The 72,089-nt window shown below is 38.7% G+C and overlaps 1 protein-coding gene across 1 annotated transcript; it reads left to right on the top strand.

The window, feature by feature from the left end:
• The first annotated feature begins 18,021 nt into the window (after positions 1 to 18,021).
• Positions 18,022 to 42,968, top strand: LOC128860065 (uncharacterized). Its single transcript, XM_054097304.1, has 3 exons — positions 18,022 to 18,362; positions 27,631 to 27,886; positions 42,124 to 42,968. The coding sequence occupies exons 1-3, from the start codon at positions 18,216 to 18,218 to the stop codon at positions 42,423 to 42,425; spliced, it is 705 nt and encodes a 234-aa protein (XP_053953279.1). The 5' UTR covers positions 18,022 to 18,215; the 3' UTR covers positions 42,426 to 42,968.
• The last annotated feature ends 29,121 nt before the right edge of the window (positions 42,969 to 72,089 follow it).

Below are 72,089 nucleotides of genomic sequence, written 5' to 3' on the forward strand. Positions count from 1 at the left end.
TAAAGTGATAAATAGCGCCATCTGTGTGTCACCTTTAAAACTAATTCAACCTCCAATAATAAAATAATTTGCACTAAGAAGACCGAGAAAAGACCAAAAACAAATTTCAAAGTCACTGAACTGTCTCAAAAAGATAGACTGTATTGCCAAATACATATAATTATTTTATAACAAAGGCCCTACTGTTATCCAAAATCGAGTTTGGACTTTGTATTTACGGACATTGTGCTAAGGAAAACATCAATTATTAAATGTTCCTTACAATGCGGCAGCTAGAAGGAGTATCCGCGCATTTCCAACATCACCAACAAAAGCAATAATGCTCCTACCCAAACTTTTTCACTGTAGAAGTAAAATATTACTCTTGTATCTTACTATATTATTACTCTAGTTTAGGATATCATAAGCCGAAGGCCATGGCAGCCAGGGCTTATTTCGTAAGTGGAATAATTATTACTAACTGTAACTCTTTTAAATAAATAAATAAAATAAAAATTTTTAAGTATTCTAGCAACTCTTTCCATAACAATTTGCGAAAATGAAAGAAAAAGTGCATGAGAATGGAAAACAATTTGAATATAAAATTGCAGCATCATGCTATTAAAACGTTTCATGTCACTAGAATGAATGGTGCAGCACATCTTTATATCTACAGACACTTGAACTTGCGCGATGGAGAGAATTTCTAGAAGTATTTGTAGAAAAGAAGAACGAGAGAAAGCAATTTTTTTTCATGCTATTTTTTCCGTTATGATTTGGATTTAAATTTCTTTCATAAAATATGTGATTTTATTTCACTTTTTATTAATATTTCTTAGAGTTGTCTTATATAGGGTGGGCCATGTAAAATTTGCTTTTTGAATCGGCTATAAAAAAATAGTCCAACGGGCTTAAATCACAGCTCCGAGGCGGCCAATTGATATCGGAATTCAAAAACGGTAGCCAAAAATTCGAGTGTAACTTTGGCAGTGTGACAAGTTGCACCGTCCTGTTGAAACCAAATGTCGTCCCTGTCATCTTCTTCCATTTTTGGAAACATTTCGGTGAGCATGACACGGTAACGCTCGCCATTTACTGTAAATGGCCAGTAATGGCCCGATGATGCCGCCAGGCCAAAAACCGCACCAAACAGCGACTCGTTGTGGATGCATTTGCTTCCGATAATTTTGCTTATTGACGTAGCCACCGAAAAAGACTCACCACTTTGGAAATAGGTTTTCAATATTTCTCAATTTCGTTCAAGCATATAGTGTGCCATTTCGTAAATGTCAAACCTTTAAGTAAACTATGAACACATTTGACATGTCATTTGTGTTACCATTCTCAAAAAAATAGGTGGTTCAAAAAGCTAACGCTATATGGCCCACCCTGTACAAAGAGTCCCCCCGGAAAGAATTCTGGTTGCCAGCTTTTCCTTATAACATAACGAGTGTTTTTTTCAGGTGAATGACAACTATCGATGTCGTTAACTATGTTTTGACAGCTGAGAATGGCAAACTGTGTTGACATTTCTGCTCAGCGAGGTTTGGTTCGTTTAACGCTAGAACAACGCTGCCAAAATGTCGAAATTTACATAAAAAAAAAAATAAATAAATAAATCTGTTCCCAAAGCTCATAGAGCGAAGTGTTAAAGAAGTCGCCGAAATGTCGATTCGTCATCGTTTTTATATTGTTGGCTTTTGTCCTTCGACTAAATGGAAATTTTTATATAAGAATCTTGGCTCAGGCGCCTGTAAAATACAGCTAGAGCAAGAATTGATACCAAATGACCATCGTTTGCGTCGCATTTTTGCTGATTAAGATTTATTATTCCGATTTATGGGAAAATATACTTAAAAATTGGACTGATCCTATGGGACATGCAACTCGTAGGCACGGCGGAAATATGCCGGGTCTCATATTCAGAAAATAAATACAATGAAATTATCTACCAGATTGTAATAAAAAATATATTCCAAAAGTATTTCTGTTTCGTATTATCATTTTAAGTTCTAAAGTTCTTAAAAAATCGCCCGATATATTTAGGATGATCTTTCCGCTAACTACGTACAAGAGGCAGACCGAAATCGAGCGTCTGCTGTTATTACAACACTCATTATCTAATATTATAGGACTATGAATAAGTTCGTGCGGTTTTTTTCGAAATTTGAAACTTTATTGACGTAAAATGGTTACAAATTTAATATTCAAAATATTGTCCATCGCTTACTACTACTTTTTCCCATCTTTCTGGCAATTCACGGATTCCCTTTGTGAAAAATTCGGTCGGTTTTGCCGCAATCCACGAATCGATCCATTTTTTGACTTCATCGTAATTACGGAAGTGCTGGTCAGCCAGGCCATGTTGCATCGATCGGAAGAGATAGTAATCGGATGGCGCAAGGTCTGGACTATACGGCGGGTGGGGTAGGACATCCCATTTGAGCGTTTCTAAGTATGTTTTGACCACTTGTGCAACATGTGGCCGAGCATTGTCATGTTGCAAAATAACTTTGTCGTGTCTATCGGCGTATTGCGGCCGTTTTTCTCGCAGTGCTCGGCTCAAACGCATCAATTGTCGTCGGTAGACATCCCCCGTAATCGTTTCATTCGGTTTCAGTAGCTCATAATACACAACACCCAGCTGGTCCCACCAGATACACAGCATAACCTTCAGGCCATGAATATTCTGCGCCGACGTCGATGTTGAAGCATGGCCAGGGTATCCATACGTTGCCCGACGTTTTGGATTGTCGTAATGGACCCACTTTTCATCGCCAGTCACAATTCGATGCAAAAAACCCTTTCTTTTGTGCCGTTGAAGCAGTTGTTCGCATGCCATAAAACGGCGTTCAACGTCTCTTGGCCTCAATTCATACGGCACCCAATGGCCTACCTTTCGGATCATTCCCATGGCTTTTAAACGTTTGGAAATGGTTGATTGATCAACTCCCAAAGTTTTTGCAACCTCTTCTTGCGTTTGAGCCGGATCTTGATCGAGCAATTCCTCCAATTCGGTATCCATGAACTTTGGCGGCGCACCCTCGCGTTCTTCGTCTTCCAAGCCAAAATCACCACTTTTAAAGCGTGCAAACCACTTCTGGCACGTTCGCTCAGATAGAGCATGCTCACCATAAACTTCCACCAAGATACGATGACTTTCGGCTGCTTTTTTCTTCATATTAAAATAATGAAGAAGAATTCCCCGCAAAAACACATTATTTGGCACGAAATTCGACATTTTCAAGTGTGGTAAAAATATTGTTGTTTACGCTTCAAATAAAAAACTTATACTGACGTTTGTGCCTTACGACAGTAGCTCTCCAATGAATGTTTGGAAATGTGGATCGATGGAATAATAATCAAGTTACGGCATCTGTTGTAAAACCGCACGAACTTATAAATAGACCTATTAGTTTGAGGAAAAATTAATCCATATTTGTTTAATTTTTTATTTAACACAAATGGCTTAAAATTATTTTGTAGTCTATATTTAGCTCCTGGGTGATGCTATAACTTTTGTTTTTTTTTTTTTGTCGGGACAACTAGCAAGTGCAGCACTCAGACATTAATTGAGTCCATTGTACTACACTTGGATTCCCTTTTAATTTTCTTTAAATCTACCCGATGTCCGAAGAAATCTGAGTAGATCTTGTGGTGCCAAGGAGCCAAGATGGTCGCTTCTTGACACATCAGTGCCAAAGACCTCAAACCTGATTCGGGCGAAGGCGGGGCAGACACACAGGAAGTGGTCCGCCGCCTCATCCTCCTCTTCACAAGCTGGGCAGAGTACACTGTCTGAGATGCCCAACCTTTCCATGTGCTTTGCCCACAGAAAGTGGCCCGTCATCAGTCCAACCAGCGGTCTGCACTCCCCTCTGCTTAATGACAGAAGGGTTTGCGACAGTCGATCGGACATGACAGGTAACATCAGTTTTGTCCATCTGCAGCCTCTCTCAGCCTGCCAAGCTCGCTTGTGGGTAGTAGTTACCCATTTGCTAACCGTGGCCGTGATGGCCGCAGAGGGGAGTGGCAAAGCGGGCTCTGGGCCAAAGAAGTTGGCTTTAGAGCCCATCTTAGCTAAGGAGTCAGAGGTCTCGTTACCCGCGATACCCACGTGTCCCGGGACCCATGTTAGCATCAGGCTATTATGTCTGCCGACATAGTTCAGCCTGGATTTACAGGACTTCACTACCCCTGATGTGGTTTGAGGGCTATCTAAGGCCATAAGCGCTGCTTGGCTGTCGCTGCAGACACATATAGATCTGCCTCTCCATCGTTTTTCCACAACAAAGTTCATCGCTTCTTGAACTGCATACACCTCCGCTTGAAACACAGATGCATGCATTCCAAGAGCAAAGTGCAGTTTTGTCCCGCTGGATTCCACGTAGACCCCAGAGCCGGAGCCATGCTCGGTCCTGGAGCCATCCGTAAAAATGCGAAAACAGTGTTTGCCGGGCTCATTTTCTGAATCTCCCCACAACTGAGCCTCTGGTAGCACTACACTGTATCTCTTTTCAAGTACGACTCTTGATGGCATTGAGTCAAGGGGCATGGAGAGAATGGTTGGATCGATGTCCATGCCTTCTCTGTGTTCCAATGCCGGACAAGGGCCGTACCAGTTCCCACTGTGTTTCAGTCTGCAGATGGCCTTCAGGGCCTCTCCTCGGATGAAAGCATCAAGTGGTGGTAAACCAATCAGAGCATCTAGTGCCGGGCCTGAAGTAGTCGGAAAAGCTCCGGTGCAACAGATGGCCACAGTGCGCTGTAGTCTCGATAAGGTCCTCCTGACTCCCACTAGGGATAGTCTACTCATCCAGACCACTGATGCATAGATGATAATGGGTCTTGTCATAGCCGTGTAGATCCATAGGACCTTGCTAGGAGAGACCCCACGTTTTCCCAAAGACACCTTTGCACTGCCAGAAAGCTGTCAGCGCTTTGGATGCCTTTGTCTCAACGTGTGATTTCCATAGGAGCTTACTATCGAGGATTACTCCTAGATATTTAATTTCCTTGGATAGCTGGATTGTGACTCCTTTTAGCCTTGGCAGAACGAGTCCGTCAAGCTTCCTCCTTCTGGTAAAGAGGACAATACCAGTTTTGGCGGGATTTGCCGACAGCCCGTTCGCACAGCACCAAGTGTCAATCCAATCCAGAGTTTTCTGCACTTTCCTGCAGATGTTCATAAGCGAAGAGCCTGTTACCAAACAAGCAACATCGTCCGCATATGCTTGTGCGTAGACTCCCGAATCGTTTAAGGTGGTGAGTAGAGGATCGATTGCCATGCACCAGAGTAATGGAGACAGCACACCGCCTTGGGGGCAGCCGCTGCTAACCCCAGATGACACCTGCAGATCTTCCTCTGCTCGCACCGAAACGATTCTTTGGGCCAGCATCGAACGAATCCAATTTACTAGCACCCGGTCTACGCCGTGCCTACTAGCAGAGTTACACATACTATCAAAAGTGGCATTATCAAACGCCCCCTCTATGTCTAAAAAGATACCCATAGCGTAGTCCCTCCTGTCGATGGCCAGCTCTACCCTAGCAACAAGGTTTTGCAGTGCCGACTCGTAGGATTTTCCACTCTGATAGGCATGCTGAAATAGAGACAGAGGGTGAGCCTTCAGCGACTTCTGACGTATGCGCAGTTCCACCAGTCGTTCGAGACTTTTCAGCATGAAAGAGGTCATGCTGATTGGTCTAAAGCTTTTGGGGCTGGTGTAGTCGTCTTTTCCAACCTTTGGGATGAAAGCGACCCTCACCATTCTCCAAGAGCGTGGTATGTAAGCCAGTGCCAGGCATGCCGAGAAGATTTTCTTCAGGGCTGCTGTCACGAACTCTGCACCCTCCTTCAGCATGGCAGGAAATATGCCATCTGGTCCGGGCGACTTGTAGTCGCCAAAAGATTTGATGGCAAATGGAATGGCGGCCTCATTCACCACAGATCTGGCAACGAACCAGTCTTTCCGAGAAGGTGTAGCAGCTCTGACAACTGCCTCTATCAATAAGGGCTGTTGCCGGCTGATGCTTATCTGATTATCAGGAAAGTGAGACTCCATCAGCAAGCTGAGTGTCTCACTTTTCCGCTCCGTGAAGGAGCCATCAAATTTCCTAAGTGACCCCAGCTTTGCCGTTGGGTCCCTTTTCAGGATCCTAACCAATTTCGCCGTGTCACTCAGAGATTCAATACCGCTGCAGAATTCCCATAATGAGGCTTTTTTCGATTCCCGAATAAGCCTCTTGTAGTTCTTCTGAACATCACGGTATCGCTCCCAGTCCTCTGCAAGGTTAGTCTTGAGGGCCCGTTTTAGAAGTTTTCTCGACTCACGCCTCAACATCTGGAGCTCTCGGTTCCACCACGGAACGGGAGTCCGGCTCGGGAGAGGTCGAATTGGACAGGCTGACTCAAAACAGTCGGTTAGGGCAGCGTTGAGTTTCTCAACAGCCGCCTCAATGGCCTGTTCTTTTCGAAGTCTTGGTGGCGTAACGTCAAGGTCCCGCAACGCCTCCCTAAACTTCTGCCAGTCTGTTTTTCTTGGGTTTCTAGAGGGCAATGGCATTTGTGCCTCCTCGCCACACTGAAACTCAATGTACCTGTGGTCCGAGCACGAATCTTCGGCAAGGACTCTCCAGTTCTTGATTGACCACCCAAGTTTTGAGTTTGATAGGGTTAGATCAATCACCTCCTGTCTTCTAGCCGTTACAAACGTTGGCTGTGAGCCCTTGTTTTGTATGTCTAGGCAGGAGGACGCGATAAATTCGAATAGTCGAGAGCCCCGTCCATTGCACTTGCTGCTGCCCCAGATTGTATGCTGGGCATTAGCATCGCAACATAGGATGAGGCCCAGACTGCGCCGCTCACAGAACCTCACGAGACTAGTGGCCTTCCCGGGTGGTGGCCCTTCCAGAGCATCGTAAGGAAAGTAAGCAGATGCAATCACAAACTTCGACCATCCGCGTCTACCTCTATAACACACTTCAGCCGCTACCAGGTCTTGGCAACAGAATTGCTCAAGACCCGTCACAGTGAGATGGGATGATACTATAAGACCGGTCCTAGGTCTGCTAGAACTCCTGTCATATATTAACGTGGCCCCTTTCAGCGCACTTAAGCCACAGAGACGGCCCCTAAAGACCCAGGGCTCTTGCACTGCTGTTATGTGGGGTAATGTGTGCAGCTGGGAAAGCCTTCTACTTAGTAGTGCAGTAACGGCTTTGGAATGCTGCAACTTAATTTGCGTCACCGTCACGGGACGATAGCTACAGGAATCGTCCGAGTCACTCATTTGGGAAAGACATGGAAGCTGGCCGTCCCAAAGAAGAGACTCAGACGGTTCCCGTACGTGAGCCCATGACATCAACACTGGCCTCGTCCACTCGCACCACAAGAGTAGCCCCTTCCTTCCCGTCCCGGTTTTTACTCTTGGTGTACGAGACGACTCGCCAAAGCCTCGTGTTGATGCCCGGATTCTGGGCACGTAGGCAGGATAGGACATCCGCCGTAGACAGGTCTGGATCCGGAATCCAGCAGATGGCCTTCCTGAGGGGTACACTCTCCTCGCTGTAGACTGCGAAGCGAGTGGTCCCCATGGGGGGCACGTTATTGACCACGGTCCTGATCCACTCGAAGTTGACCAGAGACGCGCACGTCACCTTTATGGTGCCGTCCTTTGTCTCATAGTCCTTCGCGTTGGCTTCCGGACCGGAGGCAATAACCCGACGCATCAGTTGGCTTTTGCAGTATTTGATTTCTGCATCCGTCAGCTGATGGTCAGGCCCCAGTTTTCCTATCACAGCCACAGATCGTGGGCCAGCAGCCTTCTCGCTATAGGATGGCTTGGCCACACCCTTGGATGTGCTTGGGCGAAGGTCCAGCTCCCGATCCTCCACTGACGAAGATTTCGCCGGGCAGACAGCTGTGCTGGACATTTTGTCGAGGCGCCGATAGAGACGTGGCTCAGCAGAACTTTTTCCCGCCACATTGGCTGGCGCCAAGACCGCGCTCGTACCTTGGGGGGTCGTGGCTCGGCCATTGGCGGCAACCGCAGGGCAGGGAGGTGTGCTGCTTTCAGCCACCGTCTTTCTCCGCTTACCTCGAGAGCGAGACAACTTGGGAGTGCCTGTGCCCACCGTAGATTCGGTAGCTTCCGTGGGTGTCACTTCCGCTGACCGAGGTCGTTTGGAAGACACAGACGCAGAAGGGCCGGCAGAGCCACATGAGGATTTCTCCCGCATGAGCCTTGCCCGCCGCTTTCTTCTCTTCCTCCTTGCCGCGCTCTTCGATTTCCATGCTTCTTTGGGAGGTCGTGCAGCCACCGAAGAGACCTCACAACTCAGGCCCTCAGAAGCAGGGAAACGTTTTTCAGACTTTGAAGGAGAGGAGATTGCGATAGCAACCCCCGTCTCCTCCAGGATGCGCTCTCGCTCGTAGAGCTGAGAGACTTGGGTAATGGTTGGGGCCTCCAGAATCCATGCCCCTGCCGCCGAAGCGGGTGGATTGCCACTTGTGTGGATTCCACCTGGAGTAATAGAACCATTGTTTTCCATTACCTTTTGGCTTTTTTCGGGACTCCTCCCTAGCCAGTTTGGTTCGCGGATGGCACCCTGATTCTATGCCAACTTTGAGTCATCACACGAGTGTTGAACCCACCCCATCAGGGAAGGCCACTCTTGTGATGCCAGGGCTCCCTATCCACCACCTGGGACGCGCCCGATGGGAGATCAGGCAACTCCACATGCTATAACTACTAACATGCCGTTTAAGTTCGATTATTTTTGTGATTTTTTCGACGTTTTCGACCTTACCGACATTTTGCTTAAAATCAAAAATGCCTGGACAGAATCGTCGAAACCAAAATTGCACGTAGCTGTTACAATAGCGGCACCATAAGCACTATTCACAATATCAACGGGCTGGTTGCATTTTCGCCTTATCGAAGAAAAACTGTAAAATATACCGAAATTTCTCTTGGTTAACACCCTGTAACTCCCAACTGAATGGTCCAAGCAAAAAACTTTAAACGAATTCTTTTAGTGTGAAATGTGACCTTGTCAGCGAGCATAAACTTTAAATTGTTTGATCACTACTTTTTGAGATATCGATCACTACAGCCATGTACCGAGAAAATAAGGGATTTCTTTTTTCCCAGACTATTCTTAAGGTATTATTTTTAATTATGAATTATTAGTACTTTATTATTATTTAAAGAGAAAACTATTTTGCGCTGCGTATAGCAGAGTTAATATGTTGACTATATTAAAACAGAGTTCGAATCATTAAATCCCAGTTTTAACTTCTTTATAACTACGGGCCATAGTGTGTCGCATATAAGTAATAAATAGTAAATTATTTACCAAATACTCAAAACAACTCTGCTTTACCGCCGCTTACCTTTCGCTAGGATACAACATTTTCAATGTAAAGGTGTACATTCTGTCAAAAAAGTACCGGGCATTGTTCAATAAAACACAAAACATTTGTTTAATCATCGCCTTCACAATAGGCTCCATTCAAAGCAATACGCCAATGCCAAATGCCAACGATTAGTTCATCATCAAAGCACCTTTCAAATGCGTTTGAAGAGATCTTCTTCAGCTCCTTCAGCGAATTCTCCTTAATGGCCTCTATCGACTCAAAGCGGTGTCCGCGGAGTGGCAATTTAAGTTTTGGGAAAAGGAGAAAGTCACAGGGCACTTAATCCGGTGGGAGTTCGATGATATTTGTAAAGTGTTTGATCAAAAAAGAGTTCTCAATATGAGCCTTGTGAGACGGTGCAAGATCCATAAGTTTTCTTTCCACAAATTGTGCCGTTTCCCACGCATATTCTCACTCAAACGTCGCATAACTTCCAAATAATATTCTTTACTTACCGTAAAACTATTTGGAATGAATTCCGAATGCACAACACCAGGATAATCAAAGAAAACGAGTAGCATGACTTTCACTTTTGACTGACTTTGACGTGGTTTTTTGTGTTTCGGCTCATGCGGATAGCGCCATTCAGCCGCCTGTTGACTGATTTGCATGTCAAACTCATATACCCACGTCGCATCATCTGTTATGATGCGCTGGATAAACGTTGGGTCCGAATTCACTTGCTCAAGCATGTCTTCAGCCGCCTTTTTCCGATTAATTCTTTGAAAGAAATTCAACTCCCTTGGAACGAGTCGAGCAGCCATGCGTTTCATGCCCAATTGATGGTGTAAAATGTTGCGAATTGATTCGTGAGGCACGCTAAGGTCCCGAGCTACCTCCCTCAAACTTGAATGATGGTTTTGCAGTACCATTTCCTTGACTTTGTGGACGTTTTCATCCGTTGACGACGTTGATGGACGACCAGATCGGGGCAAATCTCGGCCCTCTGGAAAAAACTTATACCACTCGTAGACCTGTGTTTTTTGATAAAGCACACTCGCTATAGGCTTTATGCAATATTTTCAACGTTTCGGCCAACGAAATCCCTTTCAAAATAAAAAATCTAAGACAAATTCTTGGTTTGATATTTTTATCCATAACGAAAATCGTAGAGCACATCTGCGGTTGACTGATATAATTAAATGCCAAAAACAAGCTAATTGACAGATCACGCTCAAACTCAGCGACACTATAGAGTACAGTTGTACCAATATTCCAGTAAAAAAAAAATTACGCATACTTGTATATGTCACGCGCGCTTTTTGAATGAACAATTTGCGTTATTTTTTTGACGGAATGTATACCAACTTTAATTAGGCCGGAACTTAGGCTGCTTTATTCCCTATTAATATTATGCAATCAAACGGCATAACAAAAAGAATAACAACACTTTCCATTTCTGCAAAGTCTTCTTCTACGCACCACTGAACTTTATCTAACGTTCCATTAATGCAAGGCTTACAAAACGAATTGATTTTCACTTTTTAATAACTTAATAACGAAGTGTATGTAGTTATGGTTAAATGCAGACGCATGCTTACACATACCAACTGTAGCTAATTTGTTGTTGCCATGCCAACAATAAGCCACATTGAAATGCAAATATTGACATTAGAAACGCTTAAATTGCAGAGCAACAGCAATTATGTGTACTCGAAGATGAAACTCGAGAGCCGATAAAAGCTACTGAATGAAGCTGCAATTATGTAAACACATACTTAAGTATGGATGCATATGTGTGCGTGTGCATGTGTGCGCCATTCATAATGTACGCAAATTTGCATATGAGCAAATATCAAATCGTCAAGTAGACACTTTCTTCTAACAACAAAGTTACAGTCTGACAACAAAAGTTGCCTGAAACATGAAATGCATTATGTATGTGTGTATGTGTGTATGTGCGTATGTACATATGTATGCGGCGTAATTGTTGCTAATGTCAACAATTTTATTGCTTCCAGTAAAAGTGTTGGCATGAAAGCAAACTAAGCCAAGTAGCAAATAAAAATTGACGCATAGCAATGTTGACAACATTAACAAATCGAAATGTTAGACGCGCCGCCACATAACGCACAACGGACATTCCAGGCATTCGGATGAGATCGCATGGACTTGGCAGCAGTTGCGCTCAGTAGCACCGTTACCATTACAAGAGTGCAAAAAACGAAGTGAAACTTTTGCTTGTCTTTAGTAGTTCAATTCAAACGCGATAATTTTCTACTTTACTCTAATTTTATTGCTACACACGCCTTCAGACAATTATGTATTCGAATTGTACACACACACACATACATACATGTGTACATATTTACCTTAGACTGAATAACAAGAATACAGTGCAATCTCTGTAAACTGAATAGCGAGAACTTGAAGCTATACCGAAATAGAATTATTTGAAAAGTATGGCTACAAGGTTACCATTGTCTAATGGCAAATATCGAATACAAAGACTAGCAACATACCTATAAAAGTTTCTCTACGAGAGCATGCTGATGACGGTGAGTTTGAATTTGTGTCTGCAGCAGAGAGACGGATTTGATACTGTGTGTACATACTGTCAAATCTAATACTATAGAGACCGACGACATTTGTCTTAAATTTCTTAAAATTATTCTACCATTTGTAATACCATCACTTATGCACATAATTAAGTTTTCAATCACCTCATCTACATTACCATATCTCTGGAAGGTAGCAAATATCATACCTGTGCCAAAAACAAAATGCTCTACCGCTCCTCAGCACTTCAAGCCAAGAAGCATTTTACCTGCCCCATCGAAAGTACAGGGTTGCCAATATTCGACGAACCCATCTGGCAACCCTGTATCTTTTGACAGAGACCAAGTCCAAGCAGATTTTTACAATGGAACAGTGCACGCAAGCGCTCCCAAAATGTTGAAATTTACATTCAGCAAAAGAAGTCAATTGTGAAAACTCAACGTGCGTATACAAAATTAAATAATGTGAAAAGTGCGCCTTCTAAGAACACCATTAAACGTTCGTACGAAAGGTTTTCGACTGGTGGTGCTCTTTCTAATCCAAAGAGGCCAAATCAAAACCGACCAAGGCATCGCCAAGGACATCCCAAAATCGCCGTTCTCAGCAGTTGGGCATTGCTCGGACAACTTTTTCAACGAATTATCCGCATTGATTTGAATTTATTCTCGTATAAGATTCAATTTACGCAAAGATTGTTGCCTGCGGACAAGCCTCGTCGATTGGAATGGGCCGAAAGAGTCATCGAAATCCGTCGGGTCCGTCGAATATGGGCAACCCTGTATTTGAAACATTTTTGGCACGACAAATTACCTGCTACTTGGACAAGAATAATCTGCTGAGTAACTTCCAGTCGAGTTTCAGAAGTCTGCATAGTTGCTCCACAGCTATGCTTAACATGTTTGAAGATGTTCGCCCTGCTTATGATAAAAACTACCTAACACTGCTAGTACTACTCGATTTTTCAAAGACTTTTGCTACTATTGATTCCAACATTTTGCTGAAAAAGTTGTGTTATCACAATAAGTTTGGAGAATTTTCTCTGCAACTAATAAAAAGTCACCTTTCGAATCGGCTACAACAATTTAACTGAGGTGATAATGGTGGCCAAAATTCGTCGATTCATCTCTATGCTGATGACACTCAGATCTACCTATCAAGGCCAATAGGTCTTATTGAAGATTTAAAAGCAAGGCTTAATGAAGACCTCAGTCGTATTTCTAACTGGTCCAAATTTAACAGCGTGAAATTAAATGAGTCAAAGATGACATAGTATCTAACCTGGGTTTCATGTAAACTTTGTTGTAAACAAGGTATATAATATTCTGCATAAATTAATATACCCACAAAAACCATTGCACCTGTATAAAAACGTTAAACAATGCCAGTACACCCGGACATTGAATCATATTGTTCCGACTTATACTTACTTGGAATCAAAGCGCGAGTTCTTTGTTAGTGCCACAAAACTATGGAATTCTATACCAACTACAATAAAACTTATAAAACGAGAAAGGTGTTTTAAAACTTCAGTTACTAACTACTTCTAACCTTTAATCCCCCTTCCCTTCTCGCGTTCCCACCATCTATCTCTTTTTCTCATTTATTATACTAAGTTTTAGTCTATAAGTTTATGAGTGAAAATAGTTTAAATTTTATCGTAAGTAGCATTTTTATGCATACCATACAGAATCATAGGAAGATGCACTACCACAAAACCTTGTCTTACTATGTACAAAACAAAACAAATAAATTGAAATTTTTTCAATTTTCACCTTTCACTTAACCTTTCTGGAGTGGCTTAAGTCATATTTGACGGACAGACGCTGCGTAATAAAAATCGATGGGGTTTTCCCGAACCACTTTATTGTTACGTTAGGTGTCCCCGAAGGGAACATCTTAGGACCACTTTTTATGTATTTTGATTTCCAAATTTTCGCATCTGTTCAATACTCAGTGGATGCTCAGAAGCTTTAATTCGACTTGAACAATTCCATCGTTGGTGCTTGAGGCTGTCTTCGAATATTGCATACGTCCAGCATCGCGAAAAATGCGCTAAAAGAAAAACGGTTTTGAGAAGGGATAACAATAGAAATAAATAAAATAACAATAATAAATATCCTTAACCTCCAAGATCAACGTGTACTCCAAGATTCTAAATCCAACTTCCAAATATTGCTGAAATTGACATTCCTAGCAGTATCTTCAATAAATTGAAAAGCCTTTGGCGAGATTTGAAGGTTTTTACGAAATATTCTTTTATAATAAAATACTCCAAATAAGCAAATATTGAAAACATTATAAACGATTCAAAACAAAGCTGTACGATTCTCAGTTACACTCACCGCATGTCTGCATTTGTTCCTACTAATGGAAATACTGAGATAAGGTCTTAAGTCGCTTTCGAACAATAATTGTTGAAAAACTTTTACTGAGAAAAACTTTTTCATTACAGAAATTCATATTTTTGTGGAGGTTGATCGCCATTATTCAATGGGCAAATGGACGAAATTCAAACCACTAACTGGTATACTATACAAAAGTCACGTCGTTCAATTTATAAAGGTTGTACTTTATTTTGTGTAATGACAGCATCTGCATGTAGCCAGTTAGCGGCTACCGATGCCATTCAATTAAAAATTTAGTAGCCATCAATTATAGCAAACTTTACATTTGCTAATATACGCAACTGCACATTTCCATTGGCCACGATCTGTGGTCAGCCACAGCAGTTAGAAAGCATTGCGCATGCGCAGCCCGCCACACAAGGCACACGTGCTTTTCGATGACCCCACGCCAAGCAGAGTTAAAACTGCGCATGCTACAAAGTATGCTCACTTCTGGCGATTTGCCTACCCTCGGCTGCTGTCTTTGCAATGGAACACAACGCACAGACATACTTACTTGTATATTTGATTGCAAATATGTGGGTATATGTGTGAGTGCGAGGGGTTATTTGCTTATATTGGCATTTCGCAAGGAGCGGGAAAATCGAAAAGTGTATTCTCTCCACTCTCATTTGTTTACTCTTAAAGAGTACTCTGATAATTTTGCGGTCGTTTCTCTCATGTATGCAAACGAGTTTCATTACAGTGGCACACAATGAAGTACTCAGTATTCGGTTACAGTTATATTTACTCATATCACTGCATCCAATTCTTTCATTGGCATAAGGATGGCAGTGGCAGCGCGCTCGAGCAAATAATGTTAATGGCTACTTAACATTATGTCCTTAGGTGGGTTAACCTTACCATTCAGCGAGTTGAAATAGTTCATGAATGCCTTCTCAAGCTCATGACTACAAATACATACATCCTATAACAAAAGGGGCTATAGGCTATTATTTCAAGGTGTATTCATACGTTCATTCATTCGGTAATGATTGATATCTGATTGATATGAAGAATTGATATGAAGAACTGAGCGGAGACATATTTTGAATACTTTACTGTATCTTCTAAGTAACTTTAAACAATGGAACGCAATCAGTGCAATTATTATTGCACCAATACAGACTGCAGTCTGGCCACAGGCTGATGCTTTGTCTTCAAAAACAGCGTTTATGGTACGAGATATTGATTCTGTGGTCAGAAGCGAAGACATTCGAGTTCAAAAATCCCGCTTTCGGGATAAGCAATTTTTATAACATTAAAAAATCCTAGACACACAATAAACCAGCTATATAGGTATTTTCCAAAGAAGGGTTCTACGAAGCGTAACAGATCAGAAAAGGATTTTGATGTCTCCAGCAAATGCAATGAAATAATGCAGTAGTACAACTCGGCTGATAAATTAAGAGGCGGTCGTTTTCCCGATTTTATTATTTTTTTTTTTGGTAGAAAAAAAAGTAAAAATATATTTGAAATGAAAAAGAAAATGTATGTACGTAAAAATATCGCACAATGTTTGGTTCGTATGGATATTTATAGAACGTCATTGAACTCGAGTTTCCCCCGGCGTGAAAGAAACAAAAAACTTTAATGAAGTTTAATTGTTTCTTCTTCTTCTTCTTGATTGGCGCAATATCCGCTTACGCCAGTTGGGCACACTAAGTGAAGCCAAGTCCTTCTCCACGTGATTTTGCCAACGCAGAGGAGGTCTTCCTCTTCCTCTGCCACCACCAGCTGGTACGAATACCGGCATCGAATACTTTCAGAGCCGGAACGTTTGTATTCATTCGGAGGATATGACTCAATCAACGAAGCCGCTTTATCTTTATTCGTTGCGCTTTGTCTATTTCGCCGTAAAGCTCATACAGGTAATCGTTCCATCCCCTGCGATACTCACCGTTACTAACATGCAAAGGTCTAAAAATCATCCGCAGAATCTTTCTGTCAAACACTTCAAGGGACGGCTCATCGGATATTGCCATTGTCCAAGCTTCTGCGCCATACGATAGGACGGGCAAGATGAGATCCTTGTAGGTATTTTTATAATTGGTCCTTTTACAATTTAAGGCAGGACTTCATTTTTGTTTTTCTCCTTAATTGGCGCGATAGTCGCTTACGCAATTTCGGCCGAGTATAACAAAGCGCCCCAGCCGTTTCTTTCTCGTGCTAACCGGAGGCAGTTGGAAACACCAATTTAATTTATTATTTATTAATTTATTTAATTAAAAAAAAAATAAATCTTAGAATCACAATATTACCAATCCAGCCAAGTATATCCATTTTGTGCCATATTTTATGCAAACTATCCACGAGATGGCGGCCGCAGTAGCCGAATAGATTGGTGTGTGACTACCATTCGGAGTGCGTAGGTGCGAATCTACGTGCATGAAACACCAAAATGAAGAAAAAGTCGTGTCTAATAGCGGCCGCCACTCGGCAGGCAATGCAAACATCCGAGTGTATTTCTGTCACAAAAAAACCCCTCATAAAAAATATCTGCCGTTCGGGGTCGGCCTAAACCTCTAGTTCTCGCCATTTGTGGAACAATATCTAGAGCCACACCACAAATAGGAGGAGGAGCTCAGTTCAACACCTAACAGAAATGTACGCACCAATTATTTATGTATTTATTCATGAGTTAGTTATTTTTTAAGTGAAAAAATTGAACTATTCTATTAAGAGTAGCTTCCTCAAACCCAAAAACTGTCAGTAAAGCCCATACAGCTAACTGCACTGTTGACACCAACACTCGTGAATGCTCTACAACTGTACTTAGCTCTCAAATAAGAGTATTTACTAACTTAAGAGTAGTTGCTGCCTTATTAATTTCAACAAACTAACAACTCCGAGCAAAGTGTGACAAGTGACTTGCAAATATCTACGCAAAACCTTGTTTTAGTTGACAATAACTCACTTAGCATGCGACAACCACACATACGCAGAGAGCTCCCCCTCCCATAAGCATTCGTGTGAGTAAATTGAGTGTACGTAAACACGAGTTGCGAGGTATTACAATGTCATTGCCAGTAGCAGCTACAGTTAAAGAGGCATTAAGTTGATTCAATAGCAGCGGCAACAAAAACAACCACAACAACAAAAGCAACAGAAAAAACGCATAACACATTTTACTGTTATTGCAGAAGAGGCCACTCCATATGCCGCAGCTGATTTGTATTCTTAGCGCGATTTTTGCTTTACCAATGCAAAATGTGACTGTGTTATGTATAGAGAAGTTGGCGGCGGAGTGGTCGTAGTTGGTCGGCGGCGCTATTGGTCTACTTATACATAAGCGTTTGTTTACATCTACACACACATACACACATTTACCCATCTACACCAGAAGATCACGGTAAAACGCCACATTGGAGCTATTCAGCCGCAACGTGTACGCTATTTTTCAATAAACTACTTTACCAACAACAACAATAACAGCAACAAAGAATGGCTTTCTCACCGCGATTACGTTTATATCGCTTCAATTGCATGCAATTCAATTTGACTTACAGGCACAAGTAGTTATGAGCACAAAAAGTACATACGCGCGCGCGCGCATGTGTTTGTATGTCATGTCACATGTACAACAACAACAAGGCGAAATACGCATATATGTACATACACGTATGTGTGTTTGTGTACACCGCTGCGCATTCGCTGTCGCATGTGCTTGTGCCGTGGTTGTACGCCGGGAATAAAACTCGATCCACAAACGCCTCCTAGTCGCAGTTTACCGGTTGCCTTCTGACCGATCAATTGATCGCATAGACAAGAAAAAAGTTAAAAAAGCTCAACGAAATTCAATTCAGTCTGAGTATTTAGCCAGGATAAACAGCAGGATTAACACATCGAGTGACAACAACTGGAGGTGGACAGAGGTGTTGTGTAGTGCATATTTAGAAGAAGAAAAACTAGAAAGAAAAAAAATTGTGAAAATGTTCAAGTTCGTGTGTTTATTTGCCTTGGTGGCAACCAGCGCTGCCGCCAGCGCCAATCAAGTCTCCGAGACAGATAGCCTACTGACCAGCGCCCTGAAAATGGTCAAGGAGTGTGGTGATCGATCGATGATTTTGTGTATGAAGGTAAGGAAGGAGGTGGAAGAAGAAGAATACTAAAAAAGAAAATAGAGCACGCAAAGTGACTTATATAAAAGAACTTACTTGCGCCACCTGAAACATGAATATATGGAACATTATTTCATATGCGAGCGAAATCAAGCATAAGTTGACTAAATGGCAGTTATTTGAAAAGACGTTAAAACGAAAGTTGTGATAAGGCAGTCATTGTTTTGAAATATAAAAGAAAATAAAAAATAGATATAAAAAAATAGTATGACACTTAAAATGCTTAAGCATCAAATGATGAACATTTACGTGTGCGAATCGGAATATTTACTTAGTTTGTCGACAACACAAATCAGTGAATACTTTTTTTTTAATAATGTTTTCCGTTTCACATTCACTCGAGCAGTAAAAATTGCAATCAGTTCAGATATCCAATTAATTAAGTCATTATCACATGCAGCGTTTCTCGCCATTAGTGCTTTTATACTACTCAGCTGGTGGTCTTCAATCTTGAAATTCTTCACACGCAAACTATTTGCATTGCATAGCTCCTCTTATACAGTGGAAAGTGCAACAGCTGAAAAAATTTCTATAGCTGATAAAATATGCTACAGAGACGCCTAGAGTTTAACTATATGTACACCCAGCTCAACGAAGTTACATTACGATCAGAACAGGAGCTTTCATAGCAACACTCCATCTAAACACCGCCTTGCTTTGAACTGAATAAGCTCTGGATATCTTTGTGGAAAAAAGTCACACTGTGGCTCTCCCAAAATAGACTACCAAATATTGTATTTGAAATGCGTTTTTTGACCATTTAAGTTAACTGCCTTCTTGCTTTAACTTCAACTTCAATAAGCTGCTGCCCAGAAAATATCAACCGACTTTCTAATAGAGATTTCAGTCACATTTAGTCATGAAAAGTAAGGCTATTTATTATGCATCCGTTAATGTTTCAGTTACATGTATTGGTATATTTATATATTATATATATACATATATCTACCTGACTTATAGTAAAGGGTTTTTAAATAAGAGGTGTTATTTTGATATTCAAAGAAAAATGCTATTTTTTAATATAAATGATCGGATGTTTATTTCATTCTAAAGCGGAAGGTATGCCGTTAATAGTGGAAAATAACATCAGGCAACTGGCCACCACGACCACTCTTATAGGACAATATCCTTTTCATGAAATTTTCCATAGCCGAATTGCCAAGTGGCTGCCCTATGGTCTCGATAGCCTCACGAATTCCATCTTTGAGTTCTTGAAATGGCCCTGGACTGTTGGCGTAGACCTTCTCTTTCACGTGGCCTCAAAGGAAAAAGTCACAAGGTATTATATCACCAGATTAATACCATCAAATTCAGGCCATAAAAAATCCTTAATCATCTCTCGATAGCGCAATCCTATTCAAAATAACACCTGTTATTGGAAAACTCTATATATTTATTTAAGTACTGCTGGAACATAATTTACGTTTGCTTGAGACACTCTCTCACATTTATTTACGCATAAGTCGTTTCGTGTTCGAGGTTGCTAAAGTCGGTTGTGACACATTTTGCAGGATAATCTCGCCGTGGTTGCATCAGACAGTATGAATAATTCTTAAAAAAAAAATTAAAATATTTGTTTCTACTCCTAAGGCATACATTTGTATTAAATTGCCGTTTTCTTACATGTCAACAAATTTTCTAACGCACTTAATATGGGAGAAAATCTATGAAATTGTCAGCAAAAACAAAAAAAAAACAAATGTCAGAAATAATATAGAATATTTCGTAGATACCGGCATTTTGCAATTAATTATACCTAAATTAAATGAACTATAAAACTGCATAACGAAAATCAATCTAAAAATTTCAATGAAATGGTTTACAATTTTTAGCAAAAAAAAAACTTGTCAAAAATCAAGAATATTTAGTAGATATTTGCATTTTGCAATTTATTATACCCAGATTGATTGAACTATAAATTTGCATACCGAAAATTATTCTAAAAATTCCAATGAAATGGTTTACAATTTTGGTAAAAATTTGCATAAATTTCAAAATTTTCCCAATTTAAGATTGCAGAAAAATCAATAGAAATTATATAAGTATTTATTCGAGTGTTATTGCGTGGCAAATACTAATAAATTAGTTTCCCAATTCGCCTACAGGCACCTTCCGCTTCTTCTTTCTTAGCCTGACATTCCTGTGTGAACCACTGCTTCCGCTTTTCTGCAATCTCTGCCACTTTTCCGTGTTGTATCATTGTCCTTATAATGTCCATATTGAAAGTCTGTAATCATCGACCTCACAGGCGGTGGCCTGCATCGTTGGGTTCGATTGGTAAAATTTGTTCGTTAGTGCCTATCGTTCCGTGGGTGCAGTGCTTTAAGCCCACTGTGAATATTAAACGTCGGGTGATACCAAGAGTATTTATCTGCAAATGGGTACTTGCAAACCGCAGAGAGCACTTTTACTGTTGCAATTTTTTTCATAAAAAATCAGATAGCGTTGGGGCACAAAACGCCATGAGTTCAAAGTGCAAATCTCCAGTAAATCAAAATCTTATCTACCGTTGAGAGGCAGTTTAAAACTTTAGGTACCTCATTTGTGGAACAACATCAACGCTCTTATCGCATATTCTAGAAAAACTCAACAAATACTATGAAATCTGTGCCGTCGATAGTCTGATAATCGAAATTTTTGGTATTATTATTAAAGATGATTGTAGCATTTAGAAGGTTGGTGTACTGTTTCGTGACAAGTAGTTTTGGGTAGGAGGTAGTTCCCCTCCGGCCGGTGTTTACCTTGCTTTATTTGTTTCCTTACTCTCCACTGAGATTTTCTATGGGATGATGGCCTACCCAATCTCGAGCAAAGGTTAACAGCACCACTCAAGTGAAGGTAAAGCAAGGAGATTGATAGATGCGGTCGTTTCACTTGTTCTGTGAGATAATGACGTCATTGAGGGATTAAAGGAAAGATTAAAAACTTTTCGCATTCGGATGTAGACGGGCTTTCTGTACCTTTGTTTAAAAATTGTCGCTCTTTGGTGCCGCGACTTAAACTAATTTTTAACAAATCCTTGGCTGAAGGAATATTTACCGATGATTGGAAGCTGACTTAAGTCACTCCGATTTTCAAAAGCGGTAATAAAAGCGATATAGCTAATTGCAGGCCAATTTCCAAATTATCTGCTGTATTTAAACTTTTTGAATGTGTTGTCAAAGACAAGTTATATTTTTGCGTTAAACGTCTAATTAGTCCTAGACAGCATGGTTTTGCAAGATCTGGTGATTACAGCTCAGGGTCGAGCTCTAGCTTCGTCTACAATCCTCTTCCAATCTGAGTTATATGAAGAACTCGCTCAATAATTTCGCGCACATCTTCGATATTTTCAGCCACATGAACTGAGATTGGACACGACCTTCTTGGAAAATGTGCGAACATCGGCAGAGAAAAAATTAATTTTACTAGTTTTTAATGTTACTTGAGGATGGTGATTGCTTGCACTTTAATAGTTTAGCTCATCGTTGAATTCTTAAATTTTTCACCTACGTTGAAAATTGCATGAAAATATTCACGGGCTAATTCCATTTTTCTGCGTGGCGAGTTTTTAAAGGCAATGCTCTATGAAGAAGAAGAAGTATCTTCTTTATTTGACGATTCGATTTGATATATAGGTGACCAAAAAACATCTCAGGGCAGAGAAGTCCATAATTTTTAGCTCCAGGGCGATTCCGGTCAACTTCGATTATTTCTGTGATTTTATCGACATTTTCGGCGACAGACCTGCCTGTACGAGGTGCATCTTTAACATCAAAAATGCCTGAATTGAACCCACGAAATCAAAATTGCACGAAATTAGCTGTTACACTATCGTCACCATAAACACCATTCACAATTTTAGCTGCCGGGCTTGCCTTTTCGCTGTAAAATGTTCAATGTACCGAAATTTCGCTTAGTTAACACCCCGTAACTCACCCCTGAATGGAACAGACAAAAAACATCAGACGAGTTCTTTTAGTGTGAAACGTCACCTTGACAACGAACATACCTGTTAACTTTGAATTATTTGATCGATATCGATCACTACAGCCGTGCACCGAGAGAAGAAAAGATTTCTCTTTCACCAAAGTTATATTATCTTTGATATTTACTAATTTTTATATATAAATTATAAATAAAACATAATTACAAACATATTATAATACAAAAATTAAAAAAAGAGATTTTCACAACTTTTTACTATTTCTGCATACTGCACTCTGCCCCTTGCCAAGTCAAAGAGGTTGGCAACATTCCGTTCCATTGCCTAATGTTATGTAGCCATGAAAATTGTTTGCGGTATCATCTCATCTTCCTTCGATTATTCCTTGGATAATTAGATGGAGCACGCGAATGTATGACGTTTTCCTTCTCTTTATGGTTGCTAGCAGCCCTCGATCCCAATTCACCGTAGACCGCACATGAAAACTTTCTGAGTGTGTCTATAGTAAAATATGTAAAGTTTTCCAATAGAAACGTCAAATGTTGCCTGACAACATTGGAAGTTTCGAAGGCAAAAAATATGTATTGTATAAAGAGCAACTCTCGCTTAACATTGTGCGGGAAATAGAGATTTTATGTAAGTTTGTAGTTTTGCTAGTTAACATAACTAAGTTCTTCCATAAGGGGTCCCGGTAGTCTAGAGCTCGAAAATTTAGGGTATTTTCAGGATTTTTTTCTTTTTTTACAACAAAAAAATTTAAAAACGATTTTTAAATTTTAATTTTTTTTTTAGTTTTTAAGGCTTTTTATTTAACTTCTTTCACATACAGAAATGAAAATTTTTTTTTTTAATAATTTAAAAAATAGCGCTGAAGTTAACCCTTCCGAAAAATTGGGCCAAGGCAAGGTTGTCCATTTTGTCTCTTCTATTTATCTGAAAGACAAAAAAAACTTATTAATCAGTATGATTTTAGCTATGTACTCAAATAACAAAAAAAAATTGACAAAATGACGCGGTTTTGAATTTGACACTCTAAAAATCAAGTATTTTTCAGTGTTTTAATGAAAAAAAAAAACGAAATAATTGAAATAATAATATGATTCTAGTACGGACGATAGGAATTGATGTTGTGAACAGAAACATATTAAAGTTTCAGACGATTCGGTTAATAGCTTTTTTTTTTTTTTTTTTTGTTTTTTTTTTTTAACAACACCAGGCCGAAAAACACTCGTTTCGAGATAAATGAGTTTAAAGTTTGAGATTCAGGAGCGCGCGGACCGCTCTCTACCTAGTTAAAGGGCTATAGGAGCTACATTACTGGAAGTTTCCGCAGGACAATTTCACAGAATATTCGTAAGAGCCTATACTTTCGAAATATCGAAAAGGCAAAAAATCGATTTTTTGAAATTTCTTGACCACCGGGTCCCCTTAAGTCGACTTTGTATGTCATTACTTATTGGTACAGATTTATGAAAAGGCCAATCAGTAGTCGCGTAGATGCTCCATAGAAATTATCATTCAGCTTTCACAAGAAATCCGTCCATCTGCAGCTGTGTAATTTTTGTAAAACTTCATAAAACGCATTTCTGCTATGGTCAAGTTATTAAAATACAGTAACAAAAGCAACATTTCACTTAAGCTTCCGATGAATAATTTAATTTTTGGCAGAAAATACGAAAATGGCAAATATAAAAGGCTAAAAATGGCAAAAATAAAAGGCAAATCAAAAATTTTTTAAGACTAACAAAAAGGTAAAGAGTTTAAAACGAAATTGTTTTATAAATAATAGCAATACTTTTTAGTTGTTCTAGAAGACGATTTGCATTCCAAGTCTCTACCTAAGTCTTACTCACAATTAGAGATTGATTTCAAAGACAGCTTTTAACATCGCACACACAAATGAGTGAAACATACCGGAGCGGGTTAAGCAAGAAACTTAAAAAAAAGCCAAAAATGGTAGGCAACTCTTAAAACAGGATTCAGGTTAAAAGGAAATTTCTTTAAAATGACAAATCTAACAGTTTCGCTAACTACTATCTGTCTATCCCGGTACAAACGTTACTTTTAAATGAAGGCAGCTGTTAAGAGAAAATCTCTATTCGTTTCATCTGCTCCGCCATTACAAAAGATCTTTCAAAACACGCGCCTAGCTGTTGTTTTAAAACAAATCATTTCACTATTTCACTATTCAAACTTCAAACTACTTCAAACTACTTTTAAAAATTACATGTGAAAAATTAAGGTAAAATCAGCCATGTAGTCGGTTGATGAATTCCATGAATTGTACAGAACGTCGAGATATCGATGTTTAAGGTTGTTCAGCAACACTTGGCTCTACAGCAACAATATTCTCAACAGAACCTTCAGTTTTTGGTCTGCTAGTCCTTTTTCTATCCTCCATAGAACCAATTTCTTGAAATTTTTTTACCAACATTTGAATTGTCAACTCGAACTTTTCGATCTGTTGTTCTTAAAGACCGACCTTTTTCATAATAAGTTTCAATAATTTCCACTTGAAGAATGTCAAAGAAGGTATGAAAGAGGTAACGTCTAGGAATTATGCACTACTGACATGGAGGCGTTACTTTTGAAAATACATTTTACAAATATTTGATAACATTTAAAAGTGGCTTTGATTTTAGTATTAAAGGTATGTTTCTTGTGAAATATCCTTTCTACTAAATGAATTCAATATTTTATAAGTCGCTCCTAGACGACCTGGATCAATGCTTTTCTTTTCAACCTTAAAAGGGCACATGACTGTGGCATGAGGGTAGAGGCCAATTCAGTTGGGTGCGATTGAAGTCGATTTCGGTATTTGCTGGTTAAATTTTGTATTTCATCTCTTATTAAAGGGTTGATTAAGTTCCGATTAATTTGGGCTGGGTGCGTTGACTAGGGTGCGTAGGGTCTTGGACTGAGAACGCTACAGGATTTCCAAGTTTCAATTTGATGTTGTGCCCCACAATTCGATTCCATAAGTTCAGACTGGTTTTATCACAGATTTGTAAAGGACTTGTTGGATTTTTGCTGACTATGAAAAAAAAATTAAGCCTGTATAAAATAATTATACAATAAGGGGCAAACTGCTCCATATCAGGATTAGAAATATTCTTAACTCGCTTCTCAACTCTGAGTTGTCATTAAGGGGTCCCGGTGGTCTAGAGCTAGAAAATTTCGCGTACTTTCGGGAATTTTTTTACAATAAAAAATGAAAAACGATATTTAAATTTTTTAGGCCTTTTATTTAACTTCTTTTACAAAAAAGCAGCCGAGTTACGAATCTGACTCTATATGCTAAAATGGCTGTGGAATCGAACATACTGGGAATGTCCTTCCAAAACTTTGACAGTATATTCTTAAAAGCCTATATTTTTGAAATATAAAAAAAATAGAAATTGATTTTTTGGAATTTCTAGGCCACCTTAAGGCGCATACTTGGAGTAGTTTTATTTTGCAAATTGCTCATGCAAGAATTTCGTTACGCGTCTCAGACTTCGTCTAGCGGCATTCGAATGCAATATTTCTACATTTCTCCATCTATAACATTGGTCACGAAGGGGGGCCCGAATAGAAAGGAGAATCTGCTAATCAGGGGTTCAATACCCAGACGCGAATAGGGCGATTCATATAAAAAAGTCGATTTAGTAAAATTTAAAGAGCGTAAGGCAGCCGCCGTAGCCGAATGGGTTGGTGCGCGACTACCATTCGGAATTCACAGAGAGAACGTCGGTTCGAATGTCGGTGAAAACACCAAAATTAGGAAAAACATTTTTGTAATAGCGGTCGCCCCTCGGCAGGCAATGGCAAACCTCCGAGTGTATTTCTGCCATGAAAAAGCTCCTCATAAATATATCTGCCGTTCGGAATCGGCTTAAAACTGTAGGTCCCTCCATTTGTGGAACAACATCTAGGCGCACACCACAAATACGAGGAGGAGCTCGGCCAAACACCCAAACAGGGTGTACGCGCCAATTATTTTTTTTTTTATATATATATAAGGCAAATTTGATGAATATTTTCCGGACTCATTCTAAGCGACTGATTATGAAGAATAGTATCATAAAAGAGGCACAGGGGTATACTTGTAAGAGTGTTGGATTGGAAAAAGAAATACTATTGTATTACGGCGTATGAAAACTAGAATTGTACAAGATTTTGTTACACAAATTTTAATGTGGGTGAATTTTACTAAAAAAAACTTTTTACTGGCTTTCATTATTTCTTTCTTCAAACAGTTTCTGTAAGATTTTTTTTATTTTTGATATATATTTTTGTTTTTGGAACAATTTGCATATATTTTTGTTAAGTTGCATTCAAAATACAAGGAATAATTTCATTTTTATAAAATTTTCTGTATTTGATGGCTTCAGAAACCTTTCAAACACCAATGAACCCATAGTGGCCATAAAGCAAATGATAATCGAGCTCGGCAAGAATGTGAAACTAATGTGGTTACCAAACCATGTCGGCATAACTGGTAACGAACGTGGTGATAAAGCCACGAAATTAGCCGCAAAGTGTACTCTTTCCAGCTTTTATGCCTTTTTCCTCCATTAGAAATGATTCAAAAGTCGGCTCCTACTTCGCTACCTATAGAACAAAGTTAACCAAGATCTTGCGTACAAAAATATCTACACTAACTGCTAGGCCGTAAAACTTCCTCCTTCGTTAAACTTCCTCCTTCGTTCTCTGCTGCAATCAACAAATGCTTCGTTAGCCTCCACTTAGGACACTCACACCATCACACGTGCACATCTGCTAACCAATGAGGCCAAGCCATCATGTCGATTTTACGATGTCTCCTATGCTTGTGTAGAATTTCCCCTTCTTACTGAAACTGGAAATACATTTTTTCCGAAATCCCTTAAACCTTTTGAACGAACCAACATTAGATAACATAAAAGCAAAACTCGTATATAATTTTTTAAAATATAACTGTATACAAAATTTAATCTAACTGTAAATCATTTTGTAACAAAGCCGATAGCTCTGGCAGCTAGTGTTTTCAATAATTATAATTCTTAAATTATAATTAAAAAAATTCGTAGTTGGCGCTTGCAGTTCTGTTAGCTTGCCCGCCTCCTATTTGTGGTGTGCGTCTTGATGTTTTTCCACAAATGGAGGGACCCATAGTGTTAAGCCGAACGACAGATTCTTTTTATGAGAAGCTTGCTTGCCGAGCGGCGACTGCTATTAGAAGATTTCTAATTAATTATAATAAATAAATAATTAAATAAAATATTTTTTATAAACATTGAAATCTCATCACGCTTTCTTTCTTTCTTTCTCTCCCTCCAGGAACGCGCGTTGCACTACTTCGACAACGAGAATGGTGATGTCAAATTGACCGAAGGCATTTCGCTAATAAAAACCGATGACATCCCAGTTGGACGTTCATTAAATGATGTAGACTTGCCGGCAGAGCCAGAAGCGCGTGAAAATGAGGTCGATGCTTTGTTGGTGGAGCGTGTAGCGCGATTCTTTGGCACACACACACTGCAATTCAAAGTGCCCAAAGATTCCATTCAGGATATGCAACGTGCGCTCGAAGAATGTAAGTATATACGCACACATATATACATACATACATACATATACAGTTTACATACAATATATATTACATATACACACATATATAAATATATATGATACTAGCAAGGCAAATTAAGCTATGTACTCACATATTGGCGCATATTTCCACGGCTGCTAGTAATTTTTGCAGAAAAAGCGGCAGGAAAAGTAGAGAAAACTAAAGCATGCCGGAGGAGCGCCGGAATGGCAGGCTATGCGTGCCTGATAAGTAATTTACTTGCGATCGAATTGAAAAGCAAGTTGCTGCTATCACCGAGCTGTTATCACTGTGTCAAGTGCAATGTGTGCGTGCGTTTGCTTCGCTTGCACACGGATGCAATTTACTTTTATGTGGGTTATGTATTGCGTGCAAACGGGCTTGAGGCGGTAGTACTGAAAACAAAAATCCTGTTTTCACTGTTAAATATCGCGCATTTGGTGCGCGGTGTGGATTTTGAGGTCGTCAAACTGGTGTCGCACAACAGGCTTTTTGTTTTGCTCTTGAAAGTGCAACGGTGCATCGTTAGTTGAGCTGGCTTATGTCCAACTATTTTCTTGTTTTCTGCAATGAAAAGAATTCGCTGCTGCTTCTCACTTTTGATATCAAGTTTCACACAAATGTTTATGTTTTGCACTAAATTTTTGCTATAAATTATTCAATAGTTGGCATGAGGCCAGCATAAAGGCAGGCACAAATTTTCAGTGTTACATTTTATTAATCAAAATTCCACTTTTCAAGCGCAATAGTTAGGCTTTTTTTCCTCATTTCAACCACTTAACATTTAAATGAGTTTTCCCTGCTGGTGTAAGTACCAGCACTATTTTGTTCTTCTGGAGAATTAAGTCTAAAAATCTTTTGCAAACCTTATTTTACACACAGCCTCCAATTTGCATTTATATTGAAATCAAAATTTAAGCACTAAAGTTTGAGCTTCTATAAAGTACACGCACACATATTTACTTTTGTATTTATGTATGTGTGTGGATTTTTGATGAAACCAATTATCCAACTTTTGCCTTTAGAATAAATAAATACAGATTTTTCACGCACACGTTTAATACTTTCATTCAACTTTTATGAAAACGGTTCTCTAAGCTGAGGCTAAAAGTTATTAATAGCTTAAATATTGCATTACATACCAGCGATTTAGTGTTTAACAGCTGGGAAATGATACGGCTTATCAACTTATAAACACCCACACATACAAGTGACTAATGCCCGGTATCAGCATTCAATGTTAGATTTAACAGACTGTTTAAATGCAAGGCAAAAGCAAAGTTTCGCTCTCACATTCAGCAATTTAAAAGTTTAACAACCAGAAGGTTGAATATTATATTTATTTCTTGAATTATATATTTAGTTATTTAAATATTACATATTTAAGCACAGCACTAGCAACAATGCCTTCGGCTGCGATATGATAAAAAAAACGTTATGCGCCTAGATGAATCCATCTGCCCTCTTTTCTTCAGTGGTGTTCGTAATATATTATATGTACCTGTACACCGTACAGAGCAAAGTCTAAGTAACATTTTCTGCTAAGCTACATTTTCTGCTAAGTAACATTTTCTGCTAAGTCACATATGTATGAGCGGTACCCTGAGAAGCAATCCAAACACAATTTTGGGCATAGTCTTACATTTTTCTGAAAATTTATTTATTTCGCGTTTCGGCATAATAAAAAGTGAACTGCACAATTTTTTAACACTTTTAATAATTTTGTGATTTATACAGTGATGAAAATTTTGGTATGAATCTTTTTAAATAAAAATATGACTCTCAAAAAGTTATTGAAAATAAATTTTTTTTTGTTCTAAATTTTCGGGAATTTTTTTTTTGTCAAAAAAATATGCCTTTTGAAAATATTATTCCAAACATATTTTTGTTAGTTCAAAATTTTCGGGAATTTTTTTTGTCATAAAAATATGCCTCTTAAAAATATTATTGAAAACAATTTTTTTTTCGTTCAAAATTTTCGGGATTTTGTTTTAGTCAAATACCCCGTCGGCTTGCAAAATCAGACCAAGTCAAGTATAGGAATGAGAACTCTAACCGAGTTAAATAACATTCCCAATAATGATATGTTCCTATCTTTTGGCGCTGTTCGTAATTAGATAATTAATTACATAATTATTTTATACAGCTTTAAGATGTTTTTCTCAAAGTCAGATTTGAGACATTTTGGGCAGGTTCGCTGTACGTATTTGAATATAATTCGAAAGATTAGTGGACTTCGACTGTAAGCATTACAAGGAATTACTAAGCATAGTTTCAGCTATTCATGCAAAAATAAGAGAAAAATCTGATAGATGTTGTTTTTCTTGTCTTTCACAAATAACAAAAAATTTTTTTTTTTTTAATTTGGATAAAAAAAATGTCGGCAAAAATGTTATATTTTATGCTAGAAAATTACAAAAAAAAATTGTATACTAAAAATTGTTTTTCCTTGTTCACTCCTCTTGGGAGCATAGTGCCTCGACAAGGCTCAGTCTCTTTTGATTTCTGACAGGGTAGTTGAGTTTAGGATAAGTTTTTTGGGGTTGAGGAATGAGAATTTTTGTTTTTTGTTTTTTAGGAAGAGGGAAGTAGGTATATTTGGAAAAGTGCGAGGACCGTGCTTTACGTGCGATTCGAAGCCACAACCTCTGGGATGGCAGGCTAGTGCACTTAATTCTAGACTACCGAGAGCGCTTATGCTAAACATTTTCTTTTTTTTAATTTATTCAATTTACTATAAGAAATAGCCTACAACGCATTTTTAGAAAAATTTAAAATCACGTCCGACCACCATCTAAGCAGCGTGGTGTATTTTTTTTCTAATGCAGTACTTTAAGTTTCCGTGAACAAATGAGTATAGCCACAGTTCGCATTATATTTGTTTTCGGGTTAAGTTAGAAAAATGGTAAGTGTGAAAATGGAGCAAGACTATGGGGCTTCTCATTCCCCATTATCTAACCTAGTTTCTAACCAAGTACAGCTTCACAGTGCTAAAGAACAGCCGCTTATTTGTTTGAATTTGTGTAAATACTTTTTTTATTATTTTTTATTTTCTTTTAATATTTTTTCCCATGATAATTAATAAATCATAATTGGCATATTTAGAGTTAACTAATAAATACAATAACAGAAAGCAACAGGGCTACAGGACTGCTACAAGCTGCAGTGATCTTACGCTAAGTAACTAAATTTCAATTGAAGTAATGAAAGAGAAAGCAGCATGCGTGATGGGTTAGGTTAGGTTTGCCTGGCTGGCATTAACCTTTTGGCCCCTAGCGAAACCAGATGGAGGGCGACCTCTATGAAAACTGAAAGTAGACATCACATAAAATGTCAACGCTTTAGGCGAATCTAAGCAGAGCTAGGAGATCCGTTTTTAAGACGTCCTCTAGACCCTCAAACAGTGGCGCTCTCAGGCATTTTAAATGCGCCGGACAAATGCACAGTTCTTTCGCGAGACCATAAGCACGAATTAAGTCAGTTTTTTGCACTTTATTCTACACATGACATGAGTGATAAAACTGACACAAAAAAACTTCCAGCATAGTAGGATCCATATTATCAGATTCCGAATCATAAAAATTTGCCAGATTTTGATAAAAAAGCAAAAAATCAAATATTGCTGAAAGTACGCACAGCATTCGCCTTAGTTTTCACTCATTCGTTAAATTATCTCAAAACAAGCTAATATTACCTGCTGTTCGGATAATAAGTTGTTTTTTTCCTTGTTCACTCCTCTCGGGAGCATAGGATCTCGACAAGACTCAGTTGGTTTCGTTAATCTGTTTTGATTTCTGACAGGATAGGTGATTAGCCTGGCTCTATCAGTCCTAAGTAGTGGGAATGTCCACCTGTCGTTGCTAGGAGCGCCATCTGTGTTTCATATTTTTCTGTCAGAAGGATCGCACAGATGGTTGAGGACTTCGCTAAATTTTGTGTCTCTGCGCTATTACCGCGGTTGCCCGCTTCCTCTTGCTGGCGCCACTGATGCAATGCCACTGATTTTGCTTGTTTTAGCAATCACAAAACAAAGAATGCGCTGACTATTGTGCGGGAGTAAGGATGGAAAGCATAAGGTTTTGAGGCTGAGGAATGAATTTTTTGTTTTTATTTTTTGTTTGTTTTAGAAATAGGTGAAGAAGGTAAATTTTGAGAAGTGCGAGCATCGTGCTTTACGTGGGATTCGAACCCACAACCTCTGCGATGGCCGGCTAATGACTTACGCTACTAAAAAAAAAAATATTATTTTATTATTTATGTGGCGCTACAACCCTGTGTAGGTTTAGACCGAATGCTAAATAACGCGCCTGCTGCTTCTGTTCTGCGCTCGTTAGTCCCAGTTGGAAATTTCGAAAGATGACATGTCTTGCAACACTTGGACCTTCATTAACTCGGATCGTACGAAGATTATTTTCTCTTTCCACGTAGATAAAATCTCTGGCCTCATTCCATAATTTTTTTATTATAAGCTGGCGCAAAATTAATCACTCGATCGGAAGTTATGTCATTTTTGCAAATGGCATCGTAAGTCAATCATATTTGACATTTGTGAATTAGACAGCTCAGTATAGAAACAGACAAGCAACCAGTAAATGTCAGAATAAAGATTTTCATCACCCAAAACATTTTTATTTTTATTTTCTTAAATCCATTTTTGTACTTAAAATTAAGACATTTTATTAGACATGTATGGAAAGCACCCAGTGGGGCAACTACTACTAAAATTTTTTTACTTGGTAGCATCATAAGTCCGTTATTGACTTCCTCTTCAGTCTGTTAAAAGAGATGCGACGTTTGTGTGTGATTGAAGCCTTTTGTAGTGAGATGTGGCAATCTTTTTTATTTATTCGGCTGTTGTGAGAAATTTGAGTTCACGATGTATTTGGGCATTTGCGATATAATATGGGGCGTTTGAGATCATTCTGAGGGTTTTTGACTGAAATCGTTGGAGTATTTCGATGTTAGAGTTAGCTGCACTGCCCCAGAGTTGTACTATATGCCATAGGTCCATATTGGTTTTAAGATAACTGAGTAGAGTGGAAGCTTTCATTTGAGAGAAGCATGAGAATTTCAATTTAGTAACCAGTATAGATTTCGGGGTATGACTCCAAGTGCCTTGCGTTTAGTGAAAATATTTGTTTTCCAAGATATTTTGTTAAATTATTTTGAGGAATGATTACATTTTTGAGTCTAATAGGTGGGCAAGTCTTTTGTTTGATAATAAATAAAGGAAACGTTAAAAAAAACTTTCAAGTTAAATATATTAATTTATCACAACGAAATGGGGAAAAAAGTTCCACGAACTCAAATAAAAACCAATTTGAAATAAAATACTAAACTAAATAAATCACAGCTAAAAAAACATTACACAAAATTATATATTGAGCAGATCGTATCTCATTAGCTTTTATTTTTATTTCATAAAAATTTTATTTTATTTGTAAAGGGTTTTTCAATTGGCGCGGGTCGATTTTGGCGCCCTGTGGCAGCCATTTTGTTTTGGTAACATCTGTCAAATCTTTTGTTTATTATTCAATTGCTTATGCCAAATCATCATGGCAAGTTACACGATTGAACAGCACGTTCAAATGATAAAACTTTATTATCAAAATGAGTGTTCATTAACGCAAACGTTGCGAGCATTGCGCCCATTTTTCGGTAGACGTGGTGGCCCTTCCAATTTCTTATGGCCCATATTGAACCATATGGACCTAGACGACATGTGGTTCCAGCAGGACAGGACGGCGCTACGTGCCACACAGCAAACGCCATTTTATTCCATTTCAACATCTACCCGCTCTTACTGAAAAACCCTCTATAATTTATTATAAATTTAAAATTGAATGATTAATTTTGCGCCACCTTGTATTCAATTTTGTTTGCAGAATCGATAATACAACGTTTCAAACACATGGAATCATACTGATTTTTGTGTTTGCCTTTCTTTTATTTATGAAGTTTTTTTTTTGTTTTTTTTATTTTTAACTTTTTTCTGTTTTTGTTGTTTTTTTTTGCATTCACCAACTTGTTTAAACTCTCACTCCCTCCTCTGCATGCTTAACATAATTTGCGATAAACGCGCAAATTGCTTGCGATTACCACAAATTAAGGCTACTTAGCTGGTAAATACACGCCATACCCATCCATTCAATTGAATGCCAAAAATGGTCACATCCCAACAGGCTGGGGGCAACAGCTAAAGCACTTTCACGCGTCAAAGTCAACAAACACATACTAGCAAGCATGTTCAGGCGTGTGTATTCATGGTCATATATACTACATACATATATACATTAAAACATACATACACACATGCACACATGCACACATGCATCCATAGCCAGACATTAAGGCAAACGCAATGTGTTAATTATGGTTTTTATGATACCATCACTCGCATGGCTATTACTGCTGCTGGTGTTGTTGCTGTTGCTGTTATTGTTTACCTATATACATACACACACACATGCACACACGTAACCAATATTTGTGCGCGCCGTTGCTCTTAAAAGCGTATTATCCAAAACTTAAGCATTTTAAATACTCGCACAAACAGTAAAATGAAAACGGTAAAGTGGGGAAAATCTCAAAGGGGCAGCTTGCGCATGCGGTGAGCATATAAACGAGTTGAGGTGGGGTTTGTGGGCGTGCATGCGTGTGTGCGCGTGGACAGGCGAAAAAGGAAAAGTTAATACATATAAGCAATGAGTATTGTAAGTAAACAATTGTAAATAGAGAAATTCAATGAATGACAAATGCGAGTGCTGAGGGGGCGGCGAGTTGGCTAACGAACAAGGAAAGTAACCGTTGTGCGTCTAGATTGTCCAACCGGCATACAAAACAGCCTTGGAGAAATCACTTGAAGTGATGGGCAACTTATTAGAAAAAAAACAACAAACCACTACTCATATGAGCAATGCACAAAATGCTGCACCACAACCAAAAATAATTACGGTATTTTACACATTGACATAAACAGGGGAATAGAAGTCGCTGTATGCAAGCAACAGTTAGATCAAAGCTTAAATTGCATGCTAACATCAGGGAATATTTAGGTAGTCAAATGGTTGTTCTTTGAACTCGTAGCTTTGCAAGGGAAAAATTTATCGGTGCATAAATATGCAAATTAGCTGGGAAAAGCATCTGCTTCGCTTCCTAAACTACTCAGCCGGTAATGTTGCGCGTGCAGTCCAATTCAACCCGTTCTGGCCTTTTGGCGCTAAGTGTGTCAGCAACTGCATCGCATGCTAAGTAGGATGCGCCTATTGCTAGTTTGTTGGCAGCTTAATTGTCTGCTTGTTTGGTGCATCTGCACCGAAAACTTGTGTTGCCTGTGACTATTTTATTTTTGCTTGCCCGTTGCTTGTCTTCTTACAAGTATTTCTGCTTCTGAAGACAGCTGCCGATAGCAATATCACCTGCGTTGTGGCCGCCAGACCAAATTCCAGCAACCGGTGGCATTGTTGGCATTTTAGCTTAATGTGGCGTTAGCTTCTATTTTACTTTATTTCGACAACTGGTAGTAGCTACTAAAGGAAAATTGCAGTTTTTAGAAAATTTTAAAAATTATATTTTTAAAACCTGCTGTTGCAGGCAATTAAAGCAAAACTTAGGCGTTGTTGTCTACTCAACTTTACTCGATCCATTCTTCTTGCTCAAGTTTAATTATTCTGCAAAGAAAAAAGGAAAAGTAGCGCCATCGTCTCAAGCTCACATAAAAAGTTTATTGTTTATTCGTCCCTGTGCTGTTGGTTTAAACGAAAATATTATTGGTTCCCACCAAGCAAGAGGAACTGATAAAATTCTTCACGTTTACCGCTCGCAGATGATGGAAGAAACTAAAGTGTATATATGTTGTTGTTGTTGTTGAAGTGGTTCAATATTTCAATTTTAATAATCCTAATTAGCGCCTAGCACTGTTTTACTACCACTGTTTTCGGGTGATGTCTGTTTTTTTTTTTGTTGGTTTTAGTTAGATCCATTTCGTAAGCTCCAACTTTTTATCTCTATGCCTGAGATTTCATTAACTTTCTGCTTGCTTGAAGGCTTTCCAAAAGAGCGAAGTCTTACTCTAGTTAGATCTGGATATTCGCATAAATAGTGGAAATGGCGTGGGTCTCTACTCTAGAAATATTTTTTATTCATTTTTTGTCCGAATAACTAGCAAGTACAGCTCACAGACCACATGAAGTCCATTGTCCTGCACTCGGGTTCACTTTTTAATTTTCTTTAAATCTACCCGACCTCCGAAAAAATCTCAGTAGATGCCAAGTGGTGATGGCAAGGAGCCAAGGTGACCGTTTCTTAGCACATAAGTTCCAAAGACCTCAAGTCTGATTCGAGGAAAGGTGTGGTAGACGCACAGGAAATGATCCGCTGTCTCATCCTTCTCTTCACAAGCTGGGCAGAGTACACTGTCTGAGATGCCTACCTTTCCCATGTGCTTTGCCCACAGAAAGTGTCCCGTCATCAGTCCAATCAGCTGTCTACAGACCTTCTGCTGTGGTAAAAAACAGAAGGTTCTGCGACAGTCGGTCGAACATGATAGGTAACATCAGTTTTGTCCATCTGCAGCCTCTCTCAGTACGCCAAGCTCGCTTGCGGGTTCGTGTAACCCGTTTGCTAAGCGTAGCTTTGATGGCTGCAGTGGGGAGTGGCAGAACGAGCTCCGGGCCAAAGAAGTTGGCCTCAGAACCCACCCTAGCCAAAGAGTCAGAGGTGTCGTTACCTGCGATACCCACTAGTCACGACATAAAATACTGGGAACGCAGATACGTGAATATTTTCAAAAAGGCGAACAGTTGGTACCCCATCGAATACTTTTTGAGCCGGAGCGTTTGCATACATTAGGACGAAATGACCCAGCCAACGTAGCCGCTGGATCTTTATTCGCTGCGCTATGTCTATGCCGTCGTAAAGCTCATGCAATTCATCGATTTATCGCCTGCGATACTCGCCGTCGCCAAGGTGGAAAGATCCAAAAATCTTCCGCAGAACTCAGGTTTTATTAAAATAGTAAGCAAATATTTTGTATAAACTCGTCAAATGCACGATACGAGTAGCACACGAATAGAGACAGACATAAACACGATGCTGTCACGCACTAAAAAATTATTGAGCACACATTTTTTTTATTGAATCTATTATTTATGCTTCTGTTAATTAACATTGACAGTATTTGAAAACTTAGTTTAAATAAATATTAATTTAATCGTAACATAGTAAAAAACACGAAAAAAAATTAAAAAAATTAATCGAGAAAAAAACTTAAAAAAAAAAAAATTAAAAAAAAAAAAAAATTAATTAATAAGTATTTATATACAACTAAATTTCTTATGATTAACTTGACTAAGCCAACTGTATTAGCACCAAAAATATAAGCTGAATATAGTAACATAATTCGAGTGGGGTTTTTCTTTTAAACCTCCTATGAGGACTGCCTTCTCTTATGAGGCAGCACGCCAAAGTATTTGGGGGCAGGAATAATTTATCTTTATAGCGGGCGGCTGTGTTTTCTTTACTCCAAGTATGCACCAGGATGCTGAGACACCCTTTGGCTGATTAGTTCTTAATTTATATTAAAAAATAAGTTTTAAAAAAATAAATAAAATAATTTAATTTTTTTTATAAAGTAAATTAGTATTTTATCCTTGAAAGGAAAAGAGAGCCTTAATCAAATTTACTCTTTTCCATATTTTCATTGAATTCAATAAGGAATAAAAAATTATTCAAATTTAGTTTGTGATTAATTATAAAATAACTAAATTTAATTAAATTTATTTATTATAGAAATTGTAACCAGACATTTATTTAATATTAAATTTAAACTAAATTAATAATTAAGAATGTTTTTTTGCAACTATTTTTTTTTTTATTTTTATTTATTAAATTTTAATATTTTCTGATAAATATTCCTTTTAATTTTTAACTAATTTTTTTTTCTTTCAATAATATGTTTTACAATAATAAGACATAGATTAAGTTAGATTAAAGCAGAAAGTCCTTTTATTACTTTTATCAATAAACAAAGTTTTCTTTTGTTGCACCACACAATTCACACCATTGCAGTTGCAATAAAATCCTTATTTCTAAGACGCTTCTAAATATTACTGGAGATATTTTCCCCACTGCGTTAATTTATTCCAGTGTCCATTAAATTTGTGAGCCTCTTAAAATAGCAAACTGAAACTTAAACAATCGAATACAGCAGATGTAAAACTAATAGAAACAATAAAGAAACATCCATCAGCTAAAACGAAATTGTGTACCGTTGTAACACTGCAGCAGGCACTCTTAATATAGGAATGATAACAACAATTACAATAACAAACAAACTTCAATACTCTTTCTAGCCTGTTTATTCACTCTTCCCCTATATTCACCGCACTAGGCAACCATTCAACTGCAGCTCCCCCTCTCTATAACCTTGGCTGCTGCAATTGCAATGCATCAATACTTGCAACATTTATTGCACGCAACAACTTGTAAAACCGTATGCTATTCAACACAACACCATCAACACTCACTTTTCCGCCTTCTGCCCATCTTCGAAACTAATATTTCCAATATTTTCCTCTTCACTGCCTTTGCTGTGCATAAACTTTGGAAAGCTGTTTTCTCCTTCTGCTGCTAAAGGCAGTCGACGTCTACACTGCCATTGCTGCTTATCTGCTTTCTTTGCATTCTCAGAAAACTTGTGGCGGCATTTATTTTGCCGTTTTGCTGTTTCTTTCAATTTCTTTTTTTGTGTTTTGTTTTGAACAATAATTTATTTCCAAGTATTTTAAATGAGTTCAGAAAACCATTTCATACTCGTAGAAAGCTTGTTGTTCCTGTCGTTGAAGTTGCGTATATTTATTTTGTTTGTATGTTGTTGACATGCCGCACACATATGCACTATTTGCAATATGCATATGTTGAGGGGAAACTGAGAACGGAAATGTGCGCTGCTAAATTGCTAAATTGCCTTGTTAGCAGTTGTTGCTTGCCGACAAGTTTGAAAGTATCAACAACAGCCACAACAGTGGCTTGCAAATGTGGTAGGAGACTATTTTAAGTGCTTAATTTATTACTCCTAAAGCTTTATATTTGTTTTTGCAGGCTAATGATTTATGAAAATTTCCAATTTTAAATCTTTATGGATTTTGTGAGAAATGTTCAATGAAGCTAAATGGAAATTCACCATAAATGCAAATGGCAAAGATATTGCATAAAGTTCGAAAGAGAAGCTGTAAGATGTATTTACATAACTGTGTGAGAGTAGATATGCATGAATTTGTGCCAAGTAAATTGAAAGTAAACTTGAGTAAATTAATTGCTGTAGTAAAAACATATTTTTTTAGGATTTATGGACTAAAAGCCACACATGCATCCATAAAATTAGAGACAAAAATGCATTCAGAATATAAAAACTGCTTGAAATTTAAAATAAATATTTCATAATAAGAGTTTAGCAGCATATTTATGTGCTACATTGGCGCTCAAATATTGCCTAGGTTCGGTTAGGTGAGGCTGCAGCGGTGCTTGTCCACTAAGGGACACACTCAGGCTCACAGCCCATTGTGATGCCGCGTGGGGGAATTGCCTTATCTCTCCTAAAATCAGGGTAAATTTTTCAAACGTTTTAGAACATCCCTGACTTCTACAGTACCCACTGAGATCATCCAATTCATTGAAAAATTATCTGCCTAAAATAGTAATTCGGGCATGGACTTAGCAGATCGGTGGCAGAGAAGGTGCAAAATCGCATCTTCCTCTTCCTCATTTAGACAGCTTTTGCAGACAGAAGTCATGTGTTTGCACGCTCAATCTCTGGGCGCGTCTGCTTAGTAGGCAGTACTCCTTTATAACGACAAGCAGTGCGCTAAGAGTATAAGTTTTTTGGCTTATTAAAGATACTGCGCAATTAGCATTGAGAGTCGACCCCGATTGTGGAGCGTTTCTGCAGGTGAATTCGCCACGCCAACTTTCACTCGCTGTTCTCTCTCCGTTTGTATAATAAAAACCTTGAAAATCGAAGTTCCTTTGTACAAAGTTCACTAAAATTTAACAAATCAGAAAATATTTATCATAAGTTTTTAATAAGAATTGCCTTTGCCATTGTGTGAGTACTCATCAGTCAGCTGGATGCCAAGTCTCGTCAGTTTAGCAGCTCTGCAATTCGTCCCTATGTCGTAATGGCCAGGATCCTATGTTAGCTTCGGGTGAAATGACTCAACCATCTCGTTAAGAGATCTGCGGCATTTCATGGCTACCTTAGAGGTTGTCGAGTGCTTTGTGAGAAATTTTATCGCCACTTGGCTATCAATGAAAATGTAAATATCATCTTCAGTTATCGCATCACACTGCACAAGTTTCACGGCTTTTACTATTGCCATCAGTATTGAAGGGACTGCAGTAGTCGGAGGCGGAAAGCTTCAGAATAAGATCTCCACATCTTAGTAATGCACACATCTGTCCTCTCTACTCTCGAGCTTTTTGAGTCTTCTGTGTATGCATGGATGGACTCGCCCTGTTTTACCACGCCACGTTCCATCTTTTCTCTTAAGAGTAGGACGGTCGTGAATGCTGGAACGTTAATAATTCAAGTTTTCGCTTAATAACTCAATGAAAAATGAGGTAACATTTGGAAATTTGTGACTGATTCTTTAGCAATTCTACTATAAGGTAAATTGTTAATAAATAAAATTATCAGACTTAATACCGGCCGCAGTGGCGGAATAATGGGTTGTGTGCGTAACTGCTATTCGGTAGGGCTCGAGTTTAAAATTCTCGATAGGGCTGGAACACCAGATGGGACTGTACTCAGCTGGTTGGGCTAATGACAGGCCACTTTGAGTAGGTGAAGCACATAAAGATAGACATCTCAGACAGTGCACTCTGCCCAGCAAGTGGAGAGTAGGATGAGACGGCGGACCACTTTCTGTGAGTCTGCTCCGCCTTCGCTCGAATCAGGCTTGAGATCTTTGGCACTGATTTGTTAAGTAGCGAACATCTTGGCTCCTTGGCACCACAAGATCTACTCAGATTTCGTCATAGGTCGGGTAGATTTAAAGATAATCAAAAGGGAATCCGAGTGCAGTACAATGGACTTAATTGTGTCTGAGTGCTTTACTTGCTAACTCAAAAAAAAGAAAAAATGTTCAGACAATGGAAAACCTTCGAAACAATTTTTGCCAAGTAATCATCATTCATTGACGATTTTACCAGTTTTTGTAAGCTGTTGTTATGATGAAATTTTAGACTCGAAACACAAAGATTATCAATTACACAGGCCAACAACCAAAAAACTGTTTCGATAATTTTAACTAATTACTTTGTAATTTGGTGTCCTGATTACGAAAAAAAATATTAAAAAGTTATATCACCCATCAATTTTTCACATTTTACAATTAAGTAAAAATAAAGTTTATGTACCAAAATGTATCGGATATATAATATTTCACAGTCCTGCGAGGTACAGTTTCTAAAACGGCTATGGGGGTTTCTTGAAGGTTTTTTTATGCTGAAAACGAATATGACCTTGAAAATGCTCCAGCACGTCAGGATTTTTGGCAATTTGAGGTTAAATAGTCAAAAAATGCAGATTTTGGCCATTTTTTTAATTTTTTTTTGAACAAGGTAAAGTTTTTTTTTAATTTTCCACAACGGCATCGCAAAGTACTAGTCTTCCATTTTTAAAAATATTTTTGCGATTAATATAAAAAAAGTTATACTATTTATAATTTTTATGCAATGACGCAGTTACAAAAATCTTGCGCTATAAAGATAATTCAATGACAAATTCAAGAGGTATGACAATTCGAAAATTGCACTCTAAGAAATTTTTGCATACTTGGTAATAATTCATAACTTTTAAAAAAAAAATTCAAAATTTTATTAGCAGCGAAAAAAAATTTAATAAATTTGATAAACACAGAGTGATAATAGACATATAAAAATGTTAAAGCAGAAAACAGTGCTCCGATTGCTTGAGTCATTTTCGATTTATTGCAGTTTGAAAACAAATTTTATAATTTTTTGACACATTTCAACTAAAAGATGAACCTCGTTTCACTAAGGATATGCTGCAAAATACAAAAAAAGCTGCACAAATCGTAGCATTCTGTGTAAAGTTATTAGCTTGTATGCATACTTTCGTCTTATAAGATGTAGATGTATACATACACATACACATACACAGCAGGCCAACTAATTGCGCTCTCTGTTTTTTCTCTTTTTAGCGCGTGGCAAGAAAAAGGAGAAGAAGAAGTACCTGCTGCCACTGTTGATGCTCTTCAAATTGAAAATGGCCGCTCTACTCCCGCTCGCCATCGGTTTCTTGGCATTGATATCCTTCAAGGCGCTCGTCATCGGCAAGATTGCATTACTGCTCAGCGGTATTATTGGTCTAAAGAAATTGCTCGAATCGAAGAAGGAGAACTATGAAGTCGTTGCACATCCACACTACTCGCACGAGGAACACGGGTATGGACGTTCGCTGCACGAGGCGCAAAAGTTGGCCTATTCAGCGTATCAGCAATAGGAAAAGACGCGCAAATCGGGGCAGAAGAAGAATGTGGCTAAGCGGGAGTGCAATATGTATATCCTGAAAAAGAAAAAACAAAACAAAATAACTTAATTTAATTTGCTAATTTATTTATTTATTTAATTAATTAATTACAATAATTGATTTAAAATTTAAAGAAATTTTTTTTTGTTGTTCAAAAAAAAAAAAAACAAAACAAACCAAGAATGCCATCATTTTATTCTATTTTTACACAGGCAGAGCGGGAGAACAAAAAATAAAAAATAAATAAATTACGCAAAGAGCAAAATTATAAGCAGCACGAAATAGTGCAAAACGCAGCTTACAAAGGTGAAAAGTTTTCGTTGCTACTGTGCGCACTTTTGGACACTTAAGAGAACACAAATTGAAATGACTATGCAAACGGGCGCCAAGTAAATTTAATTACAACGTTAAGTTTTGGTTACTCGGTGCGCTGCGTAGTTATCACACAAACACAAGCTTGCACAGACACAAACATGCACATTTTCTTGCGCACTTACCTTTCTGCGTTGCATAATTAGTTAATGCATGCTAGTTTTTTCCATATCTGCCTGTATAGGTGTAAGTACTTATACAACTGCACGCCTGCCTGCCTGCCTGCCTACCAGCTCACCTACTACGCACTTTGATTATGAGCTTGCTTAATGGCTTTTAACTTTAACTTATCTGCGCTTAACTAGTTTACATTTTATTATTACCGTTTTGTACTTGTTGTCGCCGCTCGTTGTGTTCTTGTTTTATAGTTGTTAGTGCATTATTTCCTAATTCTCAACTTAGCGCTTTAATATTTTATTATGCAGTTTCGCCTACTCTATTTTTTACTCGCATAAAAGACTGGCTATATGGCTCCACTTATTCGTTACAGCAGAAGACACCCGGAGAATAACTAAAACTACACTAAACACTTTACTAAAACCAAAACCACAAATATTCACATTTGCAGCTACTGAGTACTTACACTTATCGCGCTACTCGGTTAACGCAGAGAAGTAGAAGGAGAAGTACTACACTTACTACATTAATTCCCCACCTTTGCATACAAACTTTCATGCCTGTTTGAGTATGTTATGTAAATATATGCAGGGGACATTTTGATTGAACGTAACTTAATTTTTGCGCAGTCCACTCGAAACAGTTCAAATAAGTTCCACTGAGTTCCATTGTTATTGTGGGTATGCAACCGAAGATATTTCCCCACAATTCTTGTGAACGGCGTGAAATCGTCTGATTGGCGCATTTTGAACTGAGGCGCTCACTGACTGCAGAGCACTGGCTGAGAGGAGCATTCAATATCTCCATACATAGTAGTGATACTATGATACTCAGCCTGCTTGGTGAGTCGTTTATTACGACCCACTTAAATGCTTCAAAGTTGTGATCCCCGTTATAGAATTTTGATGACAATTTTGAATGAATTCCAAGCATTGATTCTCCGTGACAAAAATGTAAACCTTGAATGACGTTTTGCCATTGAAGGTCATAGAAAAAAATAAATCACAGGTGCGTTTCTACTTACATCCAAAATTGTTATGTTCTCATTTATTCTCAATTCATACGCATTTTTATATGTAATAGGTAACTACAAGGTGGCGCAAAAATAATCATCGATTTTTTTTTTCTAATAACTTTTTCATGAAATAAAAAAAATATTACCGAGTGATGGAAATCCTTACACGCATACATATTATTGTGTGGCGCAAAATTAATCAGCCAATTTTTTTTTTAACTTTTTCATTAAATAGAAAAAAAATATATCAAGTGATGGAAATCCTCTTAGACTAGACAGCCGGCGACGTTGATTGAAATGTAGTGTGACAGACTGCATTAGCTGCCTTGATAAAAAAAAATATTTATTTAAATAAAATCTTTCTCAAATTTCTCTTAATATCAAAACAATTGATGTACTATCGAACGTCCTAGTGCAAACTAGCACCGCGTTCAGTCTTTCTTGTTCTTCTCTTTAAAAGTTGCATTTATTTTTCATTCACAAAAGATATTAACTGCCATTGTTTTGTAATTTTGCCATAGAAAATTCCTCTAATCCGCTTAAATTATGAGAATTGAGTTTAGTTGTCAATTCGCTTAAGTTGCACTTCATACCTGCGATAATTTCGAATTAAGTCGTTAAGCTCGTTTAACGCCACCGTCCGTCTAGGCTATGAAGATCTGAATAAGAAGTCCCATCATTCGATAATCATTTTTTTATTTAATAAAAAAGTTGCGCGCTCCTTTGCTTCTCTGCTTGCCTGTTTGTATGCTGCTGCTGTCTATTCAGTCAGAAATCTTCCGATGCAGCGATTAATTTTGCGCCACCTTGTATAAATAAAACAGCTAAACTAACTAAATTAATTTTTTCTGCATTATCCCTACACACCAATACCACTATAGCCATTTCTTACTAATTTACACATACATACATACATAAATCTGTGCAAAGTACAAAACTAACAACAACTAATTTTATGACGCTCTTTTAATAACGCATTTAAAAGATTTCTCTAGTATTGTATTTAGTCAACATAATTTAATAAACGAAAATCATTGACATTGTGCATTTAAAACTAATAAAATAGTAACAATAAGATTTTGCAACGCTTTTCTATGAATATTGAATGTCTTGAACCGCCGTTCCACCATTCGGTAGCGAAAAAAAAAAATTATAAAACAACAACACTTTTTTTTAGCAAATTCAGACTTTTAAGTGAAACATGTCATTAAATGTTTTCTATATATTTTTTGTTCTTTATAGAATGAAAATAAATGTTTGCAAAAAACTTCAAAATCTATTATTATTAATTGTGCATCAAAGGCAGCCAGTTCAACCAGTTGAAATGACGTCGCAATGGGTAGTTAATTTCAAATTAACAAAATTGAATTTTTTCATAGGAGCCACATTTACCCCTTCCAGGGTAGTGAAACTTAAATGTTACGAATGTATGACTTACTGCCGTTACAGTTTCTTATTTTTAATATGGACTGAATTTGAGAGTAGAATCAGGTGCGCATAGTTGTTGTAAAAACCAGGCGTGTTCACAAAATGTTAGTGCCAATGGCGTAGTTCAGCATGACGCACTCAATAAGGCGGATAAAAAACATCAATCCACAAACAAATGACAAGCCTTGATTTCTCCTCCTAGCGGACCATCTAACTAAAAAGGGGCACACATACTGCTAATTGACTTACATCAACGAACTTCTTAGGAGATGGGAGGAGAAGAAGTTCGTTGATGTGGCCCTTTGTAAGTCTCTCTCTTTATTTCGCCAGTAGTCAACGAACTTCTTCTCCTCCCATCTCCTAAGATGGTGCTCCGGTTATGTGCTCCTTTGTAAGTCCATAGAAAGGCTCTCTGTGTTTCGCCAGTGTTCAACGAACTTCTTCTCCTCCCATCTTCTTAGAAATTCGTTGAACACTGCCGAAACACAGAGAGCCTTTCTGTGGACTTACAACCAACTTCTTCTCCTCCCATCACCTAAGATGGTGATCCTTTGATGTGCCCCTTTGTAAGTCCACAGAAAGGCTCTCTGTGTTTCGCCAGTGTTCAACGAACTTCTTCTCCTCCCATCTCCTTAGAAGTCCGTTGAACACCGTTGAAATTCTATTGGTCAGCGGCAAGCGACACAATTCCTAACGCACTCAGCAGAGCAGACTTAAGACTTCTAACTGATTATCTTACAAGCCACTGTGGTGTGGACACTAAAAATTCAGAATACACTCCTTGTAAATGCCCTCTCCAGGCAGAAAAGGGCTACTCAACCTTGATGGTATTGTCATGCGTCCATATAAATTAAGGAACAATAAGTCCCAGAAAGCGCTAAAATTTTTAAAAATCCTTAAAATGTAGGGTACCGCAGACTCCTTCGGAGCAATTTTTAGTAATTGAGAAGTTTATTTTACTCCTAAATTTCTGAAATTAGTAGCTTTCGCTGAGCACAAATCTGAGATTGGAACTGCATTTATATATATGAAAGTACACCAATGAATTACGCCCTGTATAAAAAAGATGTCGCACCTTCGATGCATAGAAAAACGGAGAGAAAAAATTATTAAAAATCAACGAAAATTTTGAGACACTTAAAACTTTCACCTTGTTATACTAAAATTTAGTGGGCTATAAAACTGCGTACCCAAACTTAATTAATTAATTAATTTTAATAAATTTTTAGATTTTCATGAAAATTTATATTTTTATAAATGTCGCACCTTCGATGCTAGAAAAATTAGAGACAACAATTTTTTTAAATCAGTGAAAATTTTAAGCCACCCTAAGCTTGCATTTAAAATTGCTTGCTACTAAAATTTAGTGGGCCTTAAAACTGCGTACCCAAATTTAAATTTTTCTTTATTTTTAGATTTTAATGAGAATTTGTCGAATTTTTATAAATCTTGTATTTTTATAAATGTCGCGCATTCAATTTTGAGCTACTTAAGTCTTGCACTTCGAGTAAAATCGAATCTAAGAGTAAAAAAATGTTTGCCCTGTCCAGAGCATTTGGTATCTTGACAATTTATCAAAAAGGAGCTTTTTACTTATGACAAAGAATACCGAAACTTGTTAAATAAAACTTGATTTTTTATTTATATTTTTTTTTGTTTTTTTTTTTGTTTTTTTTTTTTGAGATTGAAAAATAATATAATTTTTTCACAATTTGATTGCATTTTCATAAAACATATACACCACTACTAAAACACTTTAAAATTATAAGCCGGCACGAATGCCCGCAAAAAAGTATGTGACATTCACTTATGCGCCTACTTATCGACGCTTGCATTCCAACGACTATCAATTTAGCTGAAAATTGTCACGTTCGAAGAAAGTATCTACGGTGACCTTCTTTGCACGTATTTTCTTTTCTTTTAATTATTTCAATTATTTGTTTTTTCCCTCTCTCTGCAAGTATTTTTGTAATCAAAGCAAGCAACCAACGACTGGTGCACTGAACTGCGCCGTTGGTGTAAGCAACGAAAGCAGTCGAGAATTGTTCAGAGTTTGTTGCAGCAACGAGGAATGTTGGCACTCACCTGTGACGAAGTCGTGTAAACGATAATGTGCACATATGTATGTATGTGTGTATGTTTGTATGTGTGCGCCATATGTTTGCTTTGGCAACACGATCTGCAAATAATTGAAATGTAATGTATCAAATTCTAATACAAATACAACGAGATCGGATATCTGTTTCGAAAATAGAAAGTCGCTACAACAACACTCACATAAGTGTGTAGAAATGTGCGTATGTATGCTCACAGAAAGTAAATTAGCCAAGCCTTCTATGTACATATGTATTTATATGTGAAGTTGCAGCCATACTTTCGCGATGGATGTGGGCAGATGGTGAGATTTGATTCAACTCATTCGAGAAAATTTTTTTTTTAATTCTTGGCGGCGAATAGTGACGGATGACTTGTTTGTGTTTTGATGTTCAACAATACTCTTCAATTAAAAAAAAAACATAAATAAATTAATAAAATCAATAACGGATAAAGCAAAAAACTTTCAAAGCATGGAACCACTTCGAAATCGAACTCTCATAAGTTCCAGCACACAGAGTTTTAAGTGAGGCTTTCTTATGGCGGCCGCCGTAGCCGGATGGGTTGGTGCGTGATTACCATTCAGAATTCACAGAGAGGTCGTTGGTTCGAATCTCGGTGAAAGCATAATTAATAAAAACATTTTTCTAATAGCGGTCGCCCCTCGGCAGGCAATGGCATAAAAATATCTGCCGTTCGGAGTCGGCTTGAAACAGTAGGTCCCTCCATTTGTGGAGCAACATCAAGACGCACACCACAAATAGGAGGAGGAGCTCGGCCAAACACCTAACAGAAGTGTACGCGCCAATTATTATTTTTTTTTTTTCTTATATAAATTTATAAATTTTATTGAATAATCTGCTGTAATCCGTCGCCATAGACGAAGGGGTTGGTGCGTGACTACCATTCGGATTTCAGATAGAGAACGTCGGTTCGAATCTCGGTGAAAGAGCACAATGATATAAAAAGTTTTTTTTTAATAGCGGCCGCCCCTCGGTAGGCAATAAAAAATATCTGCCGTTCCGAGTCGGCTTGAAACTGTAGGTCGCTCCATTTGTGGAACAACATCAAGACGCACGCCATAAATAGAAGGAGGAGCTCGGCCAAACACCCAAAATGAGTATACGCCCCCCAAAAAACCTAACGGGTGTGTACGCGCAAATCTGGCAAAGTCTAAATATCATTCAAGACTTGCATTTGCAACATGTTGAAGTTCAGGAACAAGCAACGTTTGAAAATCACTGAAAATTGTATCGAAATTTCGAGTCGTTGAAGACAGTCGTCCGCTCATGTCAGGCGTTGGTTGGTTGGTGATTCATCCGGAAGCCAACTAGCGCTTCTGCACCATTTTGTTGCCACATCCTCATTACCAACTGGCTTAACAGTTATTTACAGCATGACTATATCCAGTCTCTGCGGTTTAAGAACCTTATCAGGTTGTTGACATCTAAGCCAGACAGTTGTTCGTGACCCTCGAACAGCGGTTTGCCCAGGGTTACCATTCTGTCCTTCCACAGGGCAGGGCATTCACAGAAGAAGTGGAAAATTGCTTACTTTTTCTCTGGTTGTTTACAACTTTGACAGTAAGTGCTGTGAGGGAGTCCCATTTTGGCTGCTTGTTCTCCGATCCGACCATAAGCCAGTTATTACTGCCGTTAGTCTCCAGGCATCCCGTCGTTTCATGTTTACCAATATTGACGACTGTTTAAGGTTGTAGGTGGGCCATAACGTCCTGCTGATTTTGCATTTCGTTTGGCCACGCCATCTACAATTCGGGATTCGAAGGTATTTTAGGGAAATTGTACTCTTGACTGCACCTAATGGTGTGAATACCGATTCTGCAAGAGAGTTATTCATGACAGATCCCCCCCCCCCCCCCCCCTCTTGTCAGTTCATCTGGTTTTTCGTTACCTTCAATTTTCCGATGTCCCGGGGCCCAGATTAAGGTAAATTTATGATTTTCACCCAAAGTGGTAAGGCTATTCCTACTGTGTTCCACCACTTTAGAGTTTGTTGTAGCCGAGCCCAGTGCCTGAATTGCAGCTTGGCTATACGAAAGAATAGCGACATTGCCCTTCAAAGAGAAATCTGCGATTAGTAGCCTATAGGCTTCCCCAATCGCCAGTACTTCCACCTGGAATACACTGCTTGTATTAGAGAGACGCAAAGATTTCTCAATTCTAAGTCTGTGAGAATATATAACAGCTCCAACACCACAACCCATTTTACTGACATCTATATAGACTGTACCTGTAGTGTCGAAGTTGTTTAGAGAGAATCCCTCAATACATTGAGAGCCTCCTCCGACATGATCTGTTTGCACCGACCGTTATTACACAAGCTGATCTTAGTATTCTGTCGACTAATTTGGTATTGTACTCTCTCCCCAGACAGCATGTGGCCCAAGAGTTAAACTCGCCTAACGCCCTTTGGATGATCGCACTGATCGTATTAGGACACAGTCCTGACGCCATTAACACCACATAATCAGCATACGCCACCGCTTTTACCCCACCTCTATTAAGTTTTGTTAAGTTTTTGCAATTCACGGATAACCTGTAAAGTGGAGATAATACTCCCCCCTGTAGAATGCCTTTGCGGACCCTTCTTGGTTATGTTGATATTACCCATGTTAGCTGTGATGATCCTAGTTTCTAGCATAGAGATTACCCAATTACTAATGCGATTGTTGGATGGCATCTGTATTAACATTGTTAAAGGCGCCTTCTATATCCACGAATACCGCCATGGTATAATGTTTCTTCTCTAGAGAGCCCTCTTTTGTTCGGATTATCTCGGGAAGCGCTATCTCCGTAGATTTGCCTTTAAAGTACGCATGTTGTGCAGTTGATACAACAGAGCTCTCCAAAGAGCTTCTGAGATGTATATCCAAAAGTCTTTCAAAGGTTTTTAACATTTGGAATATTTTTGGATTGACGTCGGCCTTGACTAGTTTCCAACTATCTGAAATATGAGGCTGTGCGTACTATAGAGGATAATACCTTACAACTCCTTACCTCTTACGGCATACCTTGATCAAAAAGTTTCCGGAATATATTTAGAAAATTCCAAATACAAGTTTATTTCTCAAAAGTTAGTTATCGTCTTCAAAATACTCCCAATCAACTGCCACGCACTATGGCAGCGATTAATCCAGCTCTTGAAATATTTGTGAAATTCTATTTTCGGAGTTCTCTGATGGCTAAGTGCCGTAATCGGGTTTTGCATTACTTTTTTCCGTTGCTGAAACGCGACGCGTTCCCCTTAGTGGTTGTTTGACTCGATCAAACAGAAAAAAATTGCATTGAGTCATAGCAGGTGAATTTGAAAGCTGGTAGATGGTATTTCTTTTGTTCTTGGTAAAAAATTCTCAGATAATGACAGAACTGTGCAGCGACGGTACGTTGTTATTGTGTAAAATCCACGAGTTGTTTTCCTACAAATGCTTTCTTTTGGCGATTTGTTGAATCGTTTCACGTGAAAGTCTCATAACCCCAAATAATAGTTCTTATTAATTACACAGTGCAAGAATTTTCAGGTCAAATGATGGGTCATTTGACGCTGTTTTAATTGGCACTGAGTTGATTGCTTGACCCGCAATCAAAATGGTTATTGAAGGCTTTCTCGGTAAAAATAGATCAGAAACATACAAGTCTGATGTGCAAACTATGTTGGATGCATTCGAAAAGCTTCAAGTCAGCATGTCTCTCAAAATTCATTTGATGCATTTTCATTTGAATGAATTTAGTAGACAACTCGCCACCGAATCCGACGCGTATGGGAACGATATCATCAGGTATCTTTGCCATTTGAAAAAAGGCGACTTTTCAAGGGGAAACAAGCCCCGGATGCAGTGTTGGCTGTTACTGGTCAAAAGATATGTTAGAAGGTGCGGAGTTAGACAGCGATAGCGAAAAAGGGAAAGCCCAGATGTCGAAATCTTTGCCAGAAGAGAACAGGGCAGCTGAGAAGAAGAGGGTGGAGATGATTCCACCTCGTTCTCAAGACAGCTTCTGCAGAAGGGACTTGAAGCAATCTCAAGTTTTACCGTATGGGCATCTAAAGGACAATTTCCGGTATGGACGCCCACCAAACTTGAGAGTTGCAGCTTTCTTAGCCTTAGAAGATCTCTCGATCGTCCTTGATCTACCCGTGGCCAGAAGGATCTCGTGACCTTGCACGTTGCCGCACTAGCTCAGCGCTCACTGAGTTGACTCGAGGCCCATCTTTCCAGGAGCAGACCACAGGTTCTTAAGGGAACCCCAATTTTCTCATTTTGCGATGAAATCGTGTCCAACGTTCCCTGTCTAGCCAGCTCATCAGCCCAGCAGTTTTCCTCTATACTACTATGACCGGAAAACCAAATGCTCCTGATATCGAAGTATTCGTGTGCAATCGAGAGAGAAGCTAAATACTCCCCCATCAATCTGTAACGCCCAAACAACGAGCCCAAAGCCCGAATTGCAGCTTGGCTATCGCAGTAAATATTTACTTCCTTAATTGCGGCTACCTCCGCTGGGAAAACACTACAGTGGTCCGGAAACCTGAATTTGAGCTTGATAGGGAGCTCCTCACAGAATACTCCCACAGCAATCCTTCCGTCTAACTTCGAGTCATCCGTAAACATGTTTGCCATGCATTGTCACCAAATGTTACACCCCGCCCACTCATTTCTTGAGGGAATATGAGTGACAGGTTCGCTCGGGCATAGCGTGGGTGTACAATGATCCAGCAATATAGGAATGAACTCAAAATTTTGTAGTTTTTCCTACAAAGTCCACGGGTACCACATTCAGCATAGCGTCAAGTGCTAGAGTAGGAGTGGTATGAAGCGCCCCACTGATTGGAATGAGGGCAGACCTTCGTACCCTCTCCAGCTTCTTAACTGATGCCATCCTTTCTAGCGATCAAAGAACCCTAACACCCTTTTTGGTGATAGTTCAATGGGTTATAAAACTGCATACTCGAAATGTTTCGTTGAATAGCACTCTTATATAGAGTTTTCAGGAGAACTAACCATATTTTCATAGAAAAATTATTAAGGTGTGTAAGAAGCAAATAAATTGTCAAAATATTTAATAAATAGGCCTCTGTGCTATATTTATTTAACACACTTTATGTAAAACGCAATTTTTATTCCTGTGAAATATATGCCACTACTGCATTTATTTGTTTATTTTTTAAAGAAATATCAAAGAAAATCAAAAGAAGCTACAGAAACTACATATGCTCGTTTCCATATACATATAAGGAAACTAGTTTATACACGTGCCTATGTAATAGGTACATACACTCGATATTATATGACATTACTCTTATAAGTTGTACGTCCTGTAATTTTAAAAGAGTTTTTCAATTTTCCTCCTTTTAATAAATGATGCTGGATAAGTGCAAATAGTAGTTCACGTACGTACAGTGAGTTAAAACACATTTCACTGATGCGGTAAAAACTTGAGAATTCCATGTTTAGCGTTGCTTTATTCCTTTAATTCAATTGAAGTTTAAATATGACCCTTGTGAGACGGTGCGCTATCATGGTGCAAGATCCATGAGCTTTCTTTCCACAAATTGAGCCGTTTCGTACGCACATTCTCTCTCAAACGTCGCATAACTTCCAAATAATATTCTCTATTTACCGTAGAACCATTTGGAATGAATTCTGAGTGCACAACACCACGATAATCAAAGAAAACGATTGGCAGGACTTTCACTTCTGACCGACCTTGACGTGGTTTTTTGTGTTTCAGCTCATGTCGATAGCGCCATTCAGCCATCTGTTGACTGGTTGACTGATTTGCATGTCAAACTCATATACCCACGTCTCATCACCTGTTATGATGCGCTGGATAAACGTTGAGTCCGAATTCACTTGCTCAAGCTTGTCTTCAGCCACCTTCTTGGGATGCATTTTTTGAAAGAAATTCGACTCTCTTGGAACGAGTCGAGCAGCCATGCCTTTCATGCGCAATTGATGGTGTAAAATGTTGCGAATTGATTCGTGAGGCACGCTAAGGTCACGAGCTACCTCCCTCAAACTTAAATGATGATTTTCCAACACCACTCCCTTGACTTTGCCGACGTTTTCATCCGTTGAAGATGTTGATGGACGACCAGATCGGGGCAAATCTTCCACGACTTCTCGGCCCTCTGCAATGCCTTATACCACTGGTAGACCCGTGGTTTTGATAAAATACACTCGCCATAGGCTTTCTGCAACATCTTCAACGATTCGACATACGAAATCCCGTTCAAAAATTTAAGACAAATTCTTTGTTTGATATTTTTATCTATAGTGAAAATCGCAAAGGACACCTGCGATTGACTGATATATTAGGTGCGCAACTAAGTTATCGCTGTTTTTTTTTTTTTGATGAAAATACAATTAAAAAAAATGGTTACAAGTGAATCATTGAAAGTATTGCCCATCGCTGGCTGCTACTCTTTACCCATATTTCTGGTAGATCTCGTTTACCGTCGCGCTAAACCTGTTCATCTTGTGAGGCTATCCACGGATCAAGCGATTTTTTGATGTCCTCATATGAATGGAACTGCTGGTCAGCTAGGCCATGTGCCATCGATCGGAACAGGTGATACTCGGACGGCGCAATATCTGGATAATATGGCGGGTGGGGTAGAATTCCCCATTTCAGTGATTCCAGGTAGGTTTTAACGGGTTTGGCAACGTGAGGCCGAGCGATGTTATGCCTCTCCGCGTATTGCGGCCGCTTCTCGCGCAGTGCTCGGCTCATTCGCATCAATTGGAGCCGATACCAATCTCTAGTGATGGTTTCACTTGGTTTTAACAGTTCATAATAAGTAACACCAAATTGGTCCCACCAAATACATAGCATAGCCTTCGCAGCGTGAATATTCGGCCGAGGCGACGACGTAGAAGCATGACCGGGCAGTCCCCATGACTTTCTTTTCTTTGGATTGCTGTAATGAGTCCATTTTTCATCACCTGTCACAATGCGATGAAGAAAACCCTTCCTTTTTTGCCGCTGGAGGAATTGTTTACAGGTGAAAAAACGACGATCAACAACCCTTGGTTTTAACTCATAAAGAACCCATGTCCCCTATTTCTGAACCAAGGTCTTCGAAGTCTTTTGGCCTTCCTTCACGCTGACGGTCGTCAACATTAAAATCACCGTCTTTGAAGCGACGGACCCAATCTCGGCACGTAGTTTCACATAAAAGCAGCATCTCCATAAAATTTTTGCAGTTCTCGATGTGCTTCAGCAGGCGTTTTTTTCGAATGAAAGAGGAAAATCAACACTTCCCGCAAATGACGATTATTCGGCACAAAATCAGGCATTTTCACAAAACCAAAAGTATATGATACCAAAATAAAATCACTAATGTGGGGAAACAGTTGGTTTACCATATGTCTAAGCTTGGTTTATGACGTTTAGGTTATGTTATATTAGAATGGACTAGTTGCTGGCGGCATCTATTGACAAACAGCGGGAACTTAGTTGCGCACCTAATAATTGAACAACAACAAGTTAATTGACAGATCACGCTCAAACTCTGCGACACTATTGAGGACAGTTGTACCAACATTCCAGCAAAAAAAATTTAGACATACTTGTATGTATAACGCGCGCTTTTTAAATGAACAATTCCCGATATTATTTTGACAGAATGTACAAGCGCAGACAAGTAATGGAGCGCGTAAAGGTCAAATAAAGATGGCCGTCTCTCAAAATTTTTTTTTTATTTAGTCAAAAAGTACACAAAAAGAAGCAATGAAAAAACAGATTTCGTTGAATTATTTTGCACCACCTTTTAAATATCTTATGGAATTACCATTAATCACGAACATTATTTGAAAGATTTGAGACTTAGCTTTTCGATTGCGCGAATTTACGATTTTCGAAACATTTAAAGCAAATATTTCTATTTTACTTACAAACATTTTTTCATAAATAATACATGCCAATTTTGTCTAATATTTTTCAGTTCATGTAAAATAACGGCTCCGAGCTCTCTTTCAAGGCGGCGTAAGGTGATGGTGGCCGCATCGGTTGACTGCCTAAATCATTCGCCATTAGGTTACCCATGCCTGTGGAAAAATTTTTTCCAGATAAGCTCTTCCATTCTTACTTATGGGATTTTTCCCGTCATACCACAAGGCCCCGTTGGTTCAGTTTTGAGTGAAACCAGTTTCAAGTGATAGTTAATGGCGTTTTTTGAGCTTAACTCAAATAAAGGAGATATCCTTATTTGAATCCTGGCACACAACTTAGTGATTAAATAGATCAATTTTTTGAAAAATATTCTTAGAAAATGCTTATGAAAGGGTTATTTGGTACGAGGAATTAATATCTGTAAGCCACTTTTATTGAATTTTTTTCTTTTTTTTCAATTTTCAAATAAATACTAAAATTAGAGGTTTTCCAGTGGAAAGGAGCTAATCCGCTATATAATCTTAATACATGAAATTTTGAGTTATGTGTTTATCGCAGAGGGCCTTCGGATAGCTACGAAAGTATTCAAAACTACATACATTCCCAAAGCAGCCGGTTCTACGTAACGGAATGACCCAAGTGTTTTCCCGACCACGATTTACCGCCCCAGTTGAACTAGCGACCTATCTCCTAAAACCAAGTAGGAAGGGCCTAAGAGTACTGGGTGGTGTAATCACAGGGCACAACACCTGTGGTTAACGTGTGGTTACCATGGGATTCATTGACAATCCAATATTCCTAACCTACCGTGAGAATGAGGACACTGCAGAGCGTTTTCTCTGTAGCTGTCCGGTGTTTTCTAGAATTAGGCTAACGCTGTTGGGGTGCGATGTACTGAGTATGGATAAAATTTATACTCTTCTTCTTCGGAATCCCTTAAGATTCATTATTGAATTAAAAAGATTCGCGGAAGAGTGACCTCAAACTAAATTTTTCAGTCTTACCATTCATACTGCATCTATCCCGCCTCTCTATTCCTTCCACTGTAATCTATGCGGGTGTAGTACAATGGTCTTCCTGTCTGAGTGCATGCACTTGTCCAACCCTCCACAAATCTAATCTAATCTAGTACCACCCCAGTAAAATAGACCAGTCATCGTTCATCGTCACTGGCTCAGGTCCATGCAACAAGACTGCTCCCAATATTTTTCCTCAGGGCTGAAAGTAAGCCTAACCCTGGACCAGAACTCTAGCCAAGACGACGGTAATATATTTATAGTCAGTGCGACTGGTGGTACAACCTTAAAACCTGTTCAGGCCTTGAGACACATAGAATGGTCCACACGGTTTGTGGCCACATGTTGCTTTTGCCATCTGGTGCCCTTAGGCAACGCAGCCTCTGCTTGGTGCAAACATATCTTTATACGGTTCCACGGAGCTCATCTGAGCAAGAGGTAATAGCTAATAAATTACACTGCGCCCGTTTAGTCGCCTGCTACAAGTGATTCGTAGTGCATAAAGCTCCAGACTTGTTACAATATTGCTATCAAGAGAGCCACGGGATGCCTACTGATGCCTATCCTGCAACACTTTCCTAATGAGGCTTCCGTGCTCCCGGTCATGGTTCACAGTAAACTGCTCAGCAAGCAATTCCTGCTTAAGAGTTACCGCAGATGTCAACTTTGCAGACATTTGCTAGATCCTAAACCACCTCCCAGGCTAGTCAGCAGTCATGTCTTCCTCTACATCAACGAGATGCAGGACCAAACGCAACTGCGATGGCTGCATCCGACAGTATATAGATAGACATTAAACGACATTCGTCGAAAGACTCTCTCCATATGTCTTAACTGCCGATCCCCGAAAGCCATTATCGGAGTCCATATATATATATATATAATTGGCGCGTACACCCTTTTTGGGGGCTTGGCCGAGCTCCTCCTCCGATTTGTGGTGTGCGTCTTGATGTTGTTCCACAAATCGGAGCTCAACCACCACTAATTTCAACCTAAGAGCTTCAGCTGCCTCGTGAGACCCCCGTAACTTTGCAGTAAGCTAAGCTGCAACTTATCTACAGACGACACCGACATACTTTATATATGCCCGGCATGTAAAGGTACCCCGCACCACCTGTTAACCACCTATTCATTTGCCCTCTCGAACCCACTCACCTAACACACCTCTCCATCTGGACCGAACCTGTCGAAACATCGCGCTTCCTGAGCTACTGTTACTTGAGTTAGACGATGACTATCGATGACTACAAAGTAATGGCCGGGTCTAGTGAAGTGCTACAATAAAAACAACAACAAAATTCGAAATTAATAAAAATAGTAGCAAAATATTTATTTTCGCAATTTTCTTTCTAAAAATGGCAATACAAAGATTTTAGAAATGTAAAATTGCAATTGTATTGTGAACACATTTATGGTTCACTGTATGACACACACACACATGCATAGATATATGTGCGACAAAGCTTTGTTGAATGCAGTTCTGCGATGATTAAAGGATGTTGTCGATGTGCACAGATTGTGAAAAACAGTCCCATCATTTCTGAGTTAGTGGCCATATCTGGTTCGTGTGTGTGTGTGTGTGTGTGTTTTTGCGACTGTGTGGGTTGGCATGTATTGGGATGCTGGTGCATGTAATAACCAAATGGTTATTTCTGACTCCAGCGTTCAAATGCCGGCAATGCGGCATCTTTTGTAGGTGAAGGTGAAAGTTTATGGGTGAACTTTTGCTTTTTCACGTACTCAGGCATGTTTTGAATGCCTTCACCGAGTGCTGCTGTTCGATGTAAGCTCAAAGTTTAAATTAGGCATTGAAATTGAGTTGTGACGCAAAATGAAAGCGCACACATTTACCCGCAATTTACTTTCGATAAATTGCAAAAGTAATGTGGTAGCGCGCTCTGTTTCTCAATTGGATTTTGTGTATCTGTAGATATCTGCATATTTATAAGGCACACTGTAACGCATTTGTACGCACACATGGTTATACCTATCACATTATTTGTATGTAGAAGTTAATCTTGTACACTGCATATGTCGCCTATTACTTTTCTTCAAATGCTCTTGAGATACTTTAAATTTCATGCAATTTAAGGTAATATTCAACATTTAAGCTCAAGATAGCGTGAAAAATTATCCATACATAAAATGACGAATAGCTCCTATGGAAGGTTTAATAAATAAAAATAAGCCCCTTAGACAGGCCACGACGTGAACGATAATTTATTTCGGTCGTTTTTCTTTGGCTACAAAGGAGAGAATTATAACCAAGACGTATGTGAAGGTAGGTAAGATGGCAAGAGTACCCCAGGCATACTTCAAGTAGCACTTACGTGAAGAAGACTAAAACTGAAACATTTTTTACAATAAAGTCATTTTTATGTAGTAATAAACCGGTTTTAGTGCAGTAAAATGTTTTCAAATGCTTCTTCTTCTTCTTAATTGGCGCTATAACCGCTTACGCGATTTTGGCCGAGTTTAACAAAGCGCACCAGTCGTTTCTTTCTCGTGCTAACCGGCGCCAATTGGACACACCAAGTGAAGCCAAGTCCTTCTCCACCTGATCTTTCCAACGCAAAAGAGGCCTCCCTCTTCCTCTGCTACCACCAGCTGGTACCGCATCGAATACTTTCAAAGCCGGAGCGTTTGTATCCATTCGGACGACATGACCCAGCCAACGTAGCCGCTGGATCTTTATTCACTGCGCTATGTCTATGTCATCGTAAAGCTCATACAGCTCATCGTTCCACGCCCTGCGATATTCGCCGTTGCTAACGTGCAAAGGTCCAAAAATCTTACGCAGAATCTTTCTCTCAAACACTTCAAGCGTCGCTTAATCGGATGTTGTCACCGTCCAAGCTTCTGCGCCATACGTTAGGACAGGCATGATGAGAGCCTTGTCAAGTGTTAGTTTTGTTCGTCGAGAGAGGACTTTACTGCTCAGTTGCCTACTTAGTCCAAATGCTAACCCGCCTGTAAAAAGTAAAATTTATGTAATAGGACTATGAATAAGTTCATGCGGTTTTACAACAGATGGCGTAACTTGATTATTATTCCATCGATCCACATTTCCAAACATTCATTGGAGAGCTACTGTCGTAAGGCACAAACGTCAGTATAAGTTTTTTATTTGAAGCGTAAACAACAATATTTTTACCACACTTGAAAATGTCGAATTTCGTGCCAAATAATGTGTTTTTGCGGGGAATTCTTCTTCATTATTTTAATATGAAGAAAAAAGCAGCCGAAAGTCATCGTATCTTGGTGGAAGTTTATGGTGAGCATGCTCTATCTGAGCGAACGTGCCAGAAGTGGTTTGCACGCTTTAAAAGTGGTGATTTTGGCTTGGAAGACGAAGAACGCGAGGGTGCGCCGCCAAAGTTCATGGATACCGAATTGGAGGAATTGCTCGATCAAGATCCGGCTCAAACGCAAGAAGAGGTTGCAAAAACTTTGGGAGTTGATCAATCAACCATTTCCAAACGTTTAAAAGCCATGGGAATGATCCGAAAGGTAGGCCATTGGGTGCCGTATGAATTGAAGCCAAGAGACGTTGAACGCCGTTTTATGGCATGCGAACAACTGCTTCAACGGCACAAAAGAAAGGGTTTTTTGCATCGAATTGTGACTGGCGATGAAAAGTGGGTCCATTACGACAATCCAAAACGTCGGGCAACGTATGGATACCCTGGCCATGCTTCAACATCGACGTCGGCGCAGAATATTCATGGCCTGAAGGTTATGCTGTGTATCTGGTGGGACCAGCTGGGTGTTGTGTATTATGAGCTACTGAAACCGAATGAAACGATTACGGGGGATGTCTACCGACGACAATTGATGCGTTTGAGCCGAGCACTGCGAGAAAAACGGCCGCAATACGCCGATAGACACGACAAAGTTATTTTGCAACATGACAATGCTCGGCCACATGTTGCACAAGTGGTCAAAACATACTTAGAAACGCTCAAATGGGATGTCCTACCCCACCCGCCGTATAGTCCAGACCTTGCGCCATCCGATTACTATCTCTTCCGATCGATGCAACATGGCCTGGCTGACCAGCACTTCCGTAATTACGATGAAGTCAAAAAATGGATCGATTCGTGGATTGCGGCAAAACCGACCGAATTTTTCACAAAGGGAATCCGTGAATTGCCAGAAAGATGGGAAAAAGTAGTAGTAAGCGATGGACAATATTTTGAATATTAAATTTGTAACCATTTTACGTCAATAAAGTTTCAAATTTCGAAAAAAAAAACCGCACGAACTTATTCATAGTCCTATTAATTATGGACATACTTAATATGAAAGCTCAAAAAAACTGTAAGAAGACAAAAATGAAATTCTCAATGTACTGCGAAACGTCGATAAACCGAACCTTGGTAAAGATACTACGAAGCAATTTTGATAAAGAAAACCCTCGGAATATATTGGCGGCTAAAGTCCCATTACGCTAAACATATTCAAGGATGGTTCGAAATTGGATGGAAGAGTTGTTGGGGAGGTATTCTGCGAGGAGCTCCCCATCAAGGGCGATTTTGGCTTCCGGATTACTGCACAGGGTTCGGCACTCGAAGTGTAACCAACTTCACACCGCTCACGCAGCTGATCAGCTGTCTATTAGTTGGCTAACTGACAGTCCAGAGTATTGTTTACAAGCGCGTGGAAGCATTTTCCCGATAGTAAACGCGAAAATAGAAAATCAGTAATAGAATTCATTCATTCAATTGCTGATGAATTGGCCAACCGTGGATCCGCGGTTCCCCTACAGGGGGCAGAGCTAATAATCGGAATAATTTCAGCAGGAATCATGGATTGGGTCAGCGATTATGTAGGCAATCTACATAAAGAGCGATGGTCCGGTCTAGAACGCTGCAGAACTGCAAAGTGGTTTGTGACAAGTCCGAACAGAAAACTGTCAAATTTTCTACTAAAAAGTGGAAGGAAAGACGTTCGGTTGATGGTCGGTATCATTACAGGACACAACCCATGGGATCAGCATATGACCACCATTGGAATCATTGATGACCCAATGTGCCTATCTTGCTTGGGGGAGGCAGATAGCACTGAGCACTTTCTCTGTGAGTGTCCTGCCTTTGCTAGAGCACGGCTACGATTTTTGGGTTCCGATGTCGTGAGAACAAGTAATATTCGTTCTCTAAAACTGGAGGATATTTACAGATTTGCCAAATAATTTGGAAAATTCTCACAGGACAAATTACTTTTTGTCTTTATTCTTTCCTATCTCTTTCTCTGATACTTTTCTCCTTCCCTCGTTGACTATCTACCCTCTTTCCAGAGCTTTTAATGGGATTTTTAGCCTGAGTGTTTTAAGAGCCACCAAATCTCCTGGTGCTCCTTGGCTCGACCTTTTCAAATTTCAAATTTCAATAAAATTCAAACCGAATAGTGTGATTGCATTATATTTGGTTGGAAAATTACAACCACCTATTGTTCGTGAGCTCGAGGTCCTTAAAGTAAATAAAATTTTTGTTTATCGCACCATTACTCGATACAATGATACTGGTAGCATCGCGAAACGTCATGGAAATGATCATCAAAAGACTAAAAAGTCACGTGAAATAGTTCCACAAGTGAAGAAGCGACTTGAGCGAAATCCTCGACTAAGTGCCTATCAAATGGCAAAAGTATTGAAAATATCTGACCGTAGCATCCACCGCATACTGAAAAATTATCTCAAAGTCAAGCCTTACAAGATCCAAAAGGCGAAAGCAGCGACAACTCAGACTTGAAAGAGCGAAGGAGTTGTTTCGCTTGGGCGAAAGAGGTCAAAGCGGTTCGGAAGAACATTGTGTTTTTGACGCTTTTTCAAATTGAGTACCTCGTAAACTCCTAAACGATAGGGTTTATTTCACCGACGGCGGCCGCCGTAGCCGAATGGGTTGGTGCGTGATTACCATTCGGAATTCACAGAGAGGTCGTTGGTTCGAATCTCGGTGAAAGCAAAATTAATGAAAACATTTTTCTAATAGCGGTCGCCCCTCGGCAGGCAATGGCAAACCTCCGAGTGTATTTCTGCCGTGAAAAAAGCTCCTCATAAAAAAAATATCTGCCGTTCGGAGTCGGCTTGAAACTGTAGGTCCCTCCATTTGTGGAACAACATCAAGACGCACACCACAAATGGGAGGAGGAGCTCGGCCAAACACCTAACAGAAGTGTACGCGCCAATTATTTATATATTTTTTTTATTTCGCCGACCGTTCATACGAGAGTTTGAGCCATCCACGACAATTGGCCCCCGGGAGACAGCACCTGCCACATGCAATGATTTGGTCCGCTGTAACCGCTGGGCACTCTCCAATCGAAAACAATGGCTCTCAAATCCACCAGACGCGAATCCGATGTTCTCTTTGGGCCATTTTCGAGAGTAAGGACCGATCAAAAAGATTCACCAGTCTCGAAGCTCCGAAAAAAGTCATTGTCCGTGAGTGGGCCAAAACACCTGCAAATCGCATTCTGGAAGGTTGAGATTCGTTTCTGGACCATCTCAAGGCCATAGTCAAGGCAAAAGGTGGTAATATCGAGCAAAAGTAAATTTTTACTTTCAATTGAATAAAAGTAATTTTCCAAGCGAAATTAATTGCCTTTTTAATTGGTTACACTTCGAGTTCTGGACCCTGTAGTATTTTCTAAACGCAGGTAACCGCAATTACGCAATTGCAGTGAACTGGTTGCAATTACTGTAGAGGACGTAAATATTTGCTCCAACAGCCAAGCGTTATTTGTGCGTTCGTAATTAGTCGGGGAGTGCCTGACTACTCTCTCGATTGCATCGAATACTTCGATATTAACCTCATTTGGGTTCCCAGTCACAGCGGCATAAAGGGAAACTGTTGGCTAAACAGCGGACCTTGTAGGCGGTTTCACAGCAAAACGATAGGACTGGGGTTTCCTTGAGAACCTGAACTTCTAAGTCAAATCTGCGAGCCCTAGGCTAGTGTGTAAGCATGTAAAGTCGCGAGATTCTTCTGGCCACTGGTAGATCGGAGGCTCTCGAGAGAACCTCTAAAGTTAACAAAGCCGCAGCTCTCGAATTTGGTAGATATCCTTACCGGACATTATCCGTTAGATATCCATGCTGTGAGACGTGAAATTGCTTCAAGTCCCTTCTGCAGAAGCCGTCTGAAGGATCAGCTGCCCTGCTCTCGTTGGGCAAGGATTTACACATCTGGGCTTTCACTTTTTTCCTACACCAGTGGATATTGCCGGTATAAATATCACATGTCTGGTGAGATTCATATGTAGCTTGAAGCGGTTAATATGCACGTAATTAGCCACTGTTGGTCGCCAACCTCTAATCCAAAACATCTTCTTTCTTTTCCACCTGTTTGGCTATTTTCCGTCTGCTTTTTGTGATCAATCACTGAATATCAAGTCAGTAATTAACTTTGAAATATCTTCTGCTGAAGTACCTCTGGTAATCTCAAACACAAATGTTACTACTTGCTTTAACCTGCTGGGTTTCACCACAGTAATTTTGAACTTCTTTTTATGCTAATAGTAACTCTTTGCCCTCTTTTTTAATATTTGCCTCCTTTATTTCTGGAAACGTTGCTCTATTACACCAAAATTTAAGTCAGTCAATATTATCCACTACAGGCAAAGTGTTAAGCAATGTGCATTTGACAAAATATTTAATAATAAAGGGTGGTTAAGTTTCAAAGGCCGGTGTTGATTTTGAATAAAACACAATTGTTTTAGGAAATGATTGCCGTTTCTCTTTATTATGGTAATACTGGTATGGCTCTATTACGTATAGAACAAAATATCGGCCAAATGGCTGCCGCGGCCTCGGCGGCACACCTCCATCCGATGGTCCAAATTTTCGAAGACGCTGTTGCCATTTCCCGCCACCATTTTGACCACTGACGAGGCTTGAGTCAATTGCATAATGTTCATCAACGACGAGCGTGAGGGGTGCAATTGTTGGGCACGACGACGAGTTGAGGTGGACGGCTCTTCAACCGCACTATCGCGAACAGCAGCAATATTTTCTGCAGTACGAGCTGTACAAGCATGCACTGGTGTTTTCGCATCTCCTACAAACCCGGTTTGCTCAAACTTTTACACAATTTTTCCGATTGTACGCGCATTCGGACGATTAAATTGACCGAAAAAATCACGAAATGCGCGATATGCATTTTGATTTGAACGCCCTTTTTCATAATAAGCCTGAATAACTTTAACGCGGTGCTCGATTGTGTATCTTTCCATGGTTCAAATTGAGTTAGTCTGAAATTGAAAAATGGCAAATGGCATGCAGAAAAACCTTGACGTTTAGGTGCGGTTCTCATTCAACATCGGTCCTTGAACTTTAACCACCCTTTATTTTAAATATAAAGCTTTATCAGAATACTAAAGATCTTTTTGCCGATTTCTTCATAATAAATCTACAAGCACTAATCTCTTAATTACCATTAATCAAATTGTAAAGGCCCTTGAACGGAAATATCGATTTAATGCCACATAAACTGACTTTCCTAAAGCTTTTGTGGAAGTCAACCATTTCATTACTTTACGTATTTCCACACACGGAATCAGCGGAACACTTTTCAAATTTTTCGAAAGGTTTTTAGTTGGACGGAAGGTTTTTAGTCAAAATAGGTCCTAGGAACTCAGACTTTGCCAGCGATACATGGCATGGAAATTAGACCACTGCTGCTTCATTTTCATTGTCTCAATTGATTGCCATAACCTGCAGCCTGATCTTACTGCGTTTAAGCAATGGTGCTCTGCGAATAATATGTTCCTCAAAACAAAGGAATGCAAAGTGGCTGCATCATATTCAACTTCTGATTATATTTGTATGTACAGGGTGGGCCAAATAAGACCTACTAATGACTAAAGACTATTGCCTAGCAGTATGCGCAGTTGCTCCATCTTGTTGAAACCACAAATTAGGATACTGCTCCGCCATTGGCCGCAAAAAGTTTTCAATCAATGGTATGTAAGAAGCTCCTGAAATCGATTCCGGCGTTTCATCCTCATTTTCGAAGAAATATGGACCGATAACTCTAGTGGCCATAACACCGCACCAAACAGTACATTTAGATGGGTGCAACTGATGTTGGTGTGTTGCCCTTGGATTTTCAGAGCCCCACAATCTACAGTTTTGCTTGTTAACATAACCATTTAAATGGAAATGCGTTTCAACCGACATCAAAACATTATTTAAAAAACCAATTTGTGTAAAACGAATAGCGTATTGTTGTCGTTTTTGGTGGTCTTGCGGTAGGGCTCCATAATAAGTTTCCAACAATTCAATTATAACCTACAAAAAGAGAAAAATAAATATGTCAAAAATAAAAAAGTTATTTGTGCTTAACATGAGTAGGTCTTATTTGGCCCACCCTGTACTTATGTATAATTTCGCGCACACCCGTTTTGGGTGTTTGGCCGAGCCCCTTCACCTATTTGTGATGTGCGTCTTGATGTTCTTCCACAAATGAAGGGACCTAGGTGGCAAAAGTGCACTCGGAGGTTTGCCATTGACTGCCGAGGGGCGACCGCTATTAGAAAAAACGGTTACCGTACACTTTTCCCAATCCATTTTTCCCAAAAGTCATTTTTCCCAAAACTTTTGTTCCCAATAAAATAACTCCCAAACCAATTTTCCCTAAACCATTTTCCCAATTCAATTAAAATCCTATTTTTCCCAAACTTGTTTTGGGGAAAAAATATGTCATTCATTCATTCCTATATTGTTGGAAGACGAGCAAGAGGAAGACGGCGTGCGGTTCCTCCACGGTTCTTGCCTGTTTTATGGAACACGTACGAAGCTACGCTTAACAATCAACACCGTACTAACAATATAAGCGAGGGGTGGCATAACAGATTTCAACTTATGGTTGGAAAAAACCATCCATCATTGTACTATCTTCTTCAAGAGTTTCTGAAAGAGCAGTGTGACACAGAAACAATTTTAAGACAATTAGACCTGGGACAAAAAGTAAAAGCAGCTCCAAAAAAGAAATGGTTACAATCAAAGATGAGAATGAGAAGTATAGTGGCTCAATATGAAGATTACAAAGGGAGCGAAATTTCTGAGTATCTTCGACTCCTTGGACACAATATCAGCCTCTAAAGAATTTTTACACATTTTATAATTTTTATATCATTAATAAATAATTTTTTGCTCTTTGGAAAAAAATGTATTTGGGAAAAAAGTCTTGGGAAAAACAGTTTGGATGAAAAAATTTGGAAACATTTGCCTTTGGGAAAAGTAAGCACTGGGAAAAAAGTTTTGGGAAGAATGGATTGGAAAAACTGGTCGGCAACGGAAAAAATGTTTTCTTAAGTTTGGTGTTTCACTGAGATTCAAACCTACATTCTCGCTGAGTTCCGAATGGTAGTCATGCACCAACTCATTACGCTACGGCGACCGCCATTTATATTTATGTTTTCTTACACGAAAAGGCACACTCTGCTTCTCTGTATAAAAATCACGTGAAATTTCTGGAGCTCAAAGCTTCATTTGGAATTAAACTTTTTGTATATCAAATTTTTTGGGTAGTTCCTAGAACAATGAAAAAAGTATGTTGCACATTATTTCTGCACATTCAATATTTAAGTTTAAACAAACGCAGCACCTCAATTAATAGACTTATTTGTATATACAGGTAAGGCTCGACAAAAAGGTTTTAAAGCCACATTATTAATGTTATATTTTTTATTAACAAATCTTTTTTGTTTTGTAGAAGCATTATGCAGTTGCACCTGGTTTATATAAAAAGAGACTAATAATTTTCGTTTGCTTTAAGAAACATTTTGCAATTTTAGTCGTTGTTTGTGAGCTATAGCAAATTGCTTCAACTTAAAGTCATGAGTTAGCCATGGTGGAACAATGCGTTAAAATTATTGAAACTTTTTATGAAATTTATCGATCTTCAAGAATGACATATCGCATAATTTGGTATATGTTTGGTGGAAATAAACGTCTGAAAGAGTCGATAAATTGGTACAAAATTTCAAGAAACTGGTCCTATCGAGAATAGAAAAAGGATGGGCTGACCAAAAACTGAACGTTTTGTTGGGAATAATGCTGTTATAGAGCAGCGTTATTGCTGATCAACCTTCAAAATCGATATCTCAACTTTCTCAATAGAGAATTTAGTCAGGGAATTTCGTCGCTCAAGTAAGCACTTAAGGTAAATTTACAAAAATTTGCTATTTCTATTGCGGAACAATTTTTCATAAAAGACCTTCAGCTATTCGAAGGTGGAATAACACTTCAAATCTCTTCAGTTGTTGCACAACATCAAGACGTAGATACCATCCAGAAATTGGAGGAGAAGCTCGGACAAATACCAACCGACTGTTTTTGGTTTGGCAGTTTAGCTTTTCTACATAAATAACTCAATATTATAGTACTCAAATTATTGAGTATTTTACGTAAAATTTTTTTCAAATTATCTTGAATATGCAATACGAGGGGTGCCTTTTATTTGGCAGGATTTGCAACCCTGGTGTTGCAATCTGGCAACTAACAGCTGTATCGCAAAGTTTGACATTTTTTGGCTTTTACGTACTCAGAATGTTTTGAAATACCAGCGCTATTTGTGTTGTTTACAGTAACTTAAAAGGTTCATCTCGGTCCAAAAATAGAATTAAATCGTGAACATTTTCGTGCGATTATTTTTTACAACTTTCGACGTGGATTAACTCAGCAACATTGCATGGATGAACTTAATTAATTTTTTGGCGATGAAGCTCCATCAAGGACCAGTGTTTATCGATGGTATGGTGAATTCAATCGTGGTCGTAGTTCACTCTAAGACGAATTTCGGGAAGGTCGTCCAAAATCAGTTGTTGTTCCGAAAACCATTGATGCTGTGCGCGAACTGATATTGCAAGATCGTCATGTGACCTATCGTGAGATTGAGACAATCTTAGGCATTAGTGGGACCAGCATACATTTAATATTGCATAAACATTTGACTGTCAAAAAAATTTTTTCGCGTTGGATCCCACACAATTTGTCAATCGCTCAAAAAAAGGCTCGTGTCGATTGATCGAAGGAAATGCTCAAAACATACGATCGCGGGGCTTCGAAACACGTCTATGACATCGTGACAGGTGATGAATCATGGATTTACGCGTATGAGCCCGAAAGTAAACAGCAATCGACTGTATGGGTGTTTCAAGATGAGCCAAATCCAACAAAAGTTGTTCGCGCACGAAGCACTTACAAGCAAATGGTCGCCTGTTTTTTCGGAAAAAATGGGCATGTCGCAACCGTACCACTAGAACAACGCAGAACAGTAAATTCTGAGTGGTACACAACCATTTGTTTGCCAGTTGTCTTCCAATAAATTAGGAAAACCAATCGCCAAAGACGGATCACTCTTCACCAGGACAATGCGAGCTCTCACACATCGGCTCAAACAACTGCATTTTTGAGCACCCAAAACACCGAATTAATGGGTCATCCGCCGTATAGTCCTGGCTTGGCACCGATTGACTTCTTTTTATTCCCGTACGTAAAAAACAAACTGAGAGGTCAACGTTTTTCGACTCCTGAAGAAGCAGTTGCGGCATTCAGAATGCATGTTTTGGTGGTACCTCATTCAGAATGACAAAAGTGCTTCGACAATTGGTTCAAACGCATGCAAAAGTGTATAGATCTTCATCGAGAATATTTTGAAAAACAATAAAGAGATTTTCGATGACTAAAATTTGTTTTTGTTCTCTAATCCCGAAATATAAAAGGCACCCCTCGTATTGACTTTACCGTTGTAAAAACTTATACAAGTTAATTTCAATTATTACTTTTTAGTTAAAAAAAAATAAATTATCTTCTGTTCGAAGACGTTGTTCTTTATTTGAACACTTTATTGGAACTGAACTTATTAATTAATTTTACAATAATGAAACTTAAGAGCTAAAGTGCAATTCAGCAATTTTATTTTTTTGTTTATTCTTATTTTCTATTTTGCAATAACCAGCTTTTAATATCAATTCCTCAGAATTGGCACAATTTTTATTGTTAATAATAACTTCCGTCGACTGGTAAACAATTCCCCAGAATCGACATAACTTCCGCCAACTGGCAAGAATTGGCACAATTTGTTTGCTGAGCTTGTAATATTAATTTAGCAATAACTCCCGTTAACTCTTCCACCCTTAAATGCGTTCGTCCACGAGCGCTCTAAAAGTAAGGTAGATTATGTAATCTTGCTGTTGATGTTGGACTTATGTCTTTTGGGGCTGGTATCTCTGTTTCGGGATTCACGATTACTGTGGTTAATAAATTTTTATTTTTTGCTTTCCTAATAGCCAAAAGTGTTAAACTAAGTGTAATAAGAAAAGCAATAGAGATAGTAGCATTAGATACCCATGTTTCTCTCCGTATTCTATGAATTATTTTTATGTTCTTTAAATGTAGTTCTTGAAGTGACTCTAGAGATAATAGGTTAAGTCTCTTCTCTTCTATTGGAGATTCTTGTATTATGGCGGGTATAGGCGTCATATAAGATGCTTCCAGATTCTTATATACTTTTTCGTTGATTTTTATTGTAGTGTTGTCAAATCTTATAAGGAAGGTTCCACTTAGCTCATATCTCATGGATTCTGTTCTTATAGTTTCGTTTACATTATTGAGAAGAATAAGTCCTTCTGATATTTCTTCAATGCGTTGAACATGGTGAATATTACTGGTTGTGCAAGTTGGTCTTTGATTAGCCATGATATTTTTAATACATTTATCTTTACTTAGATCTATAATTTGATTTCTTTTACAAATTTCAATTTTATTATATTTTAAGCAATTATTATTTATTGCATATATTTCGTTTTCACCTACAAACATTTGTTTAAAAGTTAAATTTATAATAGAATCATTTTTAATAATTGGTTTTACAATAATATTATTATATAAAATAGGATTTGTCAAAGGAATTTTAATTATGTATAAGAGGTTTGTGTTATTACTTAATATATTAACATTTGCCAATTCTAAAGCTTCCTCTATATTGTTAAAGGGCATGTTTTCTTTTTTCAATTTTTCTATAGCAATAGTCATCTCTTCTTTATTTAATAGGAATGAATTTATAATGTTATTTTTAGCCCATTGTATGGCATACTTTATATTAACAATTGTTTCTTTTATCAATCTTACTATATTTCTTAATTGCATTTCCTCATCCTTCATCCTTTCTTATTGCATTTGAAAAATCATTTACCAAGCCTGTAATGTGGTTCAGTCTGTTAGCGAAATCCGTATTTATTATCATTTGCTTCTCAGTATTGTCAGCTATTTCGTTTAGTGTCTTATAAATAAGTTCAGCGTCATCATGGTCGGGTGATCCTGCAATGAGCTTCCAAATTTTTCCTAAAATATCTATTGATCTGACGTTCCTTTGTGGTGTCATGATCCTAAGAGTCGCCAACAGATCCAAGCTTTGATTTAGTTCAAGATACATGGTTGGATATAATGGATTTGTCTTTAAAATATTTTTATCGACGTATTTTTTTGTGTTATACAAACAGTCATAATATGATTCAAGATTAATTGGATGTATGAATTTAAAACTTCCGTCCTGAATTTTCCCGTAGCCGTTGGCTATAGTTACAACGTAGGAGTCAGTGTAGTTATGTATTTGAACCTCTGCTCTCAGCATTGGCAACAGAAATCTAAAAAGCCAAAATTAAAATATAAGTTTATTCTTTCTTTGCCTTTTGTCTATCCTAGCTCTTTATAAGATCTTTATGTACAATTCTGTTTGATTCTGTTAACACAGTACTTTTTCTGTTTTCTAAAACGATTTCCTCCTTATATCGAGGTGACAATTTCGTACCCAGTCTTCTATTGATCCTAACATATATTTTTTGTCCTTTTGGATAATCTTTAAATGGTTTTCTGCTTTTGTTATGAACCCTAATATCTTTCTCTTGTTTTTTTACAATTGCCACTATATTCTCTCTCCTAGCTCTTTCATATTGCTCTGGACTAGTAGATACTCTTCTTCCAAAGAAAAGTTCGATTGGCTTTTTTCCGTAGTGGAGTGAATGGTGTAGTTGTACTCATAGACTGCTCTATCTAACAATTCTTCAAAGTTTCTATGTTTTTTCTCTGTTTTTAAACAACGCATAATTTCTCCTAAGGTCGAATGGAAACGCTCCACCTGTCCGTTTACTGAACTCTTGTATGGTGGAGTTTTGTATATTAGTATGTTTAGTTGGTCTTCTAGCATAAATTGGATTGAATCGGAATTTAGTGATTTTTCGTTGTCTAGCACAACAATTCTAGGTACTCCAAAATTAAAAAGTATTTTCCTCAGTGGTTCCCGAATATCCCCGATTGATCTTGATTTTATGGGCGTTGCCTGAACATACTTTGTGAGTTTATCTATCGCAGTGAGTATAAAGTTTTTTTCGGTAGTCCAAATATCTACATGAAGTATTTCTCCCGCATATTGAGGAACTGGAGTTGGTGATATATTGAATTTATTAGGATGACGGTCATATTTGGCTTCTTTACATATTTCACACTGGCTTATTATTCTGTTAAGTTTTTCACTCATTTTTGGAAAGTAGAAAGTTTCTATCAGCTGCATTTTATTCTCCCTAGCATTACGGTGTGCTCTATTATGAACTCTGATTATCTCTTCTTCCTGCCTTTCAGTGTCAGTTAAATCTTCTACTTTTGTCTGCGTATGTCTGACCCTAT

This window comes from Anastrepha ludens, chromosome 2, assembly GCF_028408465.1.
Source record: "Anastrepha ludens isolate Willacy chromosome 2, idAnaLude1.1, whole genome shotgun sequence".
Taxonomy (NCBI): domain Eukaryota; kingdom Metazoa; phylum Arthropoda; class Insecta; order Diptera; family Tephritidae; genus Anastrepha; species Anastrepha ludens.

What these genes read in the sequence shown, in the direction of transcription:
- LOC128860065 (XM_054097304.1), top strand. Translation starts at nt 18,216, where the DNA reads ATGTTCAAGTTCGTGTGTTTATTTGCCTTGGTGGCAACCAGCGCTGCC. An exon ending in CGATGATTTTGTGTATGAAG is followed by an intron (nt 18,363 to 27,630) that starts GTAAGGAAGGAG and finishes CTCTCCCTCCAG; the next exon opens with GAACGCGCGTTGCACTACTT. An exon ending in GCAACGTGCGCTCGAAGAAT is followed by an intron (nt 27,887 to 42,123) that starts GTAAGTATATAC and finishes TTCTCTTTTTAG; the next exon opens with CGCGTGGCAAGAAAAAGGAG.